General features: G+C 38.4%; 1 pseudogene; it reads right to left on the reverse strand.

The window, feature by feature from the left end:
- Window positions 1–33,317: 33,317 nt before the first annotated feature.
- On the reverse strand, window positions 33,318–34,676 carry LOC118009840 (annotated as a pseudogene).
- Between the last annotated feature and the right edge of the window lie 37,413 nt (window positions 34,677–72,089).

Here is a 72,089-nt window from a genome sequence, read left to right on the forward strand (position 1 = left end):
ACATCATGTGCCCTCCTTAATGCCCATCATCCAATTACCCCATCCCCCCATCCCCCTCCCCTCCAGCAACCCTCAGTTTGTTTCCTAGAGTTAAGAGTCTCTCATGGTTTTCTCCCTCTCTGATGACTTCCCATTCAGTTTTCCCTCCCTTACCCCATGGTCCTCTGTGCTATTGCTTATATTCCACGTATGAGTGAAACCATATAATTGTCTTTCTCTGATTGACTTATTTCACTCAGCATAATACCCTTCAATTCCATCCACATTGATGTAAATTATAAGTATGCATACTTTCTGACGGCTGAGTAATATTCCATTGTGTGTGTGTGTGTGTGCATATAAAGAAGATATATAATGAAAGACATTATTATTCATAAAATTTGAATCTAAAGTTCTAGCTCATAACAACAAAACTGATAAAGGAGGAGCAACAGAGAAGGAAACAAAGTTAGGTACTTTCTCATCTCAGTACAAGAGTGAAGACACCATGATTAGAGAAAAGAAGAGGTTCAACGTATTTTATTAAAACTTCAAGGCTTCTTGGGTGAAATAGGTAAAGGAGATTAAGAGTACACTTATCATGATGAGCACTGAGTGTTGTATAGAATTGTTGTTCACTATATTGTACATTGGAAACAAATATAATACTGTTATGTTATCTATACTGGAGTTTAAAAAAACAATTTCAAGGCTTCTAGAAATAAAAAGTAAATATAGTCTAGTTTAGAGAGAGGACAAAAGTCAAAGAAATATGTAACCTTTAAAAGTGATAGAGAAATGGAGACGTTGAGGAAGTTTAACCAAATGGTCCCCATCTCCTGTCCCCAGGCCCACTTCACCTTATTCACAGCTCATTTTAAACTTCACTTTCTTCCACAGGGGTGCCTAAAGTAGGCCTAGACTTTATCTCCAGATTGAGATAAATCCCCTTAAACCACGCTCCCACACCTCTCTCAATTTCCACATTATTAACATTAATTCCACATCATTAACATATAACTATTTAATGGGCCCTCCAAGGAGTGCAGAGAATACATCTATCCTGCTCATAGATGTATTGTATACAACAGACATTTTATAAATACATGTTAAATGATTGAATAAAAGATGCATGCTTAATCACAAATATAGAATGAGCTAGCAAGATTTCAGAAGAATATATCAATTCATACATTACATATAATATATAAGAATCTATTAAAAGTCATGTTTTTTTCATGAACATTTATTGGCATGGACAATGCTTATGATGAAATATTAAATAAAAATGCAATCCAACAACTGAAGTTTGTGCTGATAATACACACGGAGAGAGCCAAGAGTGGATGAGAAAAAGGAGAGGGGGGTGGGGAAGGAGAGGTTGGAAGGAATTCTAGTTAATATTGAACATTTCTGGAAAGTTATGTATGATTTTTTTTCTCACAAAATTATCTTTTCTTAAAAAAAGTTTCTCTTAGTATATTGGAAGGATTCATTTTGTTTTGTTTGTTCTTGAAATTATCTTTATATTTTTACCTTTCATAGCACCCTTAATCCCCTTTTGTTCTTACCTTCCTTTTTTAACTCATCAGTTTACAATGATTGTCTTTTTTTACTCCAATCAGTGAACTTATTTTATTTTTCCCATTTTTACTCCATTTAAAAAATTCATTTTAAAAGTGGAATTCTTGTACTTTGTGAGATCATATTTACATGGTTTTCTTTCACCTTTTTTCTCATCTTTGCTTTGGTCTTACATCTAAAATTAAATATACTGATTGCTCTCTATCTATCCTTTTGCCAAAAATTTCACATTATCTTTTGGTTGGATGAAGATCATCACCTGGTAGTTTCCTCTAGAAAGACTCTTGAGAAAAGTCTGAGTTATTTCAGGTGTAAATCATTGTCTGTGGCCTTGCCAGTTGAACAGTAACTGACTTGGATAGAACACCCTTAGATCACACTTCCTTTTCCTTGAGTTTCTTAAAAATGTTGTTCCACTATGGCCTTGCTTTGTATGTTGAGTTTGAGAGGTCTGATTACAATATCATTTTCTTTGGTCTTTTAGTGTGTAAATCCTGAGAATATTTGTCTTTAACTTTAAATTGTAATAGTTTTACCAGGTGTGCCATGGAGTTCAGAATTTCAAAATCAATTATTCCATTGGACCTTTATAATATATAGATGCAGATCTTTTTTTAAGAAAGTTTTCTTTGATTATAGTTTTTTTCTGATTCTTATGTAAAATTACATAAACTTACATATATAAGATTCAAGCATTTTTTTTATTTGTATTTATTATTTTTATTATGTTCAATTAGCCAACATATAATACATCATTAGTTTTTGATGTAATGTTTAATGATTCATTAGTTGCATATAACACCCAGTGCTCATCACCACACGTGCCCTCCTTAATACCCATCACCTGGTTACCCCACCCCCCAACCCCCTCCCTTCTGCAAGCCTCAGTTTCCCAGAGTCCATAGTCTTTTATGGTTCATCTCCCACTCTGATTTCTCCCCCTTCAGTTTTCCCTCCCTTACCCTATGGTCCTAAATATTATTCCTTGTTTCACATGAGTGAAACCATATTATAATTGTCTTTCTCTACTTGACTTATTGCACTTAGCATAATCCCCTCCAGTTCCATGCATGTTGCTGCAAATGGTGGATATTCATCATTTCTGATGGCTGAGTTATATTCCATTGTATATATGAACCACATCTTTATCCATTCATCTGTTGAAGGGCATCTTGGCTCTTTCCACAGTTTCACTATTGTGGACATTGCTGCTATGAACATTGGGGTGCATGTGCCCCTTCTTTTCACTACATATGTATCTTTGGGGTAAATACCTAGTAGTGCAATTGCTGGGTCATAGGGTAGCTCTATTTTTAACATCTTGTGGAACTTCCATACTGTTTTCCAGAGTGGCTGTACCAGCTTGCATTCCCACCAACAATGTAAGAGGGTTCCCCTTTCTCTACATCCTCGCCAACATTTGTTGTTTCCTATTTTGTTAATTTCTGCCATTCTAACTGGTGTAAGGTGGTATCGCATTGTGGTTTTGATTTGTATTTCCCTGAAGGCTAGTGATGTTGAACATTTTTTCATGTGTCTGTTAGCCATTTGTATGTTTTCTTTGGAGAAGTGTCTATTCATGTCTTCTGTCCATTTTTTGACTGGGTTATTTGTTTTCTTGGTGTTGGCTACGGTACTGCCACTGCGCAAAGCTTAGCCCTTTATTTGTAATGTCATTCTGTGGGTTGCCTCTTAGTTTTGTTGACTGTTTCCTTTGCTGTGCAGAAGCTTTTTATCTTGATGAAGTTCCAAAAGTTCGATTTTGCTTTTGTTTCCCTTGCCTTTGGAAATGTGTCTTTTTTTTGTTGTTGTTGTTAAAGATTTTATTTATTTATTTGACAGAATGAGAGAACAGGAGAGCACTAGCAGTGGAAGGGGCTGAGGGAGATGGAGAAGCAGGCCCTTTGCTGAGCAGGGAGCCAGATGTGGGGCTCGATTCTAGGACCCTGGGATCATGACCTGAGCTGAAGGCAGTCGCTTAGCCAACTGAGCCACACAGGCGCCCCTGGAGATGTGTCTTGAAAGAAGTTGCTGTGGCCGAAGTCGAAGAAGTTACTGCCTATGTTCTCTTCTAGGATTTTGATGGATCCTCTCTCACATTGAGGTCTTTCATCCATTTTTAGTTTATCTTTGTGTATGGTGTAAGAGAATGGTCTGGTTTCATTCTTCTGCATGTGGTTGTCCAATTTTCTCAGCACCATTTATTGAAGAGACTGTCTTTTTTCCATTGGATATCCTTTCCTGCTTTGTTGAAGATTAATTGACCATGGAATTGAGGGTCCATTTCTGGGGCCTCTATTCTGTTCCACTGGTCTATGTGTTTTTGTGCCAATACCATGCTGTCTTGATGATCACAGCTTTGTAATATAGCTTGAAGTCAGGTATTGTGATGCCCCCAGCTTTGGTTTTCTTTTTCAACAATCCCCTGGTGATTCAGGGTCTTTTCTGGTTCCATACAAATTTTAGGATTCTTTGTTCCAGCACTTTGAAAAATGCCATTGGTATTTTGATCGGGATTGCATTGAAAGTGTAGATTCCTGCATAGACATTTTCACAATGTTTATTCTTCCAATCCATGAGCATGGAATGTTTTTCCATCTCTTTGTGTCTCCCTCAATTTCTTTAAGTGTTCTGTAGTTTCTAGAGTATAGACCCTTTATCTCTTTAGTTAGGTTTATTCCTAGATATCTTACGGTTTTTGGTGCTATTGTAAATGGAATTGATTCCTTAATTTCTCTTTCTTCAGTCACATTGTTAGTGTATAGAAGTGCAACTGATTTCTGTGCATTGATTTTGTATCCTGCCACGCTGCTGAATTGCTGTATAAGCTCCAATATTTTGGGGGTGGAGACTTTTGGGTTTCCACATAAAGTATCATATCATCTACCAGGAGAAAGAGTTTGACTTCTTTGCCAATTTGAATGCCTTTCTCTTTTTGTTGTCTGATCGCTGAGGCTAGGACTTCTAGTACTATGTTGAACAAAAGTGGTGAGAATGGGCATCCCTGTCATGTTCCTGACTTTAAGGGAATAGCTCTCAGTTTTTCCCCACTGAGAATGATATTCACTGTGGGCTTTTCATAGATGGTTTTTATGATATTGAGGTATGTTCCCTATATCCCTATATATTGAAGATTTTTATCAGGAAAGGATGCTGTATTTTGTCAAATGCTTTTTCTGTATCAATTGAAAGGATCATATAGTTCTTGTCTCTTCTTTTGTTAATGTGATCTATCACATTGATTGATTTGTGAATATTGAACCACCCTTGCATCCCAGGAATAAACCCCACCTGGTCATGGTGAATAATCCTTTTAATGTACTGTTGGATCCTACTGGCTAGGATCTTGTTGAGTATTTTGGCATCCATGTTCATCAGGGATATTGGTCTGTAATTCTCCTTTTCGATGGGGTCTTTGTCTGGTTTTGGGATCAGGGTACTGCTGGCCTCATAGAAAGAGTTTGGAAGTTTTTTTTCCATCTCTATTTTTTGGAACAGCTTCAGTAGAATAGGTATTATTTCTTTTTTAAATGTTTGGTAGAATTCCCCTGGGAAGCCATCTGGCCCTGGACTCTTGTTTTTTGGGAGGTTTTTGATTACTGTTTCAATTTCCTTGCTGGCTATTGGTCTGTTCAGATTGTCTATTTCTTCCTGTTTCAGTCTTGGTAGTTTATAAGTGTCCAGGAATGCATCCATTTCTTCCAGATTGCCTCATTTTTGGCATATAGCTGCTGGTAAGAAGTTCTAATAATTGTCTCTATTTCCTTGGTATTGGTCGTGATTTCTCCCCTTTCATTCATGATTTGGGTCCTTTCTCTTTTATTTTGGATAAGTCTGGCCAGAGGTTTATTGATCTTATTAATTCTTTCAAAGAACAAACTTCTAGTTTCATTGATCTGTTTTACTGTTCTTCTAGTTTCTGTTTCATTGATTTCTGCTCTAATCTATATTATTTCTCTTTTCCTGCTTGGTTTAGGCTTTATTTGCTCTTCACTTTCCAGATCCTTTAGGTGTAAGATTAGCTTGTGTATTTGGGATTTTTCTAATTTTTTGAGAGAGGCTTGGATGTCTATATACTTCCCTCTAAAGACTGCCTTTGCAGTATCCCAGAGGTTCTGAACCAATGTGTTTTCATTTTCATTGGTTTGCATGAACTGTTTAAGTTCCTCTTTAATTTCCTGGTTGACCCATTCATTCTTTAGCAGGATACTTTTTAACCTCCAAGTGTTTGTGTTCCTTCCAAATTTTTCCTTGTGGTTGAGTTCCAGTTTCAATGCATTGTGGCCTGATAATATGCAGGGAATAATCTCAATCTTTTGGTGTCAGTTGAGAACTGATTTGTGATCCAGTATGTGGTCTATTCTGGAGAAAGTTCTGTATGCACTTGAGAAGAATGAGTGTTCTGTTGTTTTAGGATGGAATGTTCTGTATATATCTACAAAGTCCATCTGGTCCAATGTGTCCTTCAAAGCTCTTGTTTCTTTGTTGAGCTTCTGCTTAGATGATCTGTCTATTGCTATGAGTGGAGTGTTGAAGTCTCCTATTATTAATGTGTTATTATCAATATGATTGTTTATTTTGGTAATATTTGGTTTTTGTAGTTGACTGCTCCCATGTTGGGGCATAGATATTTACAGTTGTTAGATTTTCTTGTTGGATAGACCCTTTAAGCATGATATAGTGTCCCTCTACATCTCTTATCACAGTCTTTGGTTTAAAATCTAACTTGTCTGGGCGCCTGGGTGGCTCAGTTGGTTAAGCGACTGCCTTCGGCTCAGGTCATGATCCTGGAGTCCCAGGATCGAGTCCCACATCAGGCTCCCTGCTCGGCAGGGAGTCTGCTTCTCCCTCTGACCCTCCCCCCTCTCATGTGCTCTCTCTCATTCTCTCTCTCTCAAATAAATAAATAAAATCTTTAAAATCTAACTTGTCTGATATGAGAATTGCTACCCCAGCTTTCTTTTGAGGTCCACTGGCATGATAAATTGTTCTCCATCCCCTCATTTTCAATCTGGAGGTGTCCTTAGGTTCAAAATGAATCTCTTGTAGACAGCATATGGATGGGTCCTGCTTTTTTTTTTTTTTTTTTTATCTAATCTGAAACCCTGTGCCTTTTGATGGGAGCATTCAGCCCATTCACGCTGAGAGTAAGTATTGAAACATATGAACATAGTGCCATCATATTGCCTGTAAAGTCCCTGTTTCTATAGATTGTCTCTGTTAATTTCTGGTGTATATTACTCTTAGGGTCTTTCTTCCTTTATAGAATCCCCCTTAATATTTCTTGCAGGGCCGTCTTAGTGGTCACATATTCTTTCATTTTCTGCTGGTCCTGGAAGCTCTTTATCTCTCCATCCATTCTGAATGACAGCCTTGCTGGATAAAGTATTCTTGGCTGCATGTTCTTCTCATTTAGTACCCTGAATATGTCTTGCCAGGCCTTTCTGGCTTGCCAGGTCTCTGTGGATAGGTCTGACATTATTCTGATGTTCCTCCCTCTGTACATAAGGAATCTCTTCCCCCTAACTGCCCTTAAGATGGTTTCCTTGGTTCTAAGATTTGCGAGTTTTACTATTACATGCCGGGGCGTTAGCCTGTTTTCCTTGATCTTAGGAGGGGTCATGTCTTGGACATGAATGCTTGTTTCCTTCCCTAGATTAGGGAAGTTCTCAGCTATGATTTGCTCAAATATACCTTTTAGTTCTCTCCACACCCTTAGGGATCCCAATAATTCTGACATTGGAACATTTCATGGTGTCAATGATCTCTCTAAGTCTGTTCTCATGGGCTTCTAGCTGCCTATCCCTATCTTCCTCAGCTTCCTTCCTTTCTATCAGCTTATCTTCTAACTCACTAATTCATTCTTCTGCCTCATTTACCCTGGCTGTTAGAGTAACCTGTTTAGACTGCATCTCATTCATAGCATTTTTCAGTTCGGTCTGATTAGATCTCATTTCTGCCCTTAAGAGATTCTATATTGTCACTAATGCTTTTCTCAAGCCTAGCTATTGACTTCATGATTGCTATCCTGAAGTCTATCTCTAACATCTTGCTTATATCCATATCCATTAGATCTGTGGCAGAGGACATTGTCTCTGGTTCTTTTCTCTGTTGGGAGTCCCTCCTCCTAGTCATTCTGTTGAGGGATGGTTGAGGGAATGTACAGAGTCCAAAATATAAACCATGACCCAAGCAAAATGCACCTAAGAAAAAATCCAAAGTGGTCAAAAGCTACCACAGATATGCCACCAAGGCCAAGATGATCCAAAACAATAAAAAATAAAGAAAAAAGAAAAGAGAAAATAAAGGGGGGGCAGGGAGAGAGATTATAATCTCTCAGGGTGGACTCAGCATGGTGATCTGCCTGTTACTGCTTGATTTTTGGTCTGTGTGTTAGAAGACACTCTATCTCAAAATTGCAAAGAAAGAGAACTTACATTTATATCAAGATAAAATTGAATAGAGTGAAAAACAGGATAGTATGGGACATAAATCTGTAAGACATATATGTGAAAGAAAAGTTAAGAAGTGACTTAAAAACATAGGTTGGGAAATACGAATCCATTTGAAATGGGAGTAGGGTTAAAAAAAAAAAAAGAATAAGAAAAGAAACTAAAAAAGAAATGTAAAATTTTAGCCTGAAGTATAAGCAAGTCATGAGGGAACACTGTAGCTCCCTATATAATTTTCCCCTGGCGCTGGAGTTTTACAGTCCTGTGGGAAATAGGCTTATCATTCACCTGTTCTTCCAGTCTGTCTTCTGGGGGAGGGGCCTGCTGCTTGGTTTCTCAGGTGTCTTTGCCTGGGTGGAGTTGCCCCACCCCTTGTCAGGGGGATGGGCTTAATGTGAACTGGTTGCCTGCCCAGCTTTTGTTCCCTGACATCTTTCTGCTTCTCTTTAGAGGGTCAGAGCAAACATGGCTTGCAGGAATCTCTGGTCCAGAGCCGCAATGTCGCTGTCTCCCCACCTCAGCAAATCCTCCAGGTCAATCTCTACAGACTCATGCAATTCTTGTCCTCCACACCTCTCCTGGGTGCCAGCGTCTCTGCACTTTGACTTTGCAATTGCTAGCGGCTGTGGGCTTGCACATGCACCCTCTTCCACAGCTCCCAGGTCATGCTGAGTGCTGCCCCAGTGTCTCTGGGGGGGTCACACCACCCTGAGAGCTGTTGCCTAGTCATAGTGTGGGCTCTTTGTGTGCCAAACCACTGACTCCTGCAGCTCCCCCCAGCTGCACTTCTCACCAATTCAACCATTTTTTAAAGTTTTTATTTAAATTCCAGTTAGTTAACTTATATTAGTTTCAGGTGTACAATTTAGTTTTCAACAATTCCATACATCATCTAGTGCTCATCACAACAAATGCACTTTTTATTTATTTTTATTTTATTTTATTCTTATGTTAATCCCCATACATTACATCATTAGTTTTAGATGAAGTGTTCCATGATTCATTGTTTGTGCACAACACCCAGTGCTCCATGCAGAATGTGCCTTCCTCAATACCCACCACCAGGCTAACCCATCCTCCCCCCTCCTCCCCTCTAGAACCCTCAGTTTGTTTTTCAGAGTCTATCGTCTCTCATGGTTCGTCTACCCCTCCGAACAAATGCACTTTTTAATCACATCATCCGTTTAACCCATTCCCCCCACCCACTTCCCTTCTGGTAACCATCCATTTGTTCTCTATAGTTAAGAGTCTGTTTCTTGGTTTACCCCTCTCTCTTTTTTTTTACTCTTTGCTCATTTGTTTTGTTTCTTAAATTTCACATAGTAGTGAACCATATGGTATTTGTCTTTCTCTGACTTATTTTGCTTAGCATAACACTCTCTAGTTCCATCCACTTTGTTGCAAATGGCAAGATCACAGTCTTTTTTATGGCTAATATTCCATTATATATATACACCACCTCTTCTTTATTTATTCATCAGTCAATGAACATGGGCCATTTCTATAATTTGGCTATTGTAAATAATGCTGCTATAAACAACAGGGTGTATGTATCCCTTTGAATTAGTGTTTTTGTATTCTTTGGGTAAATACCTAGTAGGGTGATTGCTGGATTGTAGGGTAGTTCTGTTTTTAACTTTTTGAGGCACCTCCATAATATTTTCCAGAGTGGCTGCCCAAGTGTGCATTCCAACCAACAGTGCAAGAGAGTTCCCATTTTCCACATCCGTTGCCAATTCTTGTTGTTTCTTGTGTTATTAATTTTTGCCATTCTGACAGGTGTGAAGTGATATCCCATTGCAGCTTTGATTTGTATTTTCCTGATAAGTTATTGAGCATCTTTTCATGTGTCTGTTGACCATCTGTATACCTTCTTTGGGAAAAATATATTCATGTCTTCTGCCCATGTTTGGAATATTCCTTTTTTGGGTGTTGGGAGAAGATCATTGCAATTGACAAATCTGATAAAGGGTTAGTATCCAAAATACATAAAGAATTTATATAATTCAACACCCCCAAAATGAATAATCCAATCAACCATTTAAAATGTAGAGTTTAATGATTTTTGACAATGTATACACTTGTATAAATCATGTAATAAACATGTAATAAGCATCACAATTAGGATATAGGACTTTCTCAATTAGGATATAGGATATAGGACTTTCTCATAACTCAGGGAAGTTCCTTTGTGCCTGCCTTTGGTCAATACCTTTCCCCAACACATGTGCAACATCCCAAAACTCCACTCCTTGGCTATAAGCAAGTATTGATTTGATTTCTGTCACTATAGATTACATTTGATTTTCTATCATTTCATATAAATGGAATCATACAGTATGAACTATATATTGTGTTCTGTTTTGCTTCTCTTTCTCAGTATGGCTTTAGAATTTATCCATATTATGTGTTAGTTTCTTTCTTTTTGTTGATGAGTAGTATTCCATTTTATGTATCACAATTTGTGTATGAGTTTACCCAATGATACCCATTTGTGTTGTTTCACTTTTTAGCTATTAAGATTAAGCCCTCGGGGCGCCTGGGTGGCTCAGTTGTTAAGCGTCTGCCTTCAGCTCAGGTCATGATCCCAGGGTCACGGGATCAAGCCCCACATCAGGCTTCCTGCTCAGCGGGGAGTCGGCTTCTCCCTCTCCCACTCCCTCTGCTTGTGTTCCCTCTCTCGCCGTCTCTCTCTCTGTCAAATAAATAAAATCTTAAAAAAAAAAAAAAAAAGACTAAGCCCTCTATGAACATTTGTGTACAAATTTTGTGTGAACACAATAATAATATGCTTTTCTTTCTCTTGTGTAAATAGGAGTAGAATTGCTGGATCCTGAAAGTGTAAGTGCACATTTACTTTTATAAGAAACTACCAAACTGTTTTGCAAAGTTCTTGAACCATTTTACATTACTACCAACAGTGTATAAGTATTCTGGGTGCTCCTTTTCCTTGCCAATACTTTGTCTTTTCAGTTTTTTGTTGTTCGTTTTTTGCTTTAGCTATTCTAGTGGGTCTGGAGTGGTATCTAATTGTTTAATTAGCATTTGCCAATGACTAATGCTGTTGAACATATTTTCATGTAATTATTTGCTACTCCTAAAGCTTTTTTGTGAGGTTTCTGTTCAAATCTTCTGCCATTTTTTTGGTAGTTGTTCGTCTTCATGTTATTGAGTTGTAAGGCTTTTTATATTTTCTGCATACAACTCCTTTATCATATATATGTATTGTAAATATTTTTCTTCCAGTCTCTGCAGCCTATTAATTTCCTTAGGAGTATCTTATGAAAATTGGGCATTTAAAAATTTGATGAAATCCACTTTATCTATTTTTTTATTTTACACTTCCTGTTTCCTAGGTCTTGTCTAAGGAATCTGAGTCCTGCCTCCTCCAAGATCATAAGGTTGCCTTCTATGCTTTCTTCTAGAATTTTTATAGTTTTAATTTTTACAATAAGCCCATAATTATTTATACATTATTTTGAATTAATTTTGTGTATGATGTGAGGTAAAGCTTGAGTTCTACTTTTTTTAATGGATGGATATCCAGTCCTGCAAGCACCATTGGCTGAAAAATTAATCCTTTCCCCACAAAGGAATTACCTTTGTGCCTTTGCCAGAAACCAATTCCTCATAAAAGTTTAGGTCTGCTTCTGAATCCTCTTTTCTGTTCCATTGAAGTAAATATCCTTTTTTAGGTTCAACCTTTACTCTTTTTTATTTTGCTTTAGTGTAATCTCAAAGTCAAGTCAAGTCCACCAATCCCCTGTTACTTCTCATCTAGTGAGTTTTAACTTTGTTACTGTATTTTTCAGTTATATACTATGCATTTTGATAATTTTTTTCTCTATTGATATTATTTATCTGTTCACTCACTTTTATAATTTTTCCCCTAATTCTTTGAACATTTTTCTTTTAAGTCTTTGAACATATTTATAAATAATGCTTTGAAGTCTGTTTCCTATATCAAAGAGCTGCTCTCGCCCTGATGATGTTTTAATTGCCTGACTTTTTTCTGGGTATGTTTATTTATTCATTCTTTTTTTTTAGATTCCACTTATGAGTGAAATCATATGGCATTTGTATTTATCAGTCTGGCTATTCCATTTAGCATAATACCCTTGAGGTCCATCCATGGTGCCTCAAATGGCAAGAGCTCTTGTTCTTTATGGTGGTGTAATATTCTATTGTGCATATATGTTACAAGATCATTCTTATCCATTCATCAATGAACACTTAGGTTACTTCCATATCTTAACTACTGTAAATAATGCTGGAATAAACACATGAATACATATATCTTTTGGAATTAGTGTTTTCATTTTCTTTGGATTAATACCTAGTAGTGGAATTACTGGATCATGCAATATTCCCATTTTTAATTTTTTGAGGAATTTCTATACTGTTTTCCACAGCAGTTGCACCAATTTACATTCCCACCAATAGTTCTCTTTCTTCATATCCTCTCCAACACTTGTTATTTCTTGTCTTTTTGATACTAGCCCTTCTGGCTGGTGTGAGGTGATATATTATTGTAGTTCTGACTTGCATTTCCCTGATGATTAGTGATGTTGAGCATCTTTTCATGTGTGTGTTGGCTGTCTGTATGTCTTCTTTGAAAAAAATGTCTATTCAGGTCCTTTGCCCATTTTTAAATTGGATTTTTTTTTTCTTTTTTTTGGTGTTGAGTTACATAAGTTCCTTATATATTTTGGATATTAACCCCTTATTGGTTATATCATTTGCAAATATCTTCTCCCATTCAGCAGGTTGCCTTTTTGTTTTGTTGATGGTTTCCTTCACTGTGAAAAACCTTTTTAATCTGATGTAGTTTCAATAATTTATTTTTGCTTTGGGTTCCCATGCCTGAGGAGACATATCTAGAAACATGTTTTTATGGCTGATGCAGAGAAGTTACTGTGTTCTCTTCTAAATTTTTATGATTTTGGGTCTCCCATTTAGGTCTTTAGTCCATTTTGAATTTATTTTTGTGTATGGTGTTACAAAGTGGTCCAGTTTCATTCTTTTGCATGTTGCTGTTCAGTTTTCCCAGCATCATTTATTATAGAAATTGTCTTTCCCCCATTTTATTATGCTTGCCTCCTTTGTCATAGATTAATTGACTGTGTAAATGTGGGTTTATTTCTGGGCTTTCTGTTCTATTCCACTGATCTATGTATCTGTTTTTATGCCAGTACCATACTGTTTGATTTCTGCAACTTGTGGTGTATCTTGAAATCTGGAATTGTGATACCTCCAGCTTTGTTGTTCTTTCTCAAAATTGCTTTGGCTAGAAATCTATACAAATCTTAGGATTAATTGTTTTAGTTCTATGAAAAATTCTGTTGATAATTTGATTAGGATTGCATTGAATGTGTAGATTGCTTTGTGTAGTATAGACATTTTAACAATATTAATTATTCTAATCCATGAGGATGTAATATCTTTATATTTGTTTGTGTCATACTTATTTTTTTATTTTTAAATATTTTTATTTATTTATTTGACAGAGAGAGACAACCAGAAAGGGAACACGGCAGGGGGAGTGGGAGAGGGAGAGGGAGAAGCAGGCTTCCTGCTGAGCAGGGAGCCCAACATGGGCCTCAATCCCAGGACCCTGGGATCATGACCTGAGCCGAAGGCAGATGCTTAACCAACTGAGCCACCCAAGCATCCCTGTTTGTGTCATCTTTAATTTCTTTCATCAGTGTTTTATAGTTTTCAGAGTACAGGTCTTTTACCTCCTTGTTAAGTTTATTCCTAGGTATTTTATTCTTTTTGGTGTAATTGTAAATGGAACTTTTCTTAATTTCTTTTTCTGCTACTTCATTATCAGTATGTAGAAATTGGATCAATTTCTGGGTATTAATTTTGTATCCTGCAAATTTACTGAATTCATTTATTACTTCTAATAGTTTTTTGGTGAGTCTTTAGGGTTTTCTAGGTATAGTATCTTGCCATCTGGGCAAAGTGACAGTTTAACTTTTTCCTTACCATTATGGATGCCTCTTCTTTCTTTTTCTTGTCTGATTGTGTGGCTAGAATAAAGTTACTTTTTTTAAAGTTGATATCTTTTATGTTGTTGTTGGTGATGGAAGGAAATAATTCATGTCTTTTTTTTTAATTTTAAGATCTCTATTTTTTTTTCTCTTTATTCTTCCTTTGCCTTCACTACTAGCTTAAAAGGATGTCTTCTCCTTTCTACTTACCTGCTTCTCCCCCAGAAATGTTCTCTGTCCAAGACTGCCACCTCGGAACCTATATATTTTCAAATCTCTTGCCACATCTAGTACTTTCATCTATCAGGTTTTAGACCTGTGTTCAGTGTTGGGTTATTCTGTGGTAATTTTATGTTTGCTTTGCGATGCCCCCTTTTCTCTTTTCCTGTTTGCTATGTAGTTTCCTCAGTCTTAGCTCTGTTTCTATACACATGGTCTTGAAGTGATAGTCAGAAGTCTAATAGTAGCTATGTTGGTATTTAATGTTGATTTCTCTATGTACAGATAATTAAAACTCATAGTAGTCTCTGTTTTCTAATAATACAGAAGCTGTGTGTTTTGTGTGGTTTTATCTGTACTTCTTCATTTACCTACATGTTATTTTTCAGACTCTGTGGGCCTATTCTGATTTTGATAGCAACCTTTATACTAGGGTCAACTGCACTCTATATTTTCCAGGTGATTTTGAATTTTTTTCCAATAAATATTCATATATTTTATAATAAAGATTAATCAAATATTTTTTACCCAAATTCAGCAAGTCACATTAAATTTTCTCAAGTCATTGTAACTTTGGGAATGAGATAACTAAATAAATCCTAGCTGACAATATAGTAAGATAATTTGAAACCTTTTGAGTAACCACACATAAAAAACAGATCTTAAAAATCATGTCAATTATGAGAGAAAGCTAAAGATCAAAGGGTTCTGTTACTGGTCCTGTTCTATCTGATGTTTTAATCAATAACTCAGATAAAGGTTTAAAGGCATTTGTTTCAGATTTTTTAATGACAAATTTTGAAAAAGCTACCAATAGTTTTGATTAGAGAAATAACATTCAAAAAGAATCCTAAGAGGATAGAAAATGGATTTAAACCCAGCAAACTAATTTAGCACAGTTCTTTTGGATTACTTTAGATAAGAGAAAAAAAAATCAATTGTGTGCATTTAACATGTGATGAACTTGGTTTGTCAGGAATTAATGTGAAAAAGACCTACCATTTCTAGTTAACTGTGAACATAATATAAATCAACAATTTGAGGCATCTGTACACAAAAAAGGGAGAAATACAGGATTAAGTTTTGCTGATAGGCTTTTGTGGGATGAGTGCATATAAAGTACATTTCAGTATGGATTTTGCCAGAATACCCAAAGATTTTGAAGTCATGCCATTTAAGAAATAATAGACTAAGTTTAGTTTGGGGAGGAAATTGCTTATGATATCTGAGAGAGGACAGATAAATTCAGTGGAAGCTCCAGAGGATGGTCCTAGGACTATGGTTAGAGATGATTAGGATAAGTTATTTATGCTTAGTATAAGAAGACATTTCTAAGTATTAAATAAACTCAATCATGATAAGCCCTTTCCTGTGAATTCCATAAGCTCCCATCACTGTAGATTATTAAGCAATGTCTGCTTATATTTTGTGTTATCTGCTTTCTGTGGGAGGTTGCACAGAGATGACTTTTAAATCTTTTTCAACTTTAAAATTTAAGTTCTATGATACTATGTTTACCAAAAACAGGGAACAAAATAAAAGTTTTAAAGTCTATATATGACTACAGAGATAAATTGGTAAGGAAACATTACCATTCTCCTTCCTCTCCACTTGTACAGGAAACTATGGTCAGATTTATTAGACACATTGAGAAAATCAATCATAAAATCAGTGGGAGAATATGTTTAAGTTCAGATTTGATCTGCAAGTTGCTCCATATACAGAGACCATAGTGAGATAAAACGCCAGCCTGTCCCTCCAATAGAATGCAAATCAGAATTCTCAGGAGAGACAACATGTGAGAGTGTAGACCTGGTTAGAACAGGGATGCCATGTCTGGGTCTACAAATGACTTGTAGAAGTGTTTTCTACACTTTCTACAAAGTGAAAGAGTCACTTGAAACTTTGTAAGTTACCAATAGAGATAACTAGATTATACAAATAGAGTTTTCAAGGGCTTGCTGCTTAGTGTGAACTTTTAGTAAGAGAGAAATGGAAAATGTTATGCAATTCACTGTCAAAACTGTGAAGCACCTGGGATTTTACCTTACCTTTAAGCTAGTGAATTACCTCACCACAGATGATGAAAGAAGACAACCTCTAGATTAGAGACAAAGGACAATTAATTACACAGTAGCTAGAGAATCAGTCTTCTCTTGCACTGATGCCCTAAGCCCCAGTTCCCACAAGGTGATGTGAGGAGGGCCAGGTGACGCTTACACATGTGATGGGTTATATTACAGGAAAGAAACCTTGAGTTTAGGAAACATGCATCTTTTATAGTGGGCACTAAGCAATCCTTCTTGACACTGTCTCTATCATTCAAGCTGCTTGCTATGCCAACATTCATGAAAATATAGCTCAGAACAATCATATAGTTATTGTCTCGGCTTATAAGACATGCAGAAATATGAGAAACCTCTGGATAATTGTCTCCCAACATTGAAATTTCCTAGCTGCCATAATGAAGCCATTATTCCATTGGAAGTCAGAGATTAAGAAGACTGACCCAGGATGACAAGAAAAGAAAGGCTATGACCAAAGATCTATTGTTAGCCTCATTTGATTAGTATTATCACTAATTGCTACAAAGAAGGGATTAGGCATTATAACCAGAACCATGTTAAAAATTACTCTAATTATTCCCTATTTCTTCCACAGTCTATACCTTTGTCCCTCTCTTTTTCCATACACACATGCTCTAGTAAAGCCATTCCATCATAGACATTAAGGTATTTTCAATTAACCCTTTTTTTCAATTCAAAAGTTCAGAAGTTCTACATGTATTGTTATGAATAGCTATCTTAACTAGCTGGAACACGGGTGATAATTGCAATCAAGATTGTCATGCCAAAGAAGAGGTATAATTGGTAAAAACATGTGATTCTTGAACTTTCTTGAGTGAAAGGATATATATACATATATATCTGTTTTTCTTTTTGAGTACTTGTAGGATTGTTCTCATAAACTTGTTTTTAAAATAAGCCACCAGTGATTTTCCTACTTTATTTGAACAATGATTTGAGAACTAATGCTGCAGACAGCATTACCTATTGAGTCTTAGTGGATTACTATTACTAAAGCATATTGAAATATAAGGCACTATGTGAATGAAAGGCATTGAAGTATTACTATTATTTTTTAAGATTTCATTTATTTATTTGAGAGAGAACACAAGCAGAGGGAGGGGCAGAGAGAGAGAGAGAGAGAGAGAGAGAAGCAGACTCCCCACTGATCGCAGAGCCTGACTCGGGGCTCAATTCCAGGACCCTGAGATCATGACCTGAGCCAAAGTCAGACAGTTAACCAACTGAGCCACCCAGACACCCTGGCATTGAACTATTATTATTGGAAAATACTTTTTCAACATTATTAGGCTCTGTCTATGTGCATTAGGGTATGCATATTTGAGTGAGGACCCTATGGAAGTGGGATAATGGAGAGAAGCAAAAGTGGGATGGAGATCCAGAGGGCTCCAATTTAGAAGAGATAATTGAGTCCTTACCTGATGATACTGGGGAGTATCTCTGGTCAAGTTCACCATAATTAGTGCAGAGTTATTAACTTAATAGAAGTCATTCAGATATAGGCAGTGTTTTTATATTACCTCTGAAATTGCCATTGGAAACTTAGAAGTTTTACTATTTCTTTTCTCAACCCTTAATTTGCAAAGTCACTGACTGGTTTATACAAATTATTATGAAATTTGTGGTGAGAAGTAACCATTTTACAATCAGGGATCAGACTAAAGTGTTGATAGGTATCACTCCCCTTCTATCTGAAATACTCAGAGCCCATCAGCTGGAGAATTTCAGTGATACAAGGATGCTTTGTTATCAATGCTCCAGCAATATGTACCATGGCCCCTAGGTCTAGAGTTCTAATAGCAAAAGCAATAATAATACATTTTAGACAGGAAGATAGGAGCCTCATGAGCCCCCTTTTAAAATTCTCCCCTTCATGCCTGGTTGAAGGGACTAATCATGTGGATTCCCTAACAAGCAATGCTTTAGTTTTTATTATACTTTGCTTCTGCTCTGCAGTAAAAAAAATGCAACTGAAAGAGTTACATGGAAAACTTTATTACAGTTTTTCTTTGTAGATGTTTTCTACTTAAATATAAATTAGGAAAATGAGTTTTCATTTTTTCCAAAAGGGGGTCAGTTATGTTGAATGCATAGAGAGATACTTATACAAATAATTATTTTGTTTACATTTTATTTTTTCCCAATGTTTTATTATAAAAAGTTTCAAACATAGAAAAACATAGAAAGGTACAGTGAATACCCATATATTTACCACATAGATTCCTTGATTAACTGTACTATATTTGCTTTCTCACATAACTATGTATCTGTCCTGTTGTTTACCCACAAATCCACTTAATTTTTTGATGCATTTTTAAGTAGGTTGTAGGCTATAAATAAATATTAAAATCTACTTAATGATATGAATGCTAAAGTGTTTGGGTGCCTCTAAATACTTAAGCATACATATCATTAACTAGTGTTCAACATTTGTTTATTGTTTTTAAGGTAAAGTTTTTATATAACTATATGAAAAAATTTAGTGTACAATTCAATAGGTTTGTAATCTGCATACATCTGTGAAAATCACAATCCCTTCAAGATATAGAACATTATCTTTTTTTTTAAAGATTTTATTTATTTGAGAGAGAGATGGAGAGAGTATGAGTGGGGGGATGGGGCAGAAGAAAAAGCAGACTCTCCATTGAGCAGGGAGCCAGATGTGGGGCTCAATCCCAGGACCCCTGGATCATAACCTGAGCCGAAAGAAGACACTTAACTGACTGAGTCACCCAGTTGCCCCCAAGATACAGAACATTTCTATTACACTGGAAAGTTTCTTAATTTATTTTTCTCATCAATACCTACCCACCGGCCCTCAGATTCACACACCATTCTGTTTTTCTTTTCTGCTATAAATTAGTCTTGCCAGTTTTAGATCTTTATTTAATGGAATCATACCATATATGCTCTTTTATGTAAGCCTTCTTTCATTCAGTTTAATGTTCTTGAGCTTAATCTATGTTGGTGTGGATAAGGAATTTGTTTATTTTTATGGATGAGTAGTACTTCACTTTATAAGTATACCACTATTTATTTATGTATTCTCTTGCTGATGGGCAAATGAGAGGTTTCTAGATTTGTCTATTCTGACTGAAACTGCTATGAAAATTTTTGTACAAGTTTTTTTGGATGGGTATTTAATGTGTTTAAATAGCTATTTTGATAATTAATTTTTTTGTGTCAACTTGGAGAATATTTTTGGATGAGCTTAACATTTATAATTTGAGTAAGCAGATTGCCCTCCATAATGTGGGTGGGCTTCATCTAATCAGTTGAAGTCTTGAATAGAACAAAAGACTGGCTTCCACAAGCAATAGGGAATTATCTGACAGATGGCTTTTGGATTTCATCTGCACCATTAGTTCTCCACATTGCAGATTTGGACTTTCCAGCTTCCATAATTATGTTAGCCAATTTCTTAAAATAACTCTCTCTCTCACACACACACATACACACACACTCTTTGTTTGTTTGTTTGTTTCTCTGCAGAATTCAAATACATCTATAATTACTGGATTTTATTTAGTTTTAATAGTTATACATGCATATGATTAAAAAATTGACAAGTACAAAATGCATTCAGTGAAATATAAGTCTCTATATCACACTGGTGATTCTCACTGGTGCCCTAGGTCCCTTCATAGACAACTACTTGTAACACATAGTTTTCTGTTGTTAAAGAAAAACTCTATTCAGACTTGAAAAACCCCCACAAAAATGGTAAAATGCACATTGTTCTCTACTACCCTGACTTTCTCACTTATGAGAATATAATTTTTAAATATGTACTTTTTCATTATTTGTTTCTACTCAGAATAGGAAATTTAAAACTTAAAAACTGAAAAGTCACACTAGTTTATCAAAAAATATTTATAATATGTGTCCATCACTGCTTGTTCTATTCATGGAAAGTATTTACTGAGATTCTCTTGGATATCAGATGTGTTACCTATGTTACTTAATTTAATTCATACAATCAACCCTGATAGTTCATTCAAGAACTATGTAGTGATTGTCTACTATTTGATACTCTTTTTTTTTTTGTCAGATACTTCTAAACACGGGTTACAGTGGTGAAAAAGAGAGAAAAATTATTGTTTTCTTTTTAACGGGAGGAAACATAATAATAAGCATAGAATATAAGTACATTATATACTTTGGTAGAAGTAATAATTGTATATTATGGTAAAGGTACTATGAAGAAAAATTAAACAAAGTAATAAGTACAAAGAGTGCTTGTTGGAAGTGGGTTGGGTTATTGTTTTTAAAAAATGACATTTGAGCTAATATTTGAAGGTGAAGGAGTAAGCTCTATAGATGCCCAGGAGAGAAGAGTTCCAGTCAGCAGGAACATGCAGTGCAAAGGCCCTGAGGTGGTAATATGCCTGGCACTTGCAAAGACTAGTAGAAAGAGTCAAATGTAGTTGGAGTTTATTTTTTATTTTAGTAGACTAAATTTATTATTCATCTTAGAGAGTGAGAGGAAGAGCAGTAAGAGATGACGTTAAGATAGGGAGGTCCAGAGAAAGAGTTTTTGTAATACCTTTGGTATTCATTCTGGCTTATATAGGGGTTGCTAGTGGATTTGGGGTAGGAAAGTGACATGATCTGACCTATTATTTCCAAAATTCACTCTTAATGCCATGATGAAAATGTACTGAAGCAAAAGTGGAATGAAGGAGACTGGATAGAAAATAATTACAATAAGTCAGGCAACAGATGATTTGGTTGCAATAATCAAAGTGGTTAGAAGAAATTGAATTTTTTTATTTTAAACTTATTTTATTTTATTTATTTTGCATGTAGAGCCAACTGATGAGTTGCTAAAGAGTTAATTGGGTGACATTAGTGAAAGAGGGAAGGCGAGGGTAACTAAGTTTTTGTTTTTGTCCTCTGGTTCTGAAATAAGAGGTTGTGATCTAGAGAAACAGAGAAGAATGTGTGTGCTGTAGATTCAAATATGAGGATAAGGAATTGATTTTTTTTGACAAGATATGTTTGAGCTGTCTATTAGACACTGTAGTGAAGAAGTCAAATAATAAGTTAATATGAGTGTGGCAGAAAAGAGATTTGGGCTAGATAGAGAAATTTGAGCTAGTACTTAAAGTCACAAGACTGGATGAAATCACTAATGGACATAGGCAGGGAAGAAAAGAGGCGAAATAATTGAGCCCAGGGGTACTCTGAGTTTAAGACATTGAAAAGAAGAAGAGGAGTCAGCAAAATACAGGGAGAAGGAACTTCTAGGGATGAAAGAGGAAAGCTATGAGTTATTGTGTATTGGAAACCAAATAAGATGTTTACAGAATAAGAGGGGGATCAATTCTGCCTAGTGTTACTAATGTAGAAAGATTAGTACTGAGAATTATCTAGTAGATTAGCAGTATGGAGCTGTCTGATGATTTTGACTGTGTCAGTTGAGAGGTGTAGGTAAAATCCTAATTGGTGTAGTATAAAAAATAATGGATAAATTTCGCTTATGATTAGAACGTGTGTCACTTGCACCAAAACAACAAGAAGCAAGATAAATTACAAAGTCATTAATTTTCTGGAACCTATCAAAGCTGATGTGTAGGGCAACCAAGTGGCCAAAAGCCAAAAGGCCAAGGAGAGGACCTTTCAAGGAGAGAGAAGTAACAGAGAATGGGAGGGAGAAGCACCAGTAGTCATTCTATGGGTAAGAAAAAAAATCAGTAAATATAATGAACAGTTAATAGTTGAATGTGGGTTAGTATGACAGTATAGATCCTCTCAGAACCCCAGACACAATGAGATTTCATACTCATTTACCAGATATTTTTCATGGACATCATTCAGGTGCTTGATAGAAAGATTGGTGGCCCAGGGCAGGAGACCAGAGACTCTCACACAGTGCTATAGGCCTGTAAGAGAGGTTTGATTGCCACTCCGGAGCAGGCATAAAACATCACACATTTCCCCAGACCCCTTTGCTCGCACAAAAGAAAACCTTTAAGCTTCTTGGGAAGAGGCAGTGAATCTTAATTTTTTTCTGGGGAAAGGATAGAAGAAAAATCCCTTTAGTCCTAGAGAAAGAATAGGAAAGGGTTTGAGGTTGAAGATCCTATATTTAAGGTCTCCTACTGAGAGGCAAGAAACTCTTCTGCACAAGCTCTACCACAGACTCAAGGCAAAGTTGGCTGTTACAGGGAGAAGAAGCAGGAATGCTGAGGATCTCTACATCTCAGGTCCACTAAGAAGGAGGCTGGCCCACAGCAGGGGCTGGACCAGTAAAACAAAGCACGTATCCTGTCCTGCCCCAAGCATGAGAAGCAGTGAGTGACAGTCAAAAAGCACCTTTCCCACTGGGTGAACTTAAAGAGACTCACCATGACATGTTATAATCAAACTTTCAAAGTCAAACTTTCAAGTGAGAAAGGATATCATATACTATTAAAAGGTTGAGTACAACAAGGAGATACAATAATTATAAAATGTATGCACCCAATAACAGAGCATCAAATATATGAAGCTGGCATATACTACCTTGGTGAACCTTCAGGACAGTATGCTAAGTGAAATGAGCCAGCAACAAAAGCACAAATATTATATGCTTCTGCTTATGCGAGGTAATAAGAGTAGGCCAAATCAGAGAGACAGCAAGAATGGGGGCTGCTAGGTGTTGGGGGAGTGGTGAATAGGGAGTTATTGTTTAAAGGGCATAGAGTTTTAGTTTGGAAATATGAAAAAAGTTCTGGAGATGGATGGTGATGATGATTGGACAATGTGAATGTACTTAATGTCACTGAACTGTACACTTAAAATGATTAAGATGATAAATTTTATGTTATACATATTGTACCACAGAAATTTAAAAAAAGAGAGAATGGGAAGAAAATTGGCAATGACGAATATGGACAATTTTTTAAAGGACTATTGCTATAACAAGGAGCAGAAATGGAGATGGAAATGGGATAAAACGAGTTGATTCTTGAATATGGGAGAATTTATAGCAAGTTTGAATACTGATTGGAATGACCAGTGGAGAGGATGACATAAGACAAAGAGGGAGGCATTCCTGGAGTGAATCCTTGAGTAGGTGAAAGAGAGTTTGATTTATTGCCAAGTGGGAGAACTGGCCTTAGGTAGCACACCAAATATTCAATGTCTGGTAAAGCCAAATAATAATAGTAATATCTATAGCAATACAATAATAAATGACATCAATGGTGTGCACTTGTTGGGTGGTGGCATTATTCAAAGCATTTCATACATAGATACATGTTACCCTTACGGCAGCCATAGGAGAGAGTTACCTGTCTGTGCCCCTTTTACAAACAAGGAAACTGAGGCACAAAGAGGTGAAGTAGATTGCTTAATGATGCAGTTAGACAGTCTGGCTCCAGAGTCTGTTTACTAACAGGATAGGCACAGTTATAATTTTGGTTAGGAAACTGAGGCTCAGACAGGTCCATGAACTGGCCCAAGTCACACAGCCACTCAATGTGGGGCCGGGTATATTGGATCCCAAAGACAAATCCCTTTCTAGGGCCCCATGTTTCCCTACTTCTGAGAAACGATGCTAGCCTCGGTCAAACACTAACTTACCACAGCTCTCTGGAGTGTAGTTTGTTGGTGTGGCAATAACACCAGAAAGCCTGAGTATGCCCCCTCTCTCTGCCCCTTATCTGCTGTGTGTGCCTGGATGGTTTCCTTGATTTCTAAGCGTCTCCCATATTTTTTAAAAGATTTTATTTATTTATTTGACAGTGAGAGAGGGAACACAAACAGGGGGAGTGGGAGAGAAAGAAGCAGGCTTCCCACGGAGCAGGGAGCCCGATGCAGGGACCCAAGCCGAAGGCAGACGCCTAATGACTGAGCCACCCAGGTGCCCCGCATCTCCCATTTTTTATCTTAAAATGAAAATAATAATACTTCCTATGGTTCTTGTGAGGATTAAATGATTTATAAGAGTGTTCTGCACACAGTAAACCATCTATGTGTTAGCTACTATTTGAAAATTTTATGCTATGCATTTCCAAAGATAATTAATTATCTCATTCATGCAATGCATTGTCTGTAGAAGCTTATTGAATTCTTAGTAGTTATAGTGCCTTGTGCTAGGACACATGGGATACAGAAATGAGTTAAACAGTGCTATATTTAAACACACACACACACACACACACAAGCATATGTAAACAGAGCCATATCATTTTCAATTTGGAAAGGACATTTTTAAATCACCAACTCCAAGCTCTCTGCCTCTCCCTATCTTAATGAATTCTTGATGCCTGACTGGACAAGTGAATCAAAACTGTCAGAGTCAGGGTTGAACCTCCCACATTGCCAGTACAAGCCCAGTCCACGGCAGGTATTTAATAAATGTTTGTTGAAGGAAGAGGTTTGAAAGGAACGTAAGTAACAGTCCTGAATGGTAGAATGATCGGCGTGCCACAGCAAGAACTGACTGCGATGTGCTTCACATTCCAGCTGAGCATTCCAGCATCCCTAAATCAATGCTGAGCACTAAGCCTATCTGGACACTGGCGATGCCGATGCCAATAAGGAAATGTCAGACAGGGAGGGAGCCACTCATTATTTCCAGAAAACTGCATGGATGCAGGGTCTGAAAGATGCATCACGAGCCACTAAAGAGCCTTTTGTTATCGACTGTTCGCAGGCAACTGCTTGTCATCTGGCTTCTGACAAGAGAATATAATTTTCCAAAGTGGAATCATTCTCCTAGGTAAATGTATCTTGTGCTCTCTTCCACTTTGATGGGACTGACATATTTGGTGTTGGATGCCTTCCATGTGAAGATTTATCATTTAATTATAACTAAGAACACTGACTCAATCCCAGCTGCTTGGGGGAAATAACTTACCCAAAATGCAGGATTCCCAATAAAAGACCAGGAGCTTATTTCTGATCCACAGACTCAAGATTTCGATTCTGTAAAAGTGACAAATGTTTCAGGCTCCCAGAAAGAGCGAAGCCCTAATTATGAGATACATAATATATTCCAAATTAGAGAAGCACAAACATGAGCCACTCTGAAAGGCATTTGAGTGGTTTGAAAAGAGATCAGGTGTGTTAATTCTTCACTTCACGTGGGCAGGGTATGCCCCTTTACTTCTATCAGTTGTAACCTATGGCATCCTGAAAAATGTGTCTCTCGGCGCCATGTGGGTAACCACACCACTTAATTATTCTGTTATGGTGAAAGGCAACACAGAGAATGTTGTTTCTGGGCTTTTCATCTTTTGCTCTTCTAACCTCAAAAGAGCATTAAAGAGATGGGAGCTTTCAGGCAGCCGATTTCATTAAGAATATTAATTCAGTGATGCAGGGAGCTTTCACCATTTGGGCTTTTACCATTTGTTGCTATGATGGATACCTTAGGACCAGATTCGAGTGCTGGAGGCAGTTTTGTGCGAGGAAGATTTGATACTGTTTTATCATGCAGAATTTTGAGCAGTGGTTCTCAGCCCTGGCAATACATTAAAATCATTTGGCAATTTTTAAAAACAAACCAAAACTTCATAGACTCTGATTTAATTAGTGTGGGGTACAGTCTGGATACTGGTATTTTTAAAAGGCACCCCAGATGATTTGTATTTACAGACATTGCTAAGAATCACTGCCCAGTGCAGGATTCTCCAAGTCGATGTTGAGCAATCAGCAAGAAGAATCTTGAATAATTAGAATATATCTAATAGAAACTGAGTCTTCTTCTTGGCTCTAGATCCAAATGGACACAAATGCTGTGATTCCAGCTTCTGAAGGTGACCCTATATTTTGGATTCTAACAACATCTTACTTTCCTTTGTCCTTTTAGGCAGAAGGAAGTGGAGGTCTGCAGGCCACTAGTCTTGGGCTCCTTCATCTGACCCTATTGGTGTCTCAGCTCTTGCATTATCTGGTTAAATTACCTTTGTTTTAAATGCTTCAGGAGATTTCTGCTTTACTGGGTGGACTCTGATGGATAGATCTCCCATCTTTAAACAATTTCTGCCCAAACACTATATTCCTCTTAAATGAGGGTCATGTTTCTCTGGTCTTGAAATGTAGCAATACTTGTTTCTATTTCCTCTTCTCATATTTTGCATGAATCTCTTCTAGTCAAGCTTTCATCTTCACCAGTCCAACCAAATTGTTCTCATAGTATCAATTGTGAAATATGATAGATAATTCTCAGTCATCATCTTACTTGGCTTCTTAGCAGCATTTGATAAAGTTGATGTTTTCTCTTTTGGAAAAGTTTTTACCACTTGGTTTATGGGGTTCCTCTTTTTCTTTTCTTTTTTTTTTTTTTTTAAGATTTTATTTATTCATTTGAGAGAGAGAGACAAAGAGAGAGAATGAGCAGGGGGAGGGGCAGAGGGAGAGGGAGGAGCCAGATGCAGGGCTTGATCACAGGACTCTGGAATCATGACCTGACCTGAAGGCACACGCTTAACCTACTGAGCCACCCAGGTGCCCCAGGTTCTTCTTTTTCTATTGGTTACTCCATCTTAGTCCTTTTTTCTGGATCCTCTTGACCTTCCTGAACTCTAAATAGAGTTGGGGTGCCAAAGTCCTTGATTCTACCAGCAATGCCGGCTGAGGCAGAGGGCCTGGAGAAGCGTTTTGGTTCTCATTCCTCTTGTCCTTCAATCATCCCCCCATTTTTTTCTCATTGGCCCAACCCAGCACAGGCCAGCTAACCTGTGAGCATGGTATATGAAGCCCGTCGGGGCCAGACCCTGCAGAACCAGGGAGGCCGAGGGAGTGGATATGAGATGGGAAATGTTATTGTATATTTGTTGCTTCTAGGAATGATCAATAGAAAGGGACAGATGGACAAAGCAGAAGAAAGAGAACAAGGAGGAAAGGTGGTTTGTTAGGAACTAGAGGTGTGTTTACCTCTCTCCCTCCCAAACCTCCTCTTTTCCATCTTGGTAAAGGGCATCACTGCACACCTTGCTGCCTAGACACCAAATACGTGAGTCTCTTTCCCCCATGTCCACAGCCCTCTGATCCATCAGCGAGCCCTATCAGCTCCATCTGGGAATGCAGCTTAAATCCACACATACCTCATTATCTCCTTGTTAGGTTTAGCCCGTTATCTCCTCCTGCCAGATTATACCAATGGCCTTTTATAAGGTCTCAGCTTTCATTGTATTACCCTGAAGCGCTTGCTTACATAGAAGTCAGGGGCTCCTTTTTAAAATCTACGGAGGTTTTGTTACTCCCTTGCTTGAAAACCTTAGCCTCGGGCCCATAGCCCCTGCTCATGTGGACTGTGTCCTGACCAACTGTGGGGACTAGGAATCGTGCCTCTGTCATTAAGGCCCTGCTGAGAGCACACACACTAAAACACTAAAACATCAAATATGTAGCGCCTGGGTAGCTCAGTGGTTAAGCCTCTGACTCTTGATTTTGGCTCAGGTAGTGATCTTGGGGTCCTCAGATCTATCCCCGTGTTGGGCTCTGTGCTCAGTGGGGAGTCTGCTTATCCCTCTCCCTCTGATCCTCCTCTGACTTGCTCTCTTTCTCGCAAATTAATTAAATCTTTTTTAAAGGTTTTATTTATTTATTTGAGAGAGTGAGTGAGAGAGAGAGAGAGAAGGAGCAGGAGGAAGGGGGAGCGAGAAGCAGACTCCCTGCTGAGCAGGGAGCCGGAAGCCAGGCTCGATCCCAGGACCCCGGGATCATGACCTGAGCGGAAGGCAGACACTTAACCGAGTGAGCCAACCAGGCACCCTAATTAAATCCTTTTTTTTAAAAAAAGACAAATACATGATTGTGGCCTCTAGAACCCTGCAAAGTTAGTCTGACCTGCTTCTTGGGCTCATCTCCTATGAATCTCCACCTGAATCACTACATAATAGCCATACTTGTCTTTCTTTTCTTGATCACACCCTGCTTATTTGAACCCCGGGGAGTTTGCATTTTCTGTGCCTTTAACCCAGATGTCCTTCACCCAAACCTGTGGGTACCTTGTCCCATATTTTATTCAGGCCTCGTCTCAGAAGTTATCTCCTCATAGAGACCTTCCATGCCCACCTGTATAAAATACCACCCTCTGCCTGAAGTTAGTCTTCTTTAAAATTTGGTTTGTTGGGGCACCTGGGTGGCTCATGCAGTTAAGTGTCTGCTTTCAGCTCAGGTCATGATCCCAGGGTTGTGGGATTGAGTCCCTCATTGGGCTCCCTGCTCAGAAAGAAGCCTGCTTCTCCCTCTGCCTGCCGCTTCCCCTGCTTGTGCTCTCTCTCTGTCAAATAAGTAAATAAAATCTTAAAAAAATTTTTTTTTGTTTGCTTTCCTTCTTATAGCATTTATCTGTCTGAAATTATATTATATATTTAGGGCATATTGCCCCACTTTCCCTCTAAAATGGGAGCAAATTTTTCTATCTTGAGCTCTGCTATGATCACAGTAACACAAACAGTGTCTGGCCCATAGTAGGGGCTTAATACATTCTTGAGTAAATAAAAGGAAAAAAAAAAAAAAGCAAAACAATGAATGAATGGTGGGAATTTTCTCTTGCCAGAGATGAAAGCATCCCTGTGTAAACGCCTGAAACTCTACTAATGCAGTTACTTCTGACTACTGTATAAATCTCAGAATGTCAGTGTTGCTAAATTCCATGCAAAAGTCAGAAGAGTGACTTTCTGCCAAGCCCCATCTCACACATGGGCCCCCAAAGAGTTTTTATTTTGATCAGTGTTCTCTGTGTTCCCCTAAACAACCTCTCTAGGAGCTAGCCCCAGACTCAGATGCTCACTCAGTCTCACATGGAAATTATTCCATCCACTTTCTGCCCTGCCTGAATCAAAGAGACTTGAACCCTGTCCAAGGGTCCAGGCAGAAGCAATCACCATGCCATCAACTGGCTCTCTCCCCTTGTCTCTAACTGTACTCACTAAGCTTCCAAATCAGAGGCTCTTTGGCATAACATCATCAATGGAAGAAACATTCCGAGCATAGAGAGGAGGTTGTGCTATTTAAGAATGCAGCATCAGATCCCTAGCAGAACCAACCAACTTATTCTGTACCAGTTAAAAACATCTTAAGAAATACAAGTCATACAAAGGGGAGTTACATTGAAGTGTGTATGACAAAATGATAGGCTATCCGAGATTTGCTTTAAAATTACCCAGTGGACGTAGGGAGAAGGCTGGGAGACAAGACTGGCCAACAGATGCTATTTTGCATCTCAGTGATGGGTACCTGAATGCACCCATGTGTACTCTTTTCTACACATTTATGATTGAATTCTTCCACAATGAATATCCAAAAGAAAGAAAGAAACAGACGAAAGAAAGTATAGATTTAGCATCAGCAGAATACCAAACACCTTGCAGCTTTGCTTGTAAATCCGAGTTGTCTGGTATTATATTTCTAAGTGAAAACCCACAGCAAATACACAGATTCCAAATCAAAGACTAAACCTTCTCTCCCCTTTAACAAGTGCTTCTCCCTTGAGACACAAGTTCTCATTTCTAAATGAAATGACATCCAAAGGTATCCAGCCTATCTTTTTTGTTGACCTCTTCAAGACAGGGCTTCTAAATATATCGACTCCTTCTGAGGAGGTGTTTTTGGTGCTCAGAGAGGCTGAGTGAAAGAGGCAGACCAGGCCACATAAGATCAACTTGGCGAAGTCCTCCTATGGAGGGTGCTTTTGCTGTCATCACATCTGATACCAACTGCTTCAAGAAGAGGGTCATTGGCAGCAATAATTGCACACTCCGGTGCTCATGGAAACTTCCACAAGCAGAGTGAATAGGTTCATTCTTACCATTTGTGGTTCTAGATTTTAGTGGCTGGATTTTGTATGAAACTTAGAGAAAAATGGCTTTCTAAAGTGCAATGCATCAACCTTTCCCTTTGATAGTCTCTTCCGAATAGGAGGCACTCACCCATCTGGCCACCTGCCCAAGCACAGCCCCATTAAGCTTGACCTTTGGGTTGTCCAGAGTGGTTCTTTTCTACTTTCACCCAGAGTCCACCTACTGTTCCTAATCAATTTATGAGTAAAAAAAAAAAAAAAATCAGGCAGCTAGGGTAAGCTGTTTTTTAGCTGTCTCTTATCAGAAGGCTTCTGCCCTTGCTAGAATTTCTTCTGGTTTTGACAATTAAAAAAATCCTTTCTTAAGTGTCCTTTCTTCCTGCTGATGTTTCTGACCTAAAACAAGGGAGAGCGTTGCAATCAACATTTGAAACTCTTCTTTGGACTCCAGAGTGAGCACTCCTGAAGGAATTCTGTTAAGCTGCAGCAAACTCTGTGTCATAGGTGATTTTTTGCTAGGTCTGCCTAAGTTTATAAACCACAGGGAAACCTTCTGGCAGAGGAACCAAGGGCTCAAGCTTGAGCAAGCTAATTACTTCATTCTGAAACAGACCAGATTGGCCCGAGGCAAAGTTGTGAGCACTTGGCATCTGTTGGTGCATCACCTAGATTTTCTTTCCTTCCTGCTCCTTATTCTTGCTTTTTTATTATTGATTTCCCTGCCGGGTGCCCAGTACTTCTATGCTGTTCCATTTTCCCCACACTTAAGAATTAATTTATTCTGAAGTATTACGTATTTTAATGTTAATTTCTTACTTCTCTCAGGTGAATTTGAAAGAGACGAGGCCCAAAGGAATGGATGGTGGAATTTCAGAGCTGAGGGCACTCTGGAAAGGGTGGACTTTTCCTTTTGGAGAACTCCGCCAGTCAAGTGTCTAAGAAATGTCAGTGAATGGGAAATCTTGGAGTTGTGATTTCTAGTCTTTACTCTGTCAATAATTAGCTTGGTGGCTGCAGAGAATCGATCTACCTGTCTAGACCTCTGTCTTTACTTGCAAAAAAATGAAACAGTTGGTCTGGAGCTCTAATGTCCCTGAGACTAGCATCACACCTGCACATAGTAAGCATGCCTCCAAATGTGTGCTGACTGAAAGCAGGGAAACTACTCTCAGCTTTACCATACTGTGATAATCAGTGCATCTTGAAAGCAATGCTCTACCTCTGTGTCTATCTAGGCCAGCCACTTGACCAATGTCCTTGCAAATTCCATTTGCTTGGTTAAAAGCTTATAGGAGATAAGATTACATTTTCAGGTAGTTCAGATTCTTAAAGAGAACCTTCAAAGGGAGCTTGCGTCTGAAAGGCGTAATCTGTGCTTCTAATAGATGGTTTGTTCAAGGTTTGTGTACAGCACAGTATAGGTCCATAAAAGTAGCAAGTTTAGGTGAATTATGGCATATAAAGTAATAAGGGATATACAATATAAAGTGATAAAGGAAAGCCATATATATAGCATATCATCCATGGTCTATGTGCTTTAAAGTTTCAGATCTTTCACTGAGAAGGTTGGTGGGTGTTCCCACAAGGCATTTCTTAGAAGGGTTGCATTCTCTGGAATATTATAGGAAATATATCAACAATGCCAACTTTCTGTGGATTTTTAGGCATTGGGAATCATGCTGGCTAGAATACATTGTTTTCTTGCATACCATATTCATACTCATGTATTCATTTATTCAATAAGCTCTCATTTGAAGATGTATTAAGTGCCAATTACTCTGAGTTACAGGGGCTATAAATATGAAGAAAATATAGTCCTTATTACAGTCTTATAGTCTCATAGTACAGTGGATAGATGGATAGGTAAACATAATTACATCATTGTAATAAGTATTATGATAGTTACTTTGAAATAAGGTGATACAATACTTTGAAATAATATAGAAAGGCAGGAGAAAAAGTACCTAAGTCTTACTAGCTGAAGGGTTAGGAGTGGCTTTATTGAGGAAATGACTTCAGCAGAGTGACATTAATTATAAATATGTAGAGGTAGAGAAGAGCATGAAAATCCCCTTTGCCCTCCACCAATAAACTGAATTATTTTTTTGGAACAGAATGTAAATTTGGGAGACTATAAGGGGTTAAGGCCAAAGTTGTTGGCAGAATTTAGTTTGTGAAGAGACAGATGAATTGAGATTTTATATTTTAGTCATTGGGGAGCTACAGAGTCCTTTGAAAGAAAAGATCAGTTAGTCTTTGTCAGTCTTGTAAATATCAACACCTATAGGTCATAGACACAGGAAAATGGTACTTAGTGTTAGACACACTCTTGGGCCTGAAAAGGTATCTTGGGGCACATCACTTATGATTTTTGTGAATTAATCAACAAATTTTAATTGCCACGTACCTTAAGCCTAGAATTATACTTAAAGATGATTGCCATATAAAGGAAGTTTGTAAAGATATAGCCACTTGACTTGAAATTATTCAAGGAGCCAACATACTGATAAAAAGAGAGTGGAGAGGAAAGTTATAACATGTACATAGGGGTTAGGTGGCTCGAAACCTACTCTAAGTGCCTCATGTGAGAGATCACTGAGGTTTAGAGTATCAGGGTCAGGTATTTGGTGAAAAAGGTAGTTTCCAGCATAATTTTAAAGAATAAATGGACTTCAAATAACTGAAGGAGGAAAGCATTTCATTTTGAAAGATTAACATAAATTAAGACTTGAACATGCAACTCATAACATTTGTTGGTAAGATTAATCGATTGTTTATCTTGTATTAATTAATCAAAATCTATACTTTATTCAGATTTCTTTAGTTGTTATTTTTGTTTGTTTTTCTTAATATCTTTTCTCCATTCCAGGATTCCATCCAAAACACCACAAAATTCTTTTTAGCCATCATGTGTTCTTAGGCTCCTCCTGGCTATAAGAGTTTCTCAGATTTTCCTTGTTTTTGATGACCTTGATAGTTTTGAGGAGGATTTATCAGGTCTTTTGTAGTAATTGGAATTTGTCTGGTATTTTTCTCATGATTAAACTGGGGTATGGGTAGGGGTTTTTGAAAGGAAAACCACAGAGATAAAGTGACATTGCCTTTTTTTTTTTTAAACAAAGAATTTAGTTTTATTTTCTCTGTGCATTTGCAAAACACTTAGGACCAACATAGAAAAAAAATAAAACCTCCTGTGAAAAACATTACATTTAAGGAAAAAAAAAAGCCCTGAGAGGGATTAGTGCCTTAGCATTAGGGAGCTACAGCAACTCTGATTGGTCCAAGGAATTGAAAAGATATTGGGAAGATAGAACAGGAGGCAAGAGAACAAGAAATTACTGAGGAAGAGGGCCTCAAAGTGGGCCACGAGGGGGAACTGGAGGCCGGGGGGGGATGTGGACCGGGGTGGAGGGAGGGGCCCCCCGCTGGTAGCCATAGGGTGGGGGTCATGAAGGCCCAGTGTATCCATGAGGAGGCATCTGTGGAGGAGGTCCACGCATCCCATGTGGAGGCATAGGACCTCGGTGACCCATGGGAGATCCAAACGGAGGCCCTCAAGGGGGCATGCCCATTGGAGGAGGTCCAGGATGAGGCATTCTGGGTGGCGGTCGGGGTGGTGGCTGCCCCCCAGAGCCTGGGAGCCCAGCATGGGGGTGTCCTAAGCCATGAGGGCCATGGTGGGCCAGCTGCATCTGAGACATCCCTGGATGGGGCATCCCACCTGGTGGGAATGGGTGAGGTTGTGAGTGTCCATGTCCAGGATGTCCAGCCACTGGGGTTCCTGTTGATGGTGGGTCATGTCCTCCAGCCCCAGGAGGCATACGTGGTGGGGGCATGGCTGGGGGTATCCCAGGTGGAAGGGCTCCAGGAGGTGGCACTGGGGGTGGGAAGGACCCAGGAGGAGGCATGCCTGGTGGAGGAAGCCCTGACCCCAATGATGATACCACAGGATTGGGGGCTGAGGGTGGAGGGGGTGCATCTGCAAACAGCTGATGAGGGCGGTTGGCCTGGGAGAGTGGGTTCTGGGCTGCCAGAAGTCGTTCAGCTGCTGAGCCATGGCGCTCCCCCTTAGAGCCCTTCTTGAAGGCATAGAACACAGTGATAGGGCAGTTACAGAGATACTGCCCATTCATGGCCTCAATAGCTGCATCCGAAGCATCAAATGAAGTGAAATTAATAAAGGCATAACCTTTGGAGTTGCCTGTGTCAGGGTCCTGAATAATCTTCGGGGTTTGTAAGATGACCCCAAAGGCGCTGAAAGTATCATAAAGCAGCTTCTCATCAATCTCCGGGTCTAGATTGCCAATGAAAATGTTGGCCCCCACGTCCAGGTTCTTGTTGTGAGCTGATGCTTTGTTCACCCGTATTGGTTTCCCATAGAGTTTGATCATGTTCATGATCTTAATGGCATAGTCAGCATCTTTCTCACTCAAGAATTCCACAAAGCCATAGCCTTGGTGCTGACTTGTGACTCTATCCTTTGGCACGTGTGTGTTGACTACTGGCCCTGCCTGGAGAAATAGCTCCCACAGCAATGGTTCACTAACCTTCTCCTCCAGGCCCCCGACGTAGACAGTGGCATCCTGGTTCCGCTGGGAGTTTGGCCCGACTGCCATGGTGAAACAGCTCCCCGCCTTTCTCTTTTTAACAAGTTCTTATTTTATTTACTAGGTGCTCATCACAAGTGCACTCCTTAATCCTCATCACCTATTTCACCCATCCCCCTCCCCCACCCCTCACCCCTCTGGTAACCATCAATTTGTCCTCTATATTTAAGAGTCTGTTGGGATGCCTGGGTGGCTCAGTCCGTTAAGCATCTGCCTTCAGCTCAGATCATGATCCTAGGGTCCTGGGATGGAGTCCCTCATCAGGCTCCCTGTTCAGTGAGGAGCCTGCTTCTCCCTCTGCCTGCAGCTCCCCCATTTGTTCTCTCTTTCTCTGACAAATAAATAAAATTTTATTTATTTGACAGAGAGAGACACAGCGAGAGAAGGAACACAAGCAGGGGGAGTGGGAGAGGGAGAATCAGGCTTCCTGTGGAGCGGGGAGCCTGATGTGGGGCTCGATCCCAGGACACCGGGATCATGACCCAAGCCAAAGGCAGATGCTTAACAACTGAGCCACCCAGGCTCCCCTAAAGAAATAAAATCTTTTTAAAAAGAGTCTGTTTCTTGGTCTTCCTTTCTCCCTCATCCCCCCATCATATTTATTTGTTTTGTTTTTAAATTCCGCATGTGAGTGAAATCATATGGTATTTGTCTTTCTCTGACTGATGTATTTCACTTAGTATTATACTCTCTAGGTTTATCCATGTTGTTGAAAATGGCAAGATTTCATTTTTTTACGGCTGAATAATATTCCACTGTGTGTGTGTGTCTATATATATATATATATATATATCTCACCTCTCCTTTATCCATTCATAAATTGATGGACAATTGGGCTATATCCATAACTTTGTTACTGTAAATTATGCTATTATAAACATAAGGGCACATGTATCCCTTTGAAATAGAGTTTTTGTATTATTCGGGTAAATACCCAGTAGTGCAATTGCTGAATCACAGGGTAATTCTATTTTTTTATTTTTTGAGGAACCTCCATACTGTTTTCCACAGTGGCTGTACCAGTTTGTGTTTCCACGCATGGCACATGAGTATTCCTTTTTCTCCACATCTCTGTTAACACCAGTTGTTTCTTGTGTTGTTGATTTTTGCCATCCTGACAGGAGTGAGGTGATAGCTTATTGCAGTTTTGATTTGCATTTCCCTTATGATAACTGATGATGAGCATCTTTTCATGTGTCTATTGACCATCTGTATATCTTGTTTGGAGAAATGTCTGTTCATGTGTTCTGCCCATTTTTTAATTGGATTCTTTTTTGAGGTGTTGAGTTTGTAAGTTCTTTATTTTGGATACTAACCCTCTATCAGATATGTCATTTGCAAATATCTTCTCTCATTCTGTAAGTTGCGTTTAATTTTTTTGATTATTTCCTTTGCTGTGCAGAAGCTTTTCATTTTGATATAGTTCCAGTAGTTTATTTTTGCTTTTGTTTCCATTGCTTCAGGACACATATCTAGTAAGTTGCTATAGCTAATGTCAACTAAGTTACTATTCTAGGATTTTTATGGTTTTAGGTCTCATATTTAGGTCTTTAATCCATTTGAAATTTGTTTTTGTGTATGTTGTAAGAAAGTGGTCCAGTTTCATTCTTTTGCATGTTGCTGTCCAATTTTCCCAGTACTATTGAAGAGACTGTGTTTTTCCCATTGCATATTTTTCCTGCTTTGTTGAAGATTAATTGACCATATGGTTGTGGGTCTATTTATGGGTTTTCTAATTTATTGATCTATGTGTCTATTTTTGTGCCAGTACCATTCTGTTTTGATTACCACAGCTTTGTAATATAACTTGAAGTCCAGAATTGTGATGCCTCCAGCTTTGCTTTTCTTTTTCAACATTGCTTTGGCTATTTGGAGTCTTTTGTGGTTCCATACAAATTTTAGGATTGTTTGTTCTAGTTCTGTAAAAAATGCTATTGGTATTTTGATGGAATTACATTAAATGTATAGATTGCTTTGAGTAGTGTAGACATTTTAAGAATATTTGTTCTTCCAATCCATGAGCATGGAATATTTTTCCATTTCCTTGTGTCATCTTTAATTTCTTTCACCAGTGCTTTATAGCTTTCAGAGTACAGGTCTTTCACCTCTTTGGTTATGTTTATTCCTAGATATCTTATTTTTGGTACAATTGTAAATGGATTTTTTTTTTAATTTTTTTATTGTTATGTTAATCCCCATACATTACATCATTAGTTTTAGATGTAGTGTTCCATGATTCATTGTTTGTGCATAACACCCAGTGCTCCATGCAGAACATGCCCTCCTCAATACCCATCACCAGGCTAACCCAACCTCCCACCCCCCTCCCCTCTAGAACCCTCAGTTTGTTTTTCAGAGTCCATCGTCTCTCATGGTTCATCTACCCCTCCGATTTCCCCCCCTTCATTCTTCCCCTCCTGCTACCTTCTTCTTTTTTTTTTTTTTCTCTTAACATATATTGCATTATTTGTTTCAGAGGTACAGATCTTGGACTCAACAGTCTTGCACAATTCACAGCGCTTACCAGAGCACATACCCTCCCCAGTGTCTATCACCCAGTCACCCCATCCCTCCCACCCCACCCCCCACTCCAACAACACTCAGTTTGTTTCCTGAGATTAAGAATTCCTCATATCAGTGAGGTCATATGATACATGTCTTTCTCTGTTTGACTTATTTCGCTCAGCATAATACCCTCCAGTTCCATCCACGTCGTTGCAAATGGCAAGATCTCATTCCTTTTGATGGCTACATAATATTCCATTGTATATATATACCACATCTTCTTTATCCAGTCATCTGTCGATGGACATCTTGGCTCTTTCCACAGTTTGGCTATTGTGGACATTGCTGCTATAAACATTGGGGTGCACGTACCCTTTAGGATCCCTACTTTTGTATCTTTGGGGTAAATACCCAGTAGTGCAATTGCTGGATCATATGGTAGCTCTATTTTCAACTTTTTGAGGAACCTCCATACAGTTTTCCAGAGTGACTGCACCAGCTTGCATTCCCACCAACAGTGTAGGAGGGTTCCCCTTTCTCCGCATCCCCGCCAACATCTGTCATTTCCTGACTTGTTAATTTTAGCCATTCTGACTAGTGTGAGGTGGTATCTCATTGAGGTTTTGATTTGGATTTCCCTGATGCCGAGCGATATTGAGCACTTTTTCATGTGTCTGTTGGCCTAAATGGGATTGTTTTAATTCCTCTTTCTGCTACTTCATTTCTGGGGTATAGAAATTAAACAGTTTTCTACAGATTGATTTTGTATCCTGTGACTTTACTGAATTTATCAGTTCTAGCAGTTTTTTGGTGGAGTCTTTTGGGCTTTCTCTATATAGTATCATGTCATCTGCTAATAGTGGAAGTTTTACTTTTCTACTGATTTTGATGTCTTTTATTTCCTTTTGTTGTCTAATTTCTATGACTAGAACTTCCAATACTATGTTGAATAAAACAACTGTCTCGTTCCTGACCATAAAGGAAAAGCTCTCAGTTTTTCCCCATTGAGAATGATAATTAGCTGTGGGTTTTTCTTATGGCCTTCATTATGCTGGGGTATGTTCCTTCTAAACCTACTTTGTTGAGGGTATTTATCATGAATGGATGTTGTATTTTGTCAAATGCTTTTCCTGCAGCTATTGAAATGATCATATGGTCCGTATCCTTTCTCTTTTTGATGTGATATAGCTCATTGATTGATTTGCAAATACAGAACCACCCTTGCAACCCAGGAATAAATCCCACTTGATCATGAGAAATGTTTTTTTTTTTTTTTTTTTTTTTAACATATTGTTAGATTCAGTTTGCTAGTATTTTATTGAGGATTTTTGCATGTATTTTAATCAGAGACGATGTCTTTATCTGATTTTGGGATCAGGGTAATGCTGGTGTCATAGAGAGAGTATTGAAGTTTTTATTTGTCATCTATTTTTTGGAATACTATGAGAAAAGTAGGTATTAACTCTTTAAATGTTTGGTAGAATTTTCCTGTAAATCATCTGGTCCTGAACTTTTGTTTGTTGGGAGTTTTTGATTACTGATTCAATATTTTTTGCTGCTAATTGGTCTGTTCACATCTTCTATTTCTTCCTGTTTCCATTTGGTTGTTTATATGTTTCTAGGAATTTATCCATTTCTTCTAGGTTGTCCAGCTTATTGCCATATAGTTTTTCAAAATCTTTTAAAATTGTTTGTATTTCTGTGGTGTTGGTTGTTATTTTTCCTGTCTCATTTGTGATTTTATTTATTTGGGTCCTTTCTCTTTGGTTTATCAATTTCATTGATTTTTTCAAAGAACCAGCTCCTGGTTTCATGGATCTGTTTTTTTTTAATATCTGCTCTAACCTTTATTATTTCCTTCCTTCTGCTGATTTTGGGTTTTGTTTATTTTTATTTTTCTAGCTTCTTTAGGTGTAAGTTTAGGTTGTTTGAGATTTTTCTTTCTTCTCAAGTAGGCTTATATTGCTATAAACTTCCCTCTTAGAACTGCTTTTGCTGCATCCCAAAGATTTTGAACCATTGTGTTTTCATTTTCATTTTTTTCCATGCACCTTTTTATTTCTTCTTTGATTTCATGGTTGACCCACTCATTGTTTAGTAGCATGTTATTTAACCTCCATGTATTTGTGATCTTTCCAGATTTTTTTCTTTTGGTTGACTTCTAGTTTCATACCATTGTGGTCAGGAAAGATGCATGCTATGACTTCGATCTTCTTGAATTTGTTGAGGCTAGTTTTGTGGCCTACCTGTGATCTATCCTGGAGAATGTTCCACATGTACTTAAAAAGAACATATATTCTGCTATTTTAGGATGAAATGTTCTGAATATACCTGTTCAGTCCATCTGGTCCAGTGTGTCATTCAAAGCCATTGTTTCTTGTTGATTTTCTGTTTAGATGATCTATATCTATTGATGTAACTGGAGTGTTAAAGTCCCCTACTATTATTGTATTATTATTAATTAGTTCCATTATGTTTGTTATCAACTCTTTTATGTATTTGGGTGCTCCCATGTTGGGTGCATAAATATTTACAATTATTATATCTTCTTGTTAGATTATCCCCTTTGTTATTATATAGTATCCTTCTTTGTCTCTTGTTACAGTCTTTGTTTTAAAGTCTATTTTGTCTGGTAGAAGCATTGCTACCCTAGCTTTCTTTTGACATCCATTTGCATGATAAATGTTTCTCCATCCCCTCATTTTTAATCTGCAGGTGTCTTTAGGTCTAAAATTAATCTCTTATAGGCAACATATAGATGGGTCTTGTTTTTTATTCATTCTGTCACCCTGTCTTTTGATTGGAGATTTTATTCTATTTACATTCAAAGCAATTATTGATAGATATGTATTTATTGCCATTTTATTACTTGTGTTGTTTCTAAAGATTTTTCTGATCCTTTCTTGTCTTTCTCCCATGGTTTTCTGGTTTTCTTTAGTGATCTATCTGGATTTCTTTCTCTATTTTCTTTGCATATTTATGAGTGGGTTTTGATTTGTGGTACTATTAGATGTGTATAATGTCTTCAGCATATAGCAGTCTATATTAAGTTGATAGTAATTCAAGTTTGAATCCATTCTTTACTCCTCTCATCCCATGTTTTTGGTGTAAGGTGTCATATTTTACATCCTTTTATTTTGTGAGTTCCTTGACTGATTTTTTACAGAAATATTCATTTTTACTGCTGTTGTGTTTCCTACCTTCATACCATCCTTTTTTGTCTTTCCACTCAAAGGGTCCCTTTTAATATTTCTTGTGGGTCTGGTTTAGTGATCATGAATCATAAACTCCTTTACTTTTTGTTTGTCTAGGAAACTCTTTATCCCTCATTTTATTCTGAATGATAGCCTTGCTGGATAGAGTATTCTTGGTTGCAAGTTTTTCCCATTCAGAACTTTCAATATGTGAGGCCACTCCTTTCTGGCTTTGAAAGTTTCTGCTGAAAAATCTGCTAATAGTTTTATGGGGTTTCCCTTATATGTAACTGCCTTTTCTCTTGCTGCTTTTGGGAATTTTTTCTTTATTGCTATATTTTGCAAATTTAATTGCAATATGTCTTAGTTTGGCCTGCTTTTGTTGATTTTGATGGGAGTTCTCTGTGCCTCCTGGATCTGGATGTGTGTTTCTTTCCCCAGATTAGGGAAGTTTTCAACTATTATGTTTTTCAAAAATATTTTCCGCCCCCTTTTCGTTCTCTTCTTCTTCTGGGACTCCTCTAATGCACATTTTATTATGTTTGATGGAGTTCCTTAAGTCCATTCTTGTTTTACATAATTCTTTTTTCTCTCTTTTGTTCAGCCAGATTACTTTCCATTATTTTGTCTTTTAGGCCATTAATTTATTCCTCTGTTTCTTCCAGTTTGCTGTTCATTCCATCAACTGTGTTTCTAATTTCATTTATTGAGCACTTTATCTTTCTATGTTATTGCTATCTCTGTATTAATGGTCTCACGGATGTCCTCCACTCCTTTCTTGATTCCAGGAAGTATCTTTATGATCATTGCTTTTCATTCTCCATCAGGCATGTTACTTACATCTGTTTGTTTAAATCTCCTGCTGCGGCCTCATTTGGGGAAAATTCCTCTGTCTTCTCATTTTGCCTAAGTCTCTGTGCCTGTTTCTGAGTGTTAGGAAATTTAGCTATATCCCCTGTTCTTGAGGTTAATGGCTTTATGAAGAAGAGGTCTTATAGTACCCTGCAGTGTAGTGTCCCCTGTTCTTTGGGGTCTGGAGCTTCCAGAAGTGTCTCTAATGTGTGCTGCATGTGCTCTGTTATTGTGTCCTTGCTGCTTCATCTTTCAGGCCAGTTGTCTGCAGAGGCTCTCTTGCCTGTTGTGTGCAGTGTTTGGTCCCTGTCCTAGATGTAGTGCATTAGTTAAAATCTAGGTGTGTTCTGGTGTTCTTGTGAGATAAGATGGGATAAGACCTGTTGCCACTGCCACAGGAACCAAGGCTTTGTCAAAAACCCAGGTTGGGAGACATGGTGTTGGCAAGGGTTTGGACTGGACTTCTGTGTAAGGGGGCTGGCCACACTGGGACTGAGGCAAGGGTGAATGGGAGGGTAAGTTCCACTGGAGCAGGGGAGTGGGCTTGGTGTAAGCAAGGTATGTAATGAATGTCAGTGCCAAGCTGCTTACTGCAGTTGGCCCTGTGCTTATGCTGAGGGACAGCGGTGGGAAATGGCACCTGTCAGTTTGTTTTTGGAGGGATCTTTCTGTGAACTCTGCCTCTCTGGCTCATACTCCAAGAGGAGTAAATAACCTCCCTCCTGTGTGCTCCAGGTACTCTTCAGATCACTATTTCTATGCTATATGACCAAGGGCTCTTTGCCTGTCTTCTTTTCAAGAGCAGCCCCAATGTCCTCTGAATTCTCCCAGAGCCAAACATGCTGACCATCCAAACTCTACGCTTTAAGCCCCTCTGGTTGCAAGAACTCATGAAATTCAGGCCCTCTCACTTTCCAAGCCAATTGCTATGGGAATTTTTTCCCTGTGTGCTCCCTTGTGTGCTAGTCTGTCTCTTGCCCTTCGCCATGACTGTGGCTCTTTCCCCACTGCAGCAGCCACAATTTGTTTCTTTTGCAAGCCACGTCTCTGTACTTCCTACCTTCTTCAATGTGGCCTCTTCTCTACTTTGGTTGTGGTTTGTTCATCCAGTCTTCAGATTCATTTCTGTGGTATTTTGGATGCTATGATAGTTATCAAGTCGGGACAAGGTGAGCCTAGGGTCCTCCTACTCTGTGGCCATCTTTGCTTTGTCTAATTGATAAAGGGCCATTTTAATCACATCATATCAAGGGTACATACAAGCAACATGGCATTACTGTTGATGTGAACCTTGATCACCTAGGTGAGGTAGTGTTTGTCAGATTTCTCCTCTGTAAAGTTACTGCCCCCCCATACTGTACTCTTTGAAAAGAAGTCACCATATACAACCTAAATGTAAGGAGGGGGTAAAGCAACATAAATTATTTGGAATTATTTTTTATGTATTTATTCAACCTATCATTTATTTATCTCAGTATGCACTCATGGATATTTATTTTATACTTTGGGTTATAATACTGTGTCATTTATTTTGTTGCTCAAATTGTTCCAGCATTGGCCATTGTGAGTTCTTTCAGATGGCTATGGTATCCCTTTGACATACCTCTTCATGTGTTTGGGTTATTTTTTGGTTTGTTTGCATATTTTTAATAATTCCTTACTTCTGGGCACTTCAAGATACTCCAGTCTCATATTATCTGTCACCTAACCTATCTCTAGACTCAGCCATTTCTCCAAGTTGCCCTCATTCCTTTTATTTGAAAACAGTATTAGAAACCAAAGTCTAGAGACTAGGAGTGTTTGTTGCTGGTGGTGTGTCCTTGCTTCCAGGTCCTCTTAGCTGACAGAACAAGGTAATATGTGTGTGTGCTAACCTAAGTATTGACAGACACATAGCTAAGAATATTTCTACATGTAACAATCTGTATCTATATTAACCCAAACATGAGTACATACTGGTATCTCCAACTAAAATCCATTTTCACATGGATCATTCTTGTCTCTTCCCCTTCCTTTTCTGTCTGTAATTTAACCAAACAGTGAGAAACCTGGTTCTCACTATTCATTGTCCACTTACTTATCTGTTCAATTCTAGTATGCAAGAAGAAAATTGTCCTCATGGGACAATTTTATCAACTAGAATACAATTCTTATGTATAGTTTCTTTTATCTTTAGTTTGACATATTCTACTCATTTCCAAAGTTACTTACATTGGCAATTTCCCCCATCCCCTAGAATGAGGTTGTTTCATACATTTGTAATAGAGTTAGATTGTTTTGTCACATTCTGCATTCCATCTTGGGATTCTCCTGACCTCCTACATGTTGCTTATTTAATTTGCATATATTAAGTGCTGTACAGTTTTATGAGTTTTGACAGTTGCATATTGTCATGTATTCACCATTACAATATCACACAGAATAGTTTCAGCCCCCTAAAAATTCCCTTGTGCTTCACTTATTTAACCTTCTTTCCCCATTCCCCAAACCCCCAGAACTACTGATCTTTTTTTATTGTTTTGTCTTCTTTTATTGGTTTGGCTTTTCTAGAATGTCATATAATTAGAATCATACACCATATAGCCTTTTCATACTGACTTATTTCACTTAAACAGTATATACTTAAGATTTATTCATTTCTTTCTGTGGCTTGCTAGCTCATTTATTATTGCTGAATAACATTCAATTGTACAGGTATACCACAGTTTGCTTATCTATTCACATATGGAAGCACATTTTGCTTGCTTCCAGATTTTGGTAATTATAAATAAAGCTGCTGTAAACATTCAAGTGCAGGTTTTAGTGTGGACATAAGTTTTCACATCGGTTAGGTAAATATCTAGGAGCATGATTGCTGGATCATATGATAAGGCTATGTTTAGCTTTGTAAGAAATTGCCAAAATATCTCCCAAAGTGACTGTACCATTTTGCATTTCCACTAGTAGCAAATGAGAGTTACTATGAATTACTGTTACTGCACATCCTTGCCAGAATTTGGTATTGTCTTTTTTTTCTTTAGCCATTTTGATAGGCTTTAGTGGTATCTCATTTGTTGTTTTCATTCACAATTTCTTAACAAAAATGATGATGAACATCTTTTCATATGTTTATTTGCCATCTGTATATCTTCTTTGGTGATGTGTTTGCCCAGAACTTTTGCCCATTTTTTAATTGGGTTGTTTGTTTTCTTACTATTGAGTTTTAAGAGTTCTTTGTATATTTTAGATATAAGTCCTTTGTCAGATATGTGTTTTGCAAATATTTTCTCCCAGTCTGTGGCTCATCTTTCCATTCTCCTAACAGTATCTTTCACACAGCATAAGTTTTTTTTTTTTTTTTAATTTTTATAAAGTCCTACTTACTTTTTTCTTCGATCTTGCTTTTGGTGTTGTATGCAAAAACTCATTGGCAAGCCTAAAGTCACCTAAATTTTCTCTATGTTTTCTTCTTGAGGTTATATAGTTTGGATTTTACATTTAGATCCATTTTAAGTTAATTTTTGAAAGGTGTAAGATCTTTCTCTAATCCCTCTCCACCCCCCCTTCTTTTTTCTAATTTGGGCATCCACTTGTTCCAGCACTATTTGCTGAAAAGACTATTCTTTCTCCATTGACTTATCCATGCTCCTTTGTTAAACAGTAGTTGACTACATTTGGATGGGTCTCTATTCTGTTCTATTTCCTGTGTGTCTATTCTTTCACCAATACTATACTGTGTTGATTACTGTGGCTTTGTATTAAGTCTTGGAATCAAGGTAATGTGAGTTCTCCAACTATGTTCTTCTTCAGTATTGTGCTGGCTATTCTAGGTCTTTTTCCTTTCCATATAAGGTTTAAAATCAGCTCATGTTAATATCTACAAAATACCTCACAGGAATTTTGATTGGAATTACATTTAATCTTTGGATCAAGTTGGGAAAAATCAACATCCTAATAATATTGAGTCTTCCAATTCATGAACACACAATATGTCTCCAATTATTCAGATAATTTTGGATTCTTTTTGTATTAGAGTTTTATAGTTTTCCACATATAGATCCTCCACATATTTTGTTAGATTTATACTTAAGAGTTATTTTTTTGTGTGCTTTATAAGTTATATTTCCATTTTATTTTAAATTTTAATGGTTTATTGGTGGCATATGGTAAAGCAGTTGATGTTAGGATATAAACATTATATCCAGCAACCTTGCTACACTTGGTATTATTTCAGGAGTATATTTGTTGATTCCTTGGGATTTTCTACATAGACAATCCTATAATCTGGGAAAAATGAGAGTTTTACTTCTTTGTCAATCTGTCAACATACTTTATTTCTTTTTCTTATCTGATTGCTGTAACTAGGCCTTCCAGTACTATGTGGAATAAAAATAAGAGAGGACATTATTGCCTTGTTACTGACCTTGTTACTGCCAGAAAGGTAACGAGTACCTCACTATTAAGTGTAATGTTAGCTGTAGGTGTGTGTGTGTGTGTATGTGTGCATGTGTGTGTGCGTGTGTGTGTGTGTGTGTGTATGTTCTTCAACAAGTTGAGGAAATTCCCTTCTATTACTGGTTTGCTGAGAGTTTTTATCATGAATGCATGTGGTAGTAAGTACAGGAGAGAAAGCATTTTATAATCTTCTGATTTAATCTTGTTTTCAAGGGCCTGGGTCTCTGGTTTGTAACTTTCACAAGTATTTCTCCATTTTTATAGCTCTGTTCTTCCTTTAGATGAGGCAGGGAAGCTAGAGGACCAGAAGTGACAGCAATGTTCTTCCCTCATTTCAGATAAGGTTTGGTTAGATCTTTTTTTCCTGAAGAGAAGGTCTTTGTTATGGAGAACACTTTTAGGGGTACTTCACCATGACTGGTTTCTTCCTGGCTCTATGAGAGAATCTTTCTTAGATCTTTACTTTGGGAAACTATAGATTCCTGGAGGTAAAACCCACAAAAGTCTGGAGACTCCTTTAAGACTGCAGCTTTCAGGAATATCTTAATTTACATGTTGGGTTTTCGATTCCAGAAACCTTTGCTTTAGGTATGAGCAGAGACTCTCTTGACTTCCCTCTCTTTTTGTATTTCAGGCTGGAAATTTGTCCTGCAACCTCACTTTGACAGGTCCAAGAAAATTCATGGTTTTTTAGTTTGTTCAGTTTTTTCTTGTTGTAAAGATGGGAGTGACAACTTCCATGCCATTTACATGTTCAAGCTGAAAGCAGAAGTGAACACTTTGCTTTTTATAATTTGGAAGTCCAGAAACTTTAGAACCTAGTCTGTATTCCATGGATCATCATGTATTCTATTTGCCCTGCAAGTTTATGTTGGTCACAGAAGCAGAGAAACATTTACCCCTGGAGCAAATAAGGTAATTTCAGTTTAATTGAGAATATAATGAATGAAAGTAGGACTGGTAACAAAAATGAATTATCAACTTCAGCTACACAAAACCCTTTTGTGAAAAAAAAGGCCTAGGGCAATATTTTTCTGGGTGGGGCATTTGAGGGCATAAAATCATTTATTGCAGATATTGATTGAGTACCTATTATATGCTAAGCTTTATGGGAGGTGCAGGGGCTATGAGAATAGGTAAGAAGAATGTACTCATCCTACATGCTGAGCTTAAAGTTTAGGGAAGGATATACAATTATGGTATATTTAATAGTATGATTGGAGGATAATCTTCCAGACAAGAGAAAAAGCCTAGGTAAACCCTAGAAATAAAAGAGAACAAGAACTGAAAAGAAACAAAGAATCCCAGGATGGAAGGAGCATGGAATTTGTTCAAGTCAGAATCAGAGCAGGAAAAACATGGCACATTCAAAAAGTACAATTGAAAGATGTTGACAAGGTTAATGAAGACTATCAGGAATTGATGAAGTCATCCCACCCCATGGAAAGGGCCATGGGAGGGAAGGGTTACCAAACCTAGAGGAGAGATATAACTGTAGGAGAGGGATGCCAGAAAGGAGAGGTGACTCCCAGTTGAGGCATGTAACTTCTATCAATGCCTGGCCTTACAGAAAAAGATGCAGAGGCATCAAACCTCTGCTCTATGATATACCATAGTTGCATATCATTGGCTGAATCCAAATAGAGGCAAGAAGATTCAGGCAGTCCATACAGTTTAGGCTTCTGGAACAACAAATTGTACAAAAGATGGAGAATGTAACTGGTAGGGATAAATATGGTGGCAATGAGAGTATGTAGCATAGCCCATTCTTGTTTCTTTACCTAGTGACAATGTGTGTCTTTTTGAAGTCCCATCAGTCATCATCTCATCATAGAGTGTGTAATTTTAGTCATAGTTCCATGTGAAGCCCAAAACACTCATGCTTACTAATATGCTCCGTATTATAAAAAACAAAACAAAACAAAACAAATGGGGAAAGAGGAGTTATCAAAAAAACAGTTAATTAAAATAAAATACAGATGCAACAGCCTCCACTTCTATAGCTGCTCATAAGATCTGCATTAAAAGTCAAAGTTTCCTTTTTTCTCCCACTAATTCCATGACCCCCTTGCTCTGTGTCAACATTTCCTTTGGATGGCATTATTTACCAGGTGGGATGAAACAAACCATAATTTTTGGGTCCTCAGCAGTCCTGATCTTATTGCTTTGCCTCAGTTTTCTATTGATTAGTATGATTATTTAAAAGGCATCTGAATGAATTTTCTAGATTTCAGTGATAAGTCCTTGACATATCTAATTCTCGCTTAGTAAACTGGATGAGCCATCTCAGCCAGTGGAGTGATTATTTTTTCTACCTGTTGGTTAAGCAGCATGAGGAACCTAAAATGGCTAGGGGGCAGTCTCAGCTTTAAAATTTAACAGAAACATGACTATATGCCCCAACAGACCACTTCTTTCTTAGGCACTAAAATCTCCAAACCCATTGTCCTCAAGCTAATGGAGAAGGGCAAGAGGAATTCCTTAAGTGTTAGGTATTAAATTGACCTCTTCCATTGGCATTCCTTGATGCCAGGACCAATTCACTTTGACTATGGGTGACATAACTGTATGTTATGAAAGAAATATGTTGCATCTTGTAGGACAACACTATAAACCCTAGATCCTAATGGGAACAAAATACTGCCTATTCTGTGATGGAAATAGACCCACTGTAATCAACCAGATAGATGGCTGCTTTTTCTAGGTACTAATGGGCTATATTGGGGCTTAGTGTTGGCTTCTGCTGATGGCATCCTGGGCACTCATGATGCAGTGGCATGGTATGAGCAATCTTAGTCAAGCAAAGTTCATGTTGTTGAGCTCAAGATAAACCTCCATTTTTGTCACCATGTTACCATGGCCACTTTTAAAATTGGTGCCTTGAGCAAAAATTGGGGTGGCTAGGAAAAGATGCAGACTGACATTTAGCAAATATGTCATCTTGTCCACCTTCTCTGCAATGGATGCCTTCTGATGGGTATTTACAAATATCTCTAAATTCTCTTCCCATTCTAAGAAACCCAACTACATACCTCTCCCCAAGTCTTCCATATTATCAATTTTTCAATCTTGTTCCAAGTCCTTGATCACTAAAACTATTAGGCACTCTTTGGGCACCTGGGTGGCTCAGTTGGTTAAGCGACTGCCTTCAGCTCAGGTCATGATCCTGGAGTCCCGGGATCGAGTCCCGCATCGGGCTCCCTGCTCGGCGGGGAGTCTGCTTCTCCCTCTGACCCTCTCCCCTCTCATGTGCTCTCTCTCATTCTCTCTCTCAAAAAAATAAATAAAAATCTTTAAAAAAATAAAAAATAAATAAAAAAAACCTATTAGGCACTCTTTGACAATCAACATTTATCTGTACCTCTGATCATATCTTCTTCAAAGAAAATGGACTAGATTTTTCTGCTAGGCATTCTTTATACTGGGAGGATTTCTTTTCAGCATTGATTTTCAGAACCAACCTTCAGTAGGGCTATAATGTAGCAACTACCCACTTCTAGCTGGTACCAGCATAGTGTTCATGCCTACCCTTAAATCAGGCCTGATCATATGTGTGAGTTGGGGGAGAGGTGACAACAGAAGAGAAGCAGGTGCCAAAGGAATCTGATCCACCTGCTCATAAACTTTGTAACTTTTAGACCTTCTTATTTATAACATTTCTATTTTCCATTTGAAAATGGCTTCACCATCTGATTTTATGATTCAGTGTATCAGATAACACCTAATTCTTTTTTTTTAATTCTGTGAATTTGTATGCCCTTTATTTTTTGGGGGGAGGTACTTTTTAAGTTTTTATTTTAATTCCAGTTAGTTAACATATAATGTTATTTTAGTTTTAAGTGTAAAATATAGTGATTCAACACTTCCATACATCACCCACTGCTCATCAAGTACACTCCCTAATCCCCATTACCTATTCAACCCCTCCCTCCACTCCCCTCCTCTTGGGTAACCATCAGTTTTTTCTCTATAATTGAGTCTGTTTCTTTTTTTTTTAAATTTTATTTATTTATTTGACAGAGAGAGACACAGTGAGAGAGGGAACACAAGCAGAGAGATGCAGTGAGAGAGGGAACACAAGCAGGAGGGAGAAGCAGGCTTCCTGTGGAGCAGGGAGCCCAATGTGGGGCTCAATCCCAGGACCCTGGGATCAAGACCTGAGCTGAAGGCAGACATTTAATGACTGAGCCACCCAGGCACCCCTTGAGTCTGTTTCTTGATTTGTGTGTGTGTCTCTCTCTCTTTTTTTCCTCTTTTGCTCATTTGTTTCTTAAATTCTGCATGTGGGTGAAATCATAGGGTTTCTGTCTTTCTCTGATTGAGTTATTTTGTTTAGCATTATACTCTTTAGCTCCATCCATTTGCAAATGGCAAGATTTTATTCTTTTCTGTGGCTGAATAATATTTCATTGTATATATATACCACCTCTTCTTTATAATCCATCAACTGATGGACACTTGGGCTGTTTCCTTATCTAGGCTATTGTAAATAATGCTGCTATAAACATAGGGGTGCATATATCCTTTTGAATTAGTGTTTTATTATTCTTTGGGTAAATACACAGTAGTGCAATTGCTGGATCATAGGGTAGTTCTATTTTTAATTTTTTGAGGAACCTCCATACTGTTTACCACAGTGGCTGCACCAGTTTGCATTCTCACCAACAGTTCACAAGTGTTCATTTTCCCCCATATCCTCATCAACACCTATTATTTCTTGAGATAACACCCACTTCTTGAACAGCATTTTGGGTGACTCTCCATGTCCCATTGTCATTCAGTCTCTACCAGAGTCAAGTAGTAATCTAGCAGTTGCTCTTCAAAAAAAAGATATATCTACAGGAACAAACACTTCCTTCCTCAAAAAAGCTAGGGAGCTTAGCCACAGACTCTGTAAGTCATCTCTATGTTCCAAAGATAGCTTCCAACACTATTGGTTCTACTGGGTCATAAGATTCAAGTAACAAGGCAACTTACATTATAGCCTGATCCTGCTACAGCATCTCCTTTTCCTCCAGAGCCCATTCAAAACAGGTAGAATTTTAGGTTATCTAGGAAATTAGCACAACACATTCAAATTAGCCTATGTTGTCTTCCAGAATCCAAAGAGCCGACCCCCCCCCCCCCAATTTTGTACCTCTTTGTGTTGGATGGGTAATACAGGAGCAAAGACTTGTCTCCTACTTTAATTTTTTTTTTTTTTTTAATCAAGCCCCCTGTCAGTGGACCATTAGAAACTTCACCAATGTGGCAGGCTCTACACTTTCATTGGGTTTATCTCTCATCTCTTGATATGAATGTGTCTTACTTAAGCATATAGCATAATGGCAAGAAATAACCAAGACAAATGAGGAAAATTATCCTTAATGTAATGGACCAGTGTAGTCTCCAATGGGCTATTAAAATCTTGAAGTTTCACCAGACAATTGACTGGGAGTTGACTTATCTCTAAGTGTAGACAGTGAAGGTGAATTGCAGTTTTTGCTTCCTGAAGGCAAACTGCTTTTGATTATCTTTGCTGATGTGGACTAAAAAGAAAGCATTTATTCAGTCAATATCTGCATATCAAGTATGAGGAGCCAGTTGAGTTGTGTTAGAAGATCCCACTTCTGGAACTGTAGCCATGATAGGCATCACCATCTGATTAAATTTATAACAATCTATAGTCACTCTCCAAGCTGCATGTGGCTTTTGTGCCTGGCAAACAGGTGAGTTTAATGAAGCCAAAAGTCACCTACTCTTAAATCTCTGAAGCCCTTAATGGTGGCACTATTTCCTGTAATACTCTCAGTGACAGGATAATGCTTTGGGGTTACTATCCTGGAGAATGGGGGTAATTTCTAGATTCCTGGGCTTCTGAGTGCTGGCTTTATTTATCCAAAAGTCATACATGCCCAGGACTGCATATAATATGATTCACCAAAGCTGTTAGAGCCTAAGTGGTAAGGTTAAACAGACTTTCCCAGTGATATTAGCCAACTTTGAAGTGAAAAGTTAAAAAAAAAAAAAAAAAAAAAAAGACTAAGGGAAAGGAAAAGACTTTTTTTGAGGTCAGGTCCAAAAGAATGATATATAGCCATTGGGGTGTTGTTAGACAAATAGACCAGATTGCCTTGAGACATTCTTAATGTTTCAGTTGGGAGGGGAAAAAAATGAAGCATGAAATGTAAATACAATCCATTTACCAGCAATGGAGGTTTCCAAGGTTGACTTTGCTTGTTTGGATTTTAGCATAGCCAGAAGTATTGTTCTTTTCCCAGATACTGCCTCTTTCTGAAATTAGTAATGGAATAGATATTGTATTTTTATTTGTACAGAATAAAATGGTTCATCTCAAAGTCAGTGGGAAGTGTGAGTGTTGTCTTAAAGCATGGGCATGCATACTTATTTTATAAAACATTAAAGAGGCAACTGTGCACCTGGGGGATAATTTGGAGGAGGGCACATTTCTCTATCTGATAATCCTATGCTGCTGCTCCAAGAAAGATATGGACCATGCTTTCCATATTGTTTTTTTGTGTGTGTGTGTGTTATGTTAATCACCATACCTTACATCATTAGTTTTTGATGTAGTGTTCCATGATTCATTGTTTGTGTATAACACCCAGTGCTCCATGCAGAACGTGCCCTCTTTAATACCCATCACCGGGCTAACCCATCCCCCCACCACTCTCCCGTCTTGAACCCTCAGTTTGTTTCTCAGGGTCCATAGTCTCTCATGGTTCGTCTCCCCCTCCGATTTCCCCCCCTTCATTTTTCCCTTCCTGCTATCTTCTTCTTCTTCTTTTTTTTTTTAAACATATAATGTATTATTTGGTTCAGAGGTACAGGTCTGTGATTCAACAGTATTACACAATTCACAGTGCTTCCCATATTGTTTTATCAAAAACTTATCTGTATGTGGTGTTCTTTGGATGTCTATAATAAATTCTATCAAGACTGCTAATTTTATCTCTTTATCCACATAAATTTACTTTGTGGACATAAATTTGTCCTTTCAAATAATACTGGTTTAAGTTATCTAATGATATCAACATACTTTATTTTTCTTATGATTTTCCATTCTTCCTTGTATGATCTGGGCTCTTGATAAGCCAGTAAGTTATTGAGTTTCCAGGAAAACAAAGTTGGGGTATGTTAACATTCTCTCCAGTTTCAATATGTTGTCTTGAAGATGATGAGCTGTCTCTAGCTCACTCTTGGACCCCAATACAGAAAATATACACACTGTCAAAATCAGGTTATGAACTTTGCCTGTTGATATGAGGAACATATATTTATTTAAAAATATTCATTAAATGTCTAAGATGTGTGAATACAATGACAAATATAAGAATGGTGGTCTCTTCCCACAAGAAGCTTAAATGGAAAATGGAAAATAAGTATTGCAAAGAAATGAAATAAATACAATCATATTTGAGAACTTATAACACAGGAATTTGGCCTAGTAGGGTGTCAGGAAAGGCTTTCCTTTTTTTTTTTTTTTTTTAAGATTTTTATTTATTTACTTGACAGAGAGAGAGATAGCGAGAGCAAGAACACAAGCAGGGGAGTGGGAGAGGGAGAAGCAGGCTTCCTGCTGAGCAGGGAGACCAATGCAGGGCTCTATCCCAGGACCCTTGAAGTCCGGAATTGTGATGCCTCCAGCTTTGCTTTTCTTTTTCAACAACATTCCTCTGGCTATTCAGGGTCCTTTCGGGTTCCAAATTTTAGGATTATTTGTTCCATTTCTTTGAAAAAAAGTGGATGATATATTGATAGGGATTGCATTAAATGTGTAGATTGCTCTGGGTAGCATTGACATCTTCACAATATTTGTTCTTCCAATCCATGAGCATGGAACGCTTTTTCCATTTCTTTGTGTCTTCCTCAATTTCTTTCATGAGTATTTTATCGTTTCCTGAGTACAGATTCTTTGCCTCTTTGTTTAGATTTATTCCTAGGTATCTTATGGTTTTGGGTACAATTGTAAATGGGATCAACTCTTTATTTTCTATTTCTTCTGTCTTGTTGTTGGTGTATAGAAATGCAACTGATTTCCGTGCATTGATTTTATATCCTGCCACTTTACTGAATTCCTGTATGAGTTCTAGCAGTTTTGGGGTGGAGTCTTTTGGGTTTTCCACATAAAGTATCCTATCATCTGCAAAAAGTGAGAGTTTGACTTCTTCTTTGCCAATTTGGGTGCCTTTTCTTTCTTTTTGTTGTCTGGTTGCTGTGGCTAGGACTTCCAATACTATGTTGAATGGCAGTGGTGATAGTGGACATCCCTGCTGCATTCTTGACCTTAGGGGGAAAGCTCTCAGTTTTTCCCCATTGAGAATGATATTTGCTGTGGGTTTTCATAGATGGCTTTTATGATCTTGAGGTATATACCCTCTATCCCTACACTCTGAAGAGGTTTAATCAAGAAAGGATGCTGTACTTTGTCAAATCCATTTTCTGCATCTATTGAGAGGATCATATGGTTTTTGTTCTTTCTTTTATTAATGTATTGTATCATATTGATTGATTTGTGGATGTTGAACCAACCTTGCAGTCCAGGAATAAATCCCAGTTGGTCGTGGTGAATAATCCTTTTAATGTATTGTTGGATCCTATTGGCTAGTATTTTGGTGACAATTTTTACATCCATGTTCAACAAGGATATTGGTCTGTAATTCTCCTTTTTGATGGGGTCTTTGATTTTGGGATCAAGGTAATGCTGGCCTCATAAAATGAGTTTGGAAGTTTCCTTCCATTTCTATTTTTTGGAACAGTTTCAGAAGAACAGGTATTAATTTTTCTTTAAATGTTTGGTAGAATTCTCCTGGGAAGCCATCTGGCCCTGGGCTTTTGTTTGTTGGGAGATTTTTCATTACTGCTTCAATTTCCTTAGGGGTTATGGGTCTGTTCAGGTTTTCTATTTCTTCCTGGTTCAGTTTTGGTAGTTTATACATCTCTAGGAATACAGCCATTTCTTCTAGATTATCTAATTTGCTGGCATAATATGTCCTTATAATTGTTTGTATTTCTTTGGTGTTGGTTGTGATCTTTCCTCTTTCATTCATGATTTTGCTTATTTGGGTCATTTCTCTTTTCTTTTTGATAAGTCTGGCCAGGGGTTTATCAATCTTGTTAATTCTTTCAGAGAACCAGCTCCTAGTTTTGTTGATCTGTTCTACTGTTCTTTTGGTTTCTATTTCATTGATTTCTGCTCTGATCTTTATGATTTCTCTTCTCCTTCTGGGTTTAGGCTTTATTTGCTGTTCTTTCTCCAGCTCCTTCAGGTGTAGGGTTAGGTTGTGTATTTGAGACCTTTCTTGTTTCTTGAGAAAGGCTTGTACTGCTATATACTTTCCTCTTAGGACTGCCTTTGCTGCATCCCAAAGATTTTGAATAGCTGTGTTTTCATTTTCATTGGTTTCCTTGAATTTTTTTTAATTCTTCTTTAATTTCCTCGTTGACCCATTCATTCTTTAGTAGGATGCTCTTTAGCCTCCATGTATTTCAGTTCTTTCTGACATTGAGTTCCAGTTTCAAAGCATTGTGGTCCAAAAATATGCAGGGAATGATCCCAATCTTTTGGTACCAGTTGAGACCTGATTTGTGACCTAGGATGTGATCTATTCTGGAGAATGTTCCATGGGCACTAGAGAAGAATTTGTATTCTGTTGCTTTGGGATGGAATGTTCTGAATATATCTGTGAAGTCGATTTGGTCCAGTGTGTCATTTAAAGCCTTCATTTCCCTGTTGACCTTTTGCTTAGATGACCTGTCCATTTCATTGAGGGGGGGTGTTAAAGTACCCTAGTATTATTGTATTGTATTGTATTCTTTGCTTTTGTTATTAATTGGCTTATATAATTGGCTGCTCGCATGTTAGGGGCATAGATATTTACAACTGTTAGATCTTCTTGTTGGATAGACCTTTTAAGTAGGATATAGTGCCCTTCCTCATGTCTTATTATAGTCTTTGGTTTAAAATCTAATTTGTCTGATATAAGGATTGCCACCCCAGCTTTCTTTTGATGCATGGTAAATGGTTTTCCACCCCTTAACTTTCAATCTGGTGTTGTCCTTGGGTCTAAAATGAGTCTCTTGCAGACAGGTTATGGATGGGTGTTGTTTTTTTATCCAGTCTGATACCCTGTGTCTTTTGATTGGGACATTACTCCATTTACATTCAGGGTAACTATTGAAAGATATGAATTTAGTGCCATTGTATTGCCTGTAAGGGAACTGTTACTGTATATTGTCTGTGTTCCTTTCTGGTCTATGTTTCTTTTAGGCTCTCTCTTTGCTTAGAAGACCCATTTCAATATTTCTTGTAGGGCTGGTTTCGTGTTTGCAAAATCTTTTAGTTTTTGTTTGTCCTGGAAGCTTTTTGTCTCTCCTATTTTCAATGACAGCCTAGCTGGATATAGTATTCTTGGCTGCATATTTTTCTCATTTAGTGCTCTGAAGATATCATGCCAGTTCTTTCTGGCCTGCCAGATCTCTGTGGATAGGTCTGTTACCAATCTAATGTTTCTACCATTGTAGGTTACAGACCTCTTGTCCTGAGCTGCTTTCAGGATTTTCTCTTTGTCTCTGAGACTTGTAAGTTTTACCATTAGATGTCGGGGTGTTGCCCTATTTTTATTGATTTTGAGGTGGGTTCTCTGTTCCTCCTGGATTTTGATGCCCGTTTCCTTCCCCAAATTAGGGAAGTTCTCTACTATAATTTGCTCCAAATACCCTCTGCCCCCCTCTATCTTTCTTCTTCTTCTGGGATCCCAGTTATTCTAATATTGTTTCATCTTATGGTATCACTTCCTTCTCAAATTCTGCCCTCATGCTCCAGTAGTTGTTTATCTCTCTTTTTCTCAACTTCTTTATTTTCCATCATTTGGTCTTCTATATCACTAAATCTCTCTTCTGCCTCATTTACCCTAGCAGTTAGAGCCTCCATTTTTGATTGCATCCCATTGATAGCCTTTTTGATTTTGAATTAGTTAGATTTTAGTTCTTTTATTTCCCCATAAAGGGTTTCTCTAATATCTTCCATGCTTTTTTCTTCTTTTTTTTTTTTTTTAATTTTATTATGTTAGTCACCATACAATACACCATTGGTTTTTGATGTGGTGACCCATGATCCACTGTTTTGGTATAACACCCAGTGCTCCATGCAGTACATGCCCTCCTTAATACCCATCACCGGGCTAACCCATCCCCCCTCCCCCTCCCCTCTAAAACCCTGTTTGTTTCTCAGAGTCCATAGTCTCTCATGGTTCATCTCTCCCTCCGATTTCCCCTGCTTCATTTTTCCCTTCCTTCTCCTAATGTCCTCCATGCTATTCCTTATGTTCCACAAATAAGTGAAACTATATGATAACTGACTTAATCTGTTTGACTTATTTCACTTAGCATAATCTCCTCCAGTTCCATCCATGTTGATGTAGATGTTGGGTATTCATCCCTTCTGATGGCTGAGTGATATTCCATTGTATATATGGACCACATCTTCTTTATCCATTCATCTTTTGAAGGGCATCTTGGCTCTTTCCACAGTTTGGCTATTGTGGACATTGCTGCTATGAACATTGGGGTGCATATGGCCCTTCTTTTCACTACATCTGTGTCTTTGGGGTAAATACCTGGCAGTGCAATTGCTGGGTCATAGGGTAACTCTATTTTTAAATTTTTGAGGAACCTCCACAGTTTTCCAAAGTGGCTGTACCAACTTGCATTCCCACCAATAGTGTAAGAGGGTTCCCCTTTCTCCACAACCTCTCCAACATTTGTTGTTTCTTTCCCTGTCCATTTTTGCCATTCTAACTGGTGTACGGTGGTATCTCATTGTAGTTTTGATTTGGATTTCCCTGATGGCTAATGATGATGAACATTTTTTCATGTGTCTGTTAGCCATTTGTATGTCTTCTTCAGAGAAGTGTCTTTTCATGTCTTCTGCCCACTTTTTGACTTGATTATTTGTTTTTTTGGGTGTTGAGTTTGAGAAGTTCTTTATAGGTCTTGGATACCAGCCCTTTATCTGTAGTATCATTTGCAAATATCTTCTCCCATTCTGTGGGTTGCCTCCTTGTTTTGTTGACTCTTTCCTTTGCTGTGCAGAAGCTCTTTATCTTGATGAAGTCCCAAAAGTTCATTTTTGCTTTTGTTTCACTAGCTTTTGGAGATGTATCTTGAAAGAAGTTGCTGTGGCGATGTCAAAGTGGTTACTGCCTATGTTCTCTAGGATTTGGATGGATTCCTGTCTCACACTGAGGTCTTTCATCCACTGTGAGTTTATCTTTGTGAATGGTGTTAGAGAATGGTCGAGTTTGATTCTTCTGCATGTGGGTGTCCAGTTTTCCTAGCACCATTTATTGAAGAGACTGTCTTTTTTCCATTGCATGTTTTTTCCTGCTTTGTCAAAGATTATTTGACCATAGAGTTGAGGGTCCATATCTGGGTTCTCTTTTTGTTCCGTTGGTCTATATGTCTGTTTTTGTGCCAGTACCATGCTGTCTTCATGATCACAGCTTTATAATATAGCTTGAAATTGGGCAATGTGATGCCCCCAGCTTTGTTTTTCTTTTTCAACATTTCCTTGGTGATTCGGGGTCTTTTCTGATTCCATACAAATTTTAGGATTGTTTGTTCCAGCACTTTGAAAAATGTCATTGGAATTTTGATCGGGATGGCATTGAAGGTTTAGATTGTTCTGGGTAGCACAGACATTTTAACAATGTTTATTATTCCGATCCATGATCATGGAATATTTTTCCATCTTTTTGTGTTTTCTTCCATTTCTTTCATGAGTGTTTTGTAGTTCCTAGAGTATAGATCCTTTACCTCTTTGGTTAGGTTTATTCCGAGGTATCTTATTGTTTTTGGTGCTATTGTAAATGGAATCGTTTCTCTAATTTCTTTTTCTACAGTTGCATTGTTAGTGTATAAGAAAGCAACTGATTCCTGTGCATTGATTTTGTATCCTGCCACATTACTGAATTGCTGGATGAGTTCTAGTAATTTGGGGGTGGAGTCTTTGTCATTTTCCACATAAAGTATCATGTCGTCTGCGAAAAGAGAGAGTTTGACTTCTTCTTTGCCAATTTGAATACCTTCTATTTCTTTTTGTTGTCTGATTGCTGTTGCTAGGACTTCTAGTACTATGTTGAACAACAGTGGTGAGCGTAGGCATCCTTGACGTGTTCCTGATTTTAAGGGAAAGGCTCTCAGCTTTTCCCCATTGAGGATGATATTTACTGTGGGTTTTTCATAGATGGATTTTATGAGCTTGAGGAATGTTCCCTCTATCCCTATACTCTGAAGAGTTTTAATCCGGAAAGGATGTTGTATTTTGTTGAATGCTTTTTCTGCATTCAGAAATTGACAGGACCATATGGTTCTTCTCCCTCCTCTTATTAATGTGTTCTACCACATTGATTGATTTGTGAATGTTGAACCACCCTTACATCCCGGGGATAAATCCCACTTGGTCATGGTGGATGATCCTTTTAATGTATTGTTGGATCCTATTAGCTAGGATTTTGTTGAGGATTTTGGAGTCCATATTCATCAGGGATATCGGTCTGAAATTTTCCTTTTTGATGGGGTCTTGGCCTGGTTTGGCGATTAAGGTAATGCTGGCCTCATAGAATGAGTTTGGAAGTTTTCCTTCTGTTTCTATTTTTTGAAACAGCTTCAGGAGAATAGGTATTATTCTTCTTTGAATGTTTGGTAGAATTCCCCAGGGAATCCATCAGGCCCTGGACTCTTGTTTTTTTGGAGGGTTTTGACCACTGCTTCAATCTTGTTACTGGTTATTGGCCTATTCAGGTTGTTAATTTCTTCCTGTTTCAGTCTTGGCAGCTTATAGGTTTCCAGGAAGGCCTCCATTTCATCCAGATTGCTCAGTTTATTGGCATATAGTTGTTGATAATAATTTCTAATAATTGTTTCTATTTCCTGGCGTTAGTCATGATCTCTCCCCTTTCATTCATAATTTTATTAATTTGGGTCCTTTCTCTTTTCTTTTGGATAAATCTGACCAGTGGTTTATCGATCTTATTAATTTTTTCAAAGAACCAACTTCTAGTTTTATTGATCTGATCTACTGTGTTTCTGGTTTCTAATTCATTGATTTCTGCTCTAATTTTAATTATTTCTCTTCTAATGTTTGGCTTAGGCATCCTTTGCTTCTTTTTCTCTAGTTCTTTAAGGTGTAGAGTTAGTTGGTGAATTTGGGATTTTTCTATTTTTTTGAGTGAGGCTTGGATGGCTATGTATTTCCCCCTTAGGACCACCTTTGCAGTATTGCATAAGTTTTGGACCGATGTGTTTTCATTCTCATTGATTTCCATGAATTGTTTAAGTTCTTCTTTGATTTCTTGGTTGACCCAAACATTCTTGAGCAGAGTGGTCTTTAGCTTCCAAGTGTTTGAATTTCTGCCAAATTTTTTCTTGTGATTGAGTTCCAGTTTTAGATCATTGTGGTCTGCGAATATGCAGGGAGTATTCTCAATCTTTAGGTATCGGTTGAGACCTGATTTGTGACCCAGTATGTGGTCTATTCTAGAGAAAGTTCCATGTGTGCTCGAGAAGAATGAGTATTCTGTTGTTTTAGGTTGGAATGTTCTGTAAATATCTATGAGGTCCATCTGGTCCAATGTGTCATTGAAAGCTCTTGTTTCTTTGTTGATTTTCTGCTTAGATGATCTGTCCATTGCTGAGAGTGGAGGCTTGAGGTACAATTAACGTATTGTTATCAATATGACTCTTTATTTTGGTTAACAGTTGGCTTATATAGATGGCTGCTCCCATGTTGGGGCCATAGATATTTACAATTGTTAGATCTTCTTGTTGGGTAGACCGTTTAAGAATGATACAATGTCCTTCTGTGTCTCTAATTACAGGCTTTAAGATCTAATTTGTCTGATATAAGAATTGCTATACCAGCTTTCTTTTGAGGTCCACTGGCATGGAAGATGGATCTCCATCCCTTCACTTTCAGTCTGGATGTATCTTTAGGTTCAAAATGAGTCTCTTTTAGACAGCATATGGTTGGGTCCTGTCTTTTTATCCAATCTGCAACCCTGTGTCGATTTATGGGAGCGTTTAGGCCATTCATGTTGAGAGTGATTATTGAAAGATATGAATTAATTGTCATCATGTTGCCTGTGAAGACGTTGTTTTTATAGATTGTCCCTGTAAATTGTGTTGTAAATCACTTTTGGGGTCTTTCTCCTTTTATAGAACCCCCCTTAATATTTCTTGCAGGGCCAGCTTAGTGGTCACATATTCTTTCAGTTTCTGCCAGTCGTGGAAGCTCTGCATCTCTCCATCCATTCTAAATGAAAGCCTTGCCGGATAAAGTATTCTTGGCTGCATGTTCTTCTCATTTAGTACCCTGAGTGTGTCTTGCCAGGCTTTTCTGGCTTGCCAGGTCTCTGTGGATAGGTCTGATGTTATTCTGATGTTCCTCCCTCTGTACATAAGGAATCTCTTCCCTCTAACTGCCCTTAAGATGGTTTCCTTGGTTCTAAGATTTGCACATTTTACTATTACATGCTGGGGTATTGGCCTGTTTTCCTTGATCTTAGGAGGTGTCCTCTCTGTCTCTAGGACGTGAATGTTTGTTTCATTCCCCAGATTAGGGAAGTTCTCAGCTATGATGTGCTCAAATACATCTTCTAGTCCTCTCTCTCTCTCCACTCCCTCCGGAATTCCAATGATTCTGACATTGGAACGCTTCATGGTGTCACTTATTTCTCTGATTCTATTTTCATGGATTCTGAGTTGTTTTTCCCTGGCCTCCTCTTTTCCCTTTTTATCTATTATATTGTCTTCCAGGTCGCTTATTCACTCTTCTGCCTCTGTTACCCTAGCTGTTAGATTATCTAGATTGGATTGGATCTCATTGATAGCATTTTTAAGTTATGCCAATTCCCCTTTTATTTCTGCCCTTAGAGACTCTATGTTGCCATTAATTGATTTCTCCATTCTAGCCATTGTCTTCACAATTGCTAGCCTGAATTCCATCTCGGACATCTTGGTTATGTCTGCATCCATTTGTCAATGTGCAGCATAAGTCATAATCTCTGAGTCTTTTCTGTTTTTGGGGTTCCTCCGTCTAGTCATTCTGTTGATGGGTGTTTGAGGGAATGTATAGAGTCCAAATTATTGACCAGAACCCAAGCAAGATGCACCTGTTTTCTTGGGACCTTAGGGTTGCTGGCCTCTTGTATTCCCAGCCTGTCTTCTGTGGGAGAGGCCTGCCGCGCTGTTACTCAGGCAACCCTGTTTGGGCAGTGTTGCCCTGCCCCCCCTATGTCGGGGGATGGGCTCAGCGGGAATCAGTCTTTGGGGCTTTTGGTCCTTGGCGGCTTTCCCTGGCGGGTTTCCATGTCTCTTCCACCAGTCAGAGCAGAAGAGACCATTTCCAACCCTCTGCCTCAGAGCAGAGAGATCGCAGTCTGTTCTTTAGCAAGATCTCCACGCCACACCATCTCCTCTCTGTCCATGATGGTATAAACTGCAGCGGCCTGGGGTGTTTGCCCCTCCACAGTGCTCCCAGTCCTGCCTCCAGGTTGGGGTAAATCTCTGTCCTTTGTTCTTCTAAAACCGCCAGCCACTCCCAGTTCACCGTGAGCAACCCCGCTGCTCCGGGTTTCCGTCCTGGGGGCTGCAGTTCTCAGGTGCATCCCCGCCTTTCCCAGTTTCCGCCCCAGGAGCTGCCCTAAAGTCCTTTCCCAGCCGCTACCAGTCTGCGAGTCTGTTCTCCATCCGCAGCGCTCGAGACTGTCACTCACCAGCGGTGTAGGATCCCCACCCCCAGGCACTCTCCTGCTGCCTTTTATCCTCCGATATCTGCCCGCAGAATCATGGCTCCCCACTTCCTACCTCGAAACCAACCGCCTGCGATATTCTGTTTGTAGAGATCCAGATCTTCTTACATCTCAGGCTGGTTTTTTGGGTGCTCAGAGTTGTCTGGTAGATATCCAGCTCAATTCCGGGGACCAGTTGAAATAGTGTCCCCTACTCCTCCGCCATCTTTCCCCCCTTGCCATGCTTTTTTCAAGCCCAGATAGTATCTGTATAATCGTCATTCTGAACTCTAGTTCCAGCATCTTATTAATGTCTGTATTGAGTAGTTACCTGGCAGTCAGTACTTCCTTTTGTTCTTTTTTTTGAGGTGAATTTTTCCATCTTGTCATTTTGTCCAGAGGAGAATAGATGAATGAGAGAAGAAAATGCTAAGAGGGTAACAATGACCCCAGAACAATATACACGAAACAAATCAGAAGAGACCTGAAACCAGGGGAAAAGAAAAGGAAAGAAAGAAAAAAGAAAAAAAAGAAAAAGGAAAAGGAAGTGGAAAAGGGGAAAAGAAATAAAAAAGAATGTGATCAAATATGATCAGGCTGGTGCATAGATCAGTGCCACACACTAGATTTGGGGCATATTTTGGTCTGTTAGAAGAAACTGCCTCCGAAAATTTTAAAGAAAGAAAAACTTATATATGTACAAAAATAAGGGTAAATACGATGAAGGGATGGAATATGACTGTAAAGATGAAAATTATAAAAGATTTTCTTTTTAAAGATTTTATTTATTTATTCATTAGAGACAGAGAGAGAGGCAGAGGGAGAAGCAGGCTTCCCGCGGAGCAGGGAGCCCGATGCGGGACTTGATCCCAGGACCCCGAGATCATGACCTTAGCCGAAGGCAGACGCCCAACCATCTGAGCCACCCAGGCGCCCCAAAAATTATAAAAGATTTTTAAAAGGAATTGATAAGAAGTTGGTTGAAAAACGAAAGAAGAGAAATTTAAAAAAAGGGAGAAAATGTGATCACACAGGAGACTAGAACAAAGCCATATACTAGAGATTTAGGGTATATTTTGGTCTGTTAGAAGAAAATGTATCCCAAAATTTTAAAAAGAGAACCACTTTTATATATACCAAAAATAAGGTTAACTACAATGAAGGGATAGATTATGACTCCAAAAATGAAAAATAAAAAAGATTTTTAAAAAATGGATTGATAAGATGTTGGTTAAAAAAGGGAAAAAGAAAAATTCAGAAAAAATAAATAGAGAAAGAAAAAAAGAAAATTAAAAAAATTAACTTTGAAAGACTAAAGAATCATGGGAAAAAAACATGAATTCTATGTGTAGTATTCCCCTAGTGCTGGCATTCTGCCATTCTCATTGATCAGTAAACTTGGTCTTGGCTGGCTGTTCTTGCTGATCTTCTGGGGGAGGGGCCTGTTGCCATGGTTCCCAAATGTCTTTGCCAGAGGCGGAATTGCCCCACGCTTGCCAGGGCCTGGCTAAGTAATCTGCTAGGGTTTGCTCTTGGGAGCTTTTGTTCCCTGCAAGCTTTCCATACAGCTTTGAAGGATGAGAATGGAAATGACAGATTCCCAATCTCTGCCCCAGAGGAGCCGAGAACTTGGGGCCCCACTCCTCAGTGAGCCCCCAGAGAAAAGCAGTCAGTCACTCCCGTCTCCCTGGTCTCCAGCCGCACTCCGTGCGCACCCGACCTGTGACCAAGCATTTCTATCTCCGGTACCCGACCCCATGTAGAGTCTCCAAACCCAGCAGATTCCTGTGGTGCGCTCCTGTGCCGCTCCTCCCCGGGGAGGAAGGGGAATCTCCCCAGATCTGCCGTTTGTTGGGTCCCTGCTGGAGGAGCAGTGGCCCAACTGTGCCCCGGATCATGGTTAATGGCAACCCTGTGCTGAGAGTCCACACCTCAGCTCTGTCTCTGCAGCTGGCTTCCCCGCTCTGATACCTGGGAGCTCTGCCACACTCAGGTACCCCCAGTCTTCCTGTGACCCCCAGGGTCCTGAGACCACACTGTCCCAGAAGAGGCTTCCACCCCCCGCTTAGCCACTGGAGTGACGTCCCTCAGTGGAGCAGACTTCTAAAAGTTCTGATTTTGTGCTCCACTGCTCTATTACTTGCAGGTAGCTGCTGATTGAGGCTCCCTTCCCCCGCCATCTATCTTCCCGAATATCACCTCGGATTCACTTCTCCACATGTCCTACCTTCCAGAAAATGGTCGCTTTTCTGTTCAGAGAGTTGCTGCTATTCTTGTCTTTGATCTCCTGTTGAGTTGTATGTGTTCAGAATTGTTTGATCCCTATCTAGCTGAATTCCTGGGACCAGATGAAATTTAGGTCTCCTACTCCTCCGCCATCTTGCTCCTCCCCCCTGACCCTTATGTATCTTAAACATCATGTTGAGGTAGAAAGCCTCAGTTTCTTCTTGCATCAGTGTGGATATGGTTAGGAAAATGAAGCTATTCCTGGAATAAAGGGTTTCAACATAGGAGTTATGGTTTATACCCGACTTGGGCAATGATGTTTTAGTAGGCTACAGTTAGAAGATTAGAGATGATAGGAAGAAGATTGCAGTTAGAAGAATTCCTGAAAATTTCAGCCTGAAACACTAAAGTGGGTGTTTTTCAAAAGTACTCTGATAAATCACTGCAAATTTTGTCTTTGGGAAAGATCCCACCATTTTCCTAGTTTAGTGTAGAGCTCACAGAGAAATTTATAAAGCCACTAGATTTGTTTACAAAGACCTCCTAAGGATAATGACCTCTCTTCCATTCTGTCTTCTAAATGTCACACAAGTTGCTTTCATAGGTAAATATTCTCCAAGAACCATACAGGAAAGGAATATCTTAGAAATGTAGCTCCCAGCTTCTACCCTGCATTATAGAGGAGATCTTAAATGGGGGTGCATTAGTCCAGCTCACCCACAAAGCTGCCTCCAAGATGGAGCTAAATGCACAGTTTTTATTAGGGGTAATGCCTGTAAGAGAAAAATAAAGAGGTAGCTAGGGAAGGCTGGGAGAGGCATCGGGTTATGATGCCATTCCGATTATCAGTAAAAGAAGAAAGAAAGTTGGATGGAAATGAGGTGTACTGTCATAGAGTCTAGAGAAGGTTTGCCAGGAATCAGAGAGTCTTCAAGCTTGCAATCAGCTTATCAATCAATACATATGTTTTAAAAGCCAATTAGGTGCCCAGTGCATTGCTAGGCTATTTTAGTATTTCTCACTCTTTTAGTTCTATTATCTTTCCAGTTCATCTTTGCTCAGGCCTCTCAATGAAATCAATGGAGATCAGTCCTATGAGTGCCTTTGCTTTAGATTCTATCACCATTGCTCGAGAGGGGGAAATTCATGATGAGAATGGATTGATAATCACTATCACAATATCGCTCCCTATCTTGCAGTTTATATGCCACATTTTGGGCTTGTATCTAAATTTTTTTTCTCAAAAATTTTTGTATCTAAATTTTTTTTCTTAAAAATTTTTGTATCTAAAATTTTCAGGTCAAAATGTTGCCTCCACCTTTGCTTTTGGCCCTATAATTCTTTTAACTAGTGTGGCCAAGAAGGGATGATCAAACCTTAGTTTCCCCTTCGTGAAATGGTTCTCAATCAAGGGCCACTTTGTGCCCTAGGAGACATTTGGCTGTATTTGGAGAAATTTTTGGTTGTCACATGGTGGGGGCTGGAGGGAGTATTACCAGCATGTAGTGGGTAGAGGCCAAGGTTACTGCTAAACATCTTGCAACACATGGGAGAGCTGCCCACCACTCAATGTCCATAGTGCCAAGGTGGTGATGTTATAGTGGTGTTATAGGGGAGGCAGTTGGGTGAGAAGGTTAAAAGCACAGATTTCAGAGTCAGACATACCTGAATTAAATTCTGGCTCTGCCATTTACTAGCGCTGATGTTGTTGGCAAGATCTTTCTCCTATCTGTGCCTCAATTTTCCTGTTAAATAAAGTAACATGTTAATTATCATTGCATAGATTTGCCGGGAAGATGAAATGAGCTAAGTTCATGTAAAATATTTAGCATTGTTCAAGGCACGTAGTACTTGGTAATAAGTCATAGATTTTGTACTCTTCACCTGAGATACAGAGTTTTTTCCAAAGAAGCTTTTCTAGGAAACTAAGGCAAACATAGAACAAGCAGGAACTGAAAGCAACAGTGCAGAAAGTGGACACATGTACTGAGTCAAGAGTCTGTGTGCTAAGGCCACCGCAGCCCAATCCCCAAGAAGGCGGCTGGATCCACCTATCTTCCCTTGTCTTTCTTCATCTGTGTAGAGCACAGGTATGGCAAAGTCAAGTGATGACAGGGGCCAGATAGGTAGTATAGATGGCACAAGTGGCCCAATGTTGGCATTTTAAACATATAGGAATGTCTTCACTTCTACAAAGAAATATACTCACTCCCATTTTTCTTGAATCATGTGGCTCTCTCAGTCTTTCGTTTTCCTGCTGTTGACAGAGACATGGGCACAGAGAAATATTTCTCTGCCTTAATCCATACAAAGGTACAATAACAATGATAAATGGCAACTCACACTTGGCCTTGATGTTGGGGAGATAGTTGTATGTGTGTGTATAAACTGGAGGAGGCAGGCCTGGCCTTAAAAAGGCAGCTGCTACTCAAGCTCAGATGATTGTTGGAATGTGAGAATATAGGTCCAGGGGATGCTAAATCTTTTCACATTTTGGAAAGAAGCCAGAATCCTGGATTTTTATGTGAACTCTCTTGATATTTAAATATTGGTTTATATTGCTGAAAAATTGCTCTGCAGATAAAACAAAACATGGTTGAAGACTGCATTCAGCCTCAGAGCACTCAACCTACTGCCCTCAGATGAGTAAAATAAGGCTTTCTCCTCCTACATTTTAATATCTTTGTCATTATTCAAAATGCTCAGGAATGTCTAATGCATTTTGCTCATTCAACAATTATTATTGAGGGTTTACTGTGTACCCAGTGCTTTTAAGTGCTGTGGATATAGCAATGAACACAAACTGCCTATCATTATGAAGCTTGCATTCTTGTGGGAAGAGACAATGAAAATAAGTAAATTATATACCAGGTGGCGATATGGATTATAAATAACATATAGCAGGGGAGATAGAGTGCCTTACGTGGGAGGACTTAAAATAAGGAAGCATTTGGGCAGAGACATAAAGTAGAGAGGAAAGGAGGCTTACTGATGTTTCAAGGACTAGAAGTCCAGGCAATTGGTACAGAAGGTGCAAAGGTCCTGAGGCAGACAGATTACTTAGCAGAATTGAAGAACAGCAAGGAGGACAGAGCACAGTAAGTGAAGACCAGTGTGGAAGGGCCTGTGGGCTACAAGAAAGGTTTAGATTTTGTTCCCAGTCGATGGGAAGCCACTGAAGGAGTTTCAGTAGAGAAATCACATATTTTTATGTATATTTGAATAGGATTACTCTGGCTTTTCTTGAGAATATATGGTAGAGAAATAACTATTTGGGTGTTCTGAGAATAGTTGAGGCTGAATCTTGGTGGCAGTCAATTGTGAACAGAGCTGAAACTGACTCTTCAACTTAACACCACTTTTCCCTGACCTTCCTGGTTAAGCTGCAAGTTCCCTATGGAAGGGGCCCTTCCTCTCACTTATAGGCACAATGTATAGATCCCTAGGTATTGTGTTATTTTTCTTCTCTAGAATCTTTCAGGTCCATAGCTTTGTACTTGCTCTTCTACCCTCTGCTACGCTGTTTATGGATTTGACTCTCAGCTGGAATGGACTTTTCTCTTACCAAACTCATCTTTATCATAGGATGAGTGGTATTTGCTTCACTTCCTTCTCCATTCCTTTTCTTATCCCTGGATTTTTTGATCATCTTAAACACCAGCACTCTCTCCATGTTCCACTTGTTCTGGGAAAGGTTTGAAGAAGACTGCTGTGCCATGGATATTACTTCCAGTCTGTTGGTCTCTAGGCAAGTAACACAGCCTCTCTGTTACTTTCTGCATTAAGTGGGGACAATATGACCATCCTACAGGATTGTTGTAAATATTAAATCAGTACATGTAAAGTACTTAGAACAGCATCAGACATACAGTATTCTCTTAATAAATGTTAGCTATTATTATTACTGTTACTTTTCCTTTACATTATTTAAAAATGTAAAGCTTTAAAAAGTATTAAATTTTTGGGAAAGAGTTAGGTGGCAGGGGAGTAGAGTGACCCTAAACTTGCTTCCTCTCTCAAACTCAGCTAGACAAATATAAAATCATTCTGAACACCCAAGAAATTGATTGGAAGTCTTAGAGAACAAAGCTGCACATCTACACACCAGAAAAATGACCTGTGGAAGGTAGGAACTGCGGAGAGTAGATTCATGGGAAAAAAAGAGCTGTGGGTGCTGTCCGGGAGGGAGCATTGATTATGGAGGGAGTAGCAAGAGAAAAGGAGGAGAGAGAGAGAAAGCATGGGGAAAAAAAAGTGAAAACACAGACAGGAGACTGCATAAGAAAACTATTTCCCAAAACCATTGATGGGGAAAAAAGAAAGGGTTACAATACTACCAGTTTTTTATAAACAGTGGAACACAGAATCTGAAGTTTTGGAGGTCTGCAACATCATCAGCGTGGCTTCTGGGGAGCTGTGTGGTGGTCTGATGGGGAAGCAGAGCAGAGCCCCAGGAGCCCCAGGGTCACACAGCAGCATTATCAACATTAGCCAAACTATTGAGAGAGCCCAAATGTCCATTGACTGATGAATGGATAAAGAAGATGTATATATATACACACACACACACACACACACACATATATATGCATACACACACACACACAATGGAATATTACTCAGCCATCAAAATATGAAATCTCGTCATTTGCAATGACTTGTGGATGGAGCTAGAGTGTATTGTGCTAAGTGAAATAAGTCAGTCAGAGAAAGGCAGATACTATATGAGCTCACTTTTATGTGGAATTTAAGGAAGAAAACAGATAAACGTATGGAAGGGGGAAAAAAAGGAGAGAGGGAAACAAACCATAAGAAACTCTTATCAATAGAGAACAAGGGGTTGATGGAGGGAAGTGGGTGGTGGAATGCGCTAGATGGGAGATGGGTATTAAAGAGGCACTTTTTGTAATGAGCACTGGGTGTTGTATATAACTGATGATCACTGAATTCTGCTCCAGAAACTAATATTGTACTGTATGTTAACTAACTAAAATTTATATTTAAAAAAGTATTAAATTTTTCAATGTATATCAAATGCATGTACATAATGCTCAATAAGTCAGTGTTTAGAACTCAAAGGAATAGTGTCAGTAGCTTACAAAGGTTTAAATAGTCACTGAATGATATGATCAGTATTAGGAAAATGTCACTTGAATCGAATGCCTTTTTTTAAACAGGAGGAAAAGAGAAAGATTATAATTTAAATAAATCAAAGCTATTGGATTTCACAAGACTCTGTCGGAATATGTGTGTAGTTCAAGAATTTTAAGTGGAAAAAGACAACCTCCCATAAATCTTCTTTTCTTAAATTCATATCTGACCCACGTTAGACAATTAGGTCCCTTACACGTTGTGAACAAAAAGGAGGTGGGGGACAGAGAAGGAAGGAGGTTGGATGATGCTGTCTTTTTTTTTGTCTTCAAAAAAATAATGGCCCTGAGAGATCAGACTTAGTCTCCTTTTAAGGAGAAAGGTATGCAAAGACAGATCCAAGGACTGAAAGAAAGAAAGAAAGAAAGATAGAAGGAAAAGAATAATTCAGATCATTTTAGAAACCTCATAGTGAGTTTTATAATTGGTATTTATGATTTCTATGCTTTAGGGAATTCCATGGGTGGAATAGCATACAAAATAAATGCAAGGCAATCTTTGTTTTTATAGGATTCATGACAGGACTGTCTTTAAGGCAAAATTTCCTTGGGTGTACTTAAAAGGAACTCAAATTATTATTATTATTATTTTTTCTTTTTTTTATTCTTATGTTAATCCCCATACATTACATCATTAGTTTTAGATGAAGTGTTCCATGATTCATTGTTTGTGCATAACACCCAGTGCTCCATGCAGAATGTGCCCTCCTCAATACCCACCACCAGGCTAACCCATCCTCCCACCCCCCTCCCCTCTAGAACCCTCAGTTTGTTTTTCAGAGTCCATCGTCTCTCATGGTTCGTCTACCCCTCCGATTTCCCCCGCTTCATTCTTCCCCTCCCGCTACCTTCTTTTTTTTTTCTTAACATATATTGCATTATTTGTTTCAGAGGTACAGATCTGAGATTCAACAGTCTTGCACAATTCACAGCGCTTACCAGAGCACATACCCTCCCCAGTGTCTATCACCCAGTCACCCCATCCCTCCCACCCAAAAGGAACTCAAATTATAAGAAAATTGGTTTGCAAACAGCTTTTGGAGAACCATCCTTTAATTATTTATTAATCTATTTACATATTTGTGATTTTATTGGACTCTCTGGAAACCCTGTTAAATCTGGAATCCCTATCTTCAAGTGTCTGCATGAGCACTGATGAAGGGATTGAGGAAACAGGTGACACCAGCCTTTGAAAAGACTTTGAAAAAGAGTAAGAGACTCACTAAGAGCTTGTTGGTCCTCTGATGGAAGGCTCATCCCATTTGATTTACAGTGTCGACCAGACTAGACATTCATTTCAGGGTCTTATACTTGTGGCAGGGCATAACAGATACTGCCCTTTCTCTATAGTTCATCTTTCTCTGATCCCTATTACCTGGGCCAGCAGGTAATAAGGATTACCTGGACTTCTAAATTTCCTCCTTCTAAATTTTCCTTCTTTATATGTTTACATGTTATACGTGTTTAAATGAAGTGTTGTACATGTTTCAATGAAAATAGACTTTTAAATGAAAACACACGATTAAATGAAAATGCATATCATACATATTTAAATGAAAATAATTGAGGGTGACAGATGGATTAGTATCATTCAGACTCAATGCTTTTTAGGTGGTGGTTCAATTTTTCTGTCAGTTCGTTTATAAATCTGCTGCATCCAGTTGCAAAATGCAGTAATTTGGTTTAACCATTGGCCTGGTGTGCTACATCTTTCTCTGAATTGAATATCTTCCATCTCTGCATGGCTTCCTGTTAAATATTTATTATCAAACAATGTTGGAAATCAGGTGAGATTTTGCATCCAACTAAGACACAAATGTCCCATGCTGAGTCCCTCCCTAATTAAACCTCCAGATCCTGTCCTTGTAACGAATGCTTCAGCAGAGAACATAAAAGAACAATAAGAGTCTCCTGATTAGTGCAGACTATATTTCCAATGCCATCACTTGTGTGTGTGTGTGTGTTTAACTGGCAAGAAACAAACAGCACTATGAAACTTTCTCTTTCCTTTTTCAATTCTTAGGTGATGATGTGTCAGTTACTTTTGCTTCAATATAGGCTATAAAGTAGGTGATATACTTATTAGAACAAATGCAATTACTTGATTAATTCTTTAATTTTTGGTTTGCTGAGATTGGTGATAGATGACAAAAATATAGCTGACATATGAAAGTTGGATCAAATAGTCTTTCAGGTCAGTTGTTCTGGAAAAAAAATTTCCTCTAGCACTGGCTTTTGTTTCTCTGTGTTCACCAATGTAAGCCCAGGTTCTC

This window comes from Mirounga leonina, unplaced genomic scaffold (assembly GCF_011800145.1).
Source record: "Mirounga leonina isolate KUSES-001 unplaced genomic scaffold, KU_Mleo_1.0 Mir_128, whole genome shotgun sequence".
NCBI classification, from domain to species: domain Eukaryota; kingdom Metazoa; phylum Chordata; class Mammalia; order Carnivora; family Phocidae; genus Mirounga; species Mirounga leonina.